This window comes from Bemisia tabaci, chromosome 2, assembly GCF_918797505.1.
Source record: "Bemisia tabaci chromosome 2, PGI_BMITA_v3".
Taxonomy (NCBI): Eukaryota; Metazoa; Arthropoda; class Insecta; order Hemiptera; family Aleyrodidae; genus Bemisia; species Bemisia tabaci.
The window spans coordinates 3,509,439-3,581,527 of record NC_092794.1 but is presented as its reverse complement, the minus strand read 5'-3'; positions in this window follow the sequence as shown (position 1 = coordinate 3,581,527).

Sequence of the window (72,089 nt, the reverse complement as noted above, 5' to 3'; positions counted from 1 at the left end):
ACACCCTTAAAAGTGACGCATACTTCTCTTTCTCTTTGCCTGATCTGAGAGGACTGGAGGTAAGGGCTGCGATGATATCGCCGCCACATCTATTCGATAAAATCATATATTTGAAAAACTGGTATTGGTTCACACATCATGTCATGAAAATGGTCGTCGAGAAAATGGGAGGATTTTTCTTTGAAACCGGGTTCCCTGAAGACGTTCAGAAAGACTTCCGCAAGGCGCTCAAACGTGACATCAACATGATGATTTTTGAAAACAGTTTGGAAGACACTGATTTTCGTCATTTAGATGTCATTACACTCCTCGACCATGGCGAAATAAGTTTCATGGTGCCCGACAGAGGTTTCATGCCTTCGTACCTGACGCCTGCCAAATGTTTCTCGGTAACGGTTTGGTATTTTATTCTCATAGTGTTAATCCTCTTCATGATAGTCTATGAAATTTACAAGCGTCTCTGCGTAAAAATTTACACCGAAGCAACCGAAGGTATATCCACCGCCTTTACAATTTTCTCGTACTGCCTTTGTGTTGCTCAATCCAGATTGTTGCTGAACTCTTTGACGGGTCGGATTTTGTTCATTGTTTTCACTTTTACTTTCATGATCCTGTCAACCGTGTTTCTCAGCCTGATGACTACCTTTTTCAGTGAGAAAGTTCGGTACACACCTTTTAATACGCATACTGCCTTGAAAGATTCTGATGTAATATTCCAACTGATGCTGGATGAAAATGAAAGCTTCAGTTTCATGGACGACCCGAGTTATGAATGGTTGAAAGAACGCTCATCGCACTCCATGTACAAATTAATAAAGGAGCTTCGAGACACAGGAAATACTATGGTATGCTACAGTCCTGAGAGGGATGAAGTGTCCCAAATCGGAGATTATTGGAACGTTTCGGAGTTCACAGTAAAAGGAATTTGGAAAAACTTGGCCACGATTATCATTAACCATGGCTTTATCTTTTTTCTACCGTACAGCGCGAAAAACCATGATTTGATCTCGGTTACATCTTCATATACGGGTGGATTGTCATATGATTTCCATATGGTAAAAGAGCCAATTATGAGCTACCCTTTCGATATGCGTCTGATGAGAGGATCATTATACGGAGACAAAATCAAAGCTTACGTCGCTAGGTTTGTTGAAGCTGGGATTCTGAAAGAGATCTATGAGATGAATCAGGTCCTACAATTCAACAGGATATTTAGACAGTTCGAGGATGATAAAAATGCACCCCCCAAGGCATTCAACATGGCTGATTTGCGATTAGCTTTCATTATTTTAATATTTGGTAACTTATCGAGTTCTTTCGTTTTCATGGTTGAGCTTCTGTACTCAATTTAAACAGAGAATCGTGCTTTTATTCCTGAGGATCGCTCCAAGATAATGCCTGTTAATATAAGGCAGGATTATTGAGAAATTGTTGCATTTATGTTTAATTCATTTACAAACTGTGTCACATGGCGCACAGCTGAGCCATAAGGAATATTTTGATTTCGGAACTACTCACCCACACTCATGACCCAAATTAATTTTGGTGACTCTTCTCCTTCCTTGAGAAAATATCCGTCTCATTGGAAAAGAAAAGTTGCCCCAGCACTGGAGATGGACAATAATCGATGTCTTGCATTCTCGCTTCTGTCCTATTCATTACTTTTAGCAATAAACCACTTATTAACTGTCTAATTGCCTCTTTTTCTCTTTTCTTCCATTCTCTCGTTTTTACCCATTTCTTAACATTCCCAAACTGGATTCTTTTTCTCCCACTCTAAAAGCGTCTGAGTTTTCAGGTGTGGTGTATCAAAATTAAAATTTAATATTAATACAAATTTAAATAAAAAGGTAAAAGGAAAAAAATTATCTTGCGGGGGGTGGGGGGACGTCCGAGATCCTTCAAGTCATGCAACCCGCACCACCTTAAACGTAAAAAATATGACTCCCTCGACTTACTTGATTGCCGTTGAGGTAGAATATCATTCTTGGAGAACCAGAACTTCTTACAATAAGAGTGTTTGGGCACGAGGTTGCGGAGCTCCCCGAAAGGTCCCGCTGACATTCTCTTGGCACCAGTGCTTCCTGCAGGCTGATTATTGAAATTGATGGACTAAGCTATAGACAAATAAGACAAAATGGGTATGGAGGGACGCTTTTGGTGGAAGCAGGTGGTTGCAATGAACAAAGGAGGTAAGTTATAGACTAACTAACGGTAACCCACGAGAGACCCAGTAGTTAGTCGTTCATTTGATCCTTTAATCTACAGAAACCATCCACTTCAACCAATAGGATTACTCCATACTTCCTATGTCTTGATTTTCGATCGCTTTGTCTGTTGATTTCAATAATCAGGTCGCTGGCGTTGGCGAAGATCTTGCGGGGAGGGCAGGGGGGAAATGGGGAGCGCGGAGGGCTTGGAGACGAGCTCAGCCTCGGAGAGGGCGCCCCCCCCCCCCCCACGGGCGGGCGCTTGGGGAGGAGGAAGGGGGCGACGACGATGGGGAAGGCGGTGGCGAGGGCGTCAAGGATTCATTCCTCACGTCCCCGAGCGTGACATCCAATAACAGACCCCCAGGCCGGCGTGACATGATTACCGGATGAAAAAGAATGCAAACTTTTTCAGAAATTTGGGCATATTTCTATCAAAAAGAGCTATGTGGGGAGGGAAAGATGAGGTGTGCTTGTTAGTGGTCGGGCCATAAATATGAATCGGAAATATGAAACGCCAGTGACGTCAGCGGCAACGACGATCGGTAAGGCGGTCTTTAATTCATGAGCCCTGTCCACAAGGCTTTGGATACATGCCCACGGCTCATGGGTGCCGTACTTAGTTAGCTCACAGTTCCGTTTGCTGAATTGGAGAAGCGGGATTTCACGTTTCGTCAAACGGAACTATGTGCACAGTGTATGAGCCGTGAGCATGTATCAAGAGCCTTTTGAACAGGGCTCATGAGCTAAAGATCCCCCCGATGGTCGTTTCTCTCGTCGGTGCCGCTGAAGTCTTTAGCGTTTTGTGTTTCCCATTCAATCTTATGGCCCGAGCACCAACGACTACATCCCATCTTTCCCTCTGCACATAGTATTGTTTGATAGAAATTCGTCCAAATACGAGTAGATATATAAATAAATTGGAAAGCGCGAAGAGTCTTATCGACAGTGGAAATCTTTAAAAATAGACTCAGGATATTTGCAGGGTAGTTTTACGCCTTCATTACAGATAGGTAGGTAATGTCTCGACTCAGGAGCACATTAATTTGTATCCATTTGCTGTGCCTTTGTAAAATGTTATGCTTTTGGGCACGCAACTGGGAGCATCGTGATAAACCGACCGGCATTAACGTGCGGCATATCGGTCGGTGTCGATGGATGGACTCCTTGCTAAAATCTAGCGCAAAGATCTAAGATTCGACAGCATCGTGAACGCCTTCAAAATACGTAGGTAGGCAATTTCTTGACTTAGGAGCACGTTAATTGGTATCTTATTTCGCTATGCACTTTGTGTAAGTTCATGCACTTTTGAAAATTTAGCATTTAGCGTGTGTGTTCAGCAACAGTGTTGAATACTCGGAGGGAAAAGTTGCCACCCGTCGCCGAAAGTTCAAGGGGGGTCTCAAATTAGGCGACTTTCAACGAGTAGATTTGATCAACTTTTTCAATCAGATCAGCAGGGTTGCTAAACTAAGGAGAAAGCCCTCTGCTGTTAAAGTTAAGGACTAAATTATGTTGCTTAGTTTTTGGCCACCGTTTGCATCCATCCAATTTTCGATTCACCACTTAAGGTGCGGGTGGAGAACTTTGGATATGGTCGTCACTCAAGAAATCGCATCAAGCAGATCGAAATCCTAACCCTAGATTAACTCCTAATGGTAATCACCTTTTTTATGAATAAATTCAACTTTTTCGCTCTTTAAAGAAAGAATAATTTTCTCGGGTTAAATTGCACGCCAAACGTCACCATGACAGTCTCAATAATTATGGCAACCTTAATCTTGACGCTCAGCTCAAGCTGTACACACTTTGAACAACACAGTGTGGGAAAGAAACAATGCTCGAAGGAGTAGTCTGCTAAAGCCGTTGTAGTGCGCAATTTGAATCGCGTAGGGTTTTGTTTTCCTTGTGACCCGGCAATTCAAAGTTCCCGTAACCACTGCACAAAAGAAACGTTAATAGATATTAACGTTTCTTTTGTCCAGTGGTCTAGAAGTTGATTTCAGTAGTTTTTGTTGCGCGAATCGTGTTCCACGTGAAATTCTGGTGAAGAATCTTGTATCAGAGTGCTTAAATTCGTACCAAGCTCAATGATCCGTTCAATCGAAAAAACCGAACACAAAGAACAGAACTTTCTTAACTTTTCTCAGAAAAAATATTTTATCGGAAGGAACGAGGCAACGCTGGAATACTCATACGGCGTCGAAACACAACATGGGCCTTTTAAGCCCCATTGATCGACACAGCGATACTCCTAACGCGAATTCGAATAATCGCGCCAAACATGGTGCGGTTGGCGTTTAACTCATGTCAGCGCCTGCAAGACTGCATGAATACTTCTCGCATTGCACCAAACGCAATGCGAGAGTTATTTGGGCGTATTTCTATTAAACGGAACTAAGTGCCATAGGAGGAGAAATGGAGAGGGGGGCTTGGATTGGCGGGTGTTGCGGAACGCGATGCTCGTTCCGTCCTATACTCGCAATGCTTTTCCTTGGCGCTTAGTTCCGTTTGACAGAAGGCGCTATCCGGGATTTTAAAATCCTCAAAGGGAACTCAATTTGGCGCTTAGTTCCGTTTAACAGAAATACGTCCATTTCCGATTGCTATTCGACTACAGTTAGGCACATTACCGCTAGTTGGATTGAAGGCGCATCACACTGTGAAGATGACTCGACACTCAACCGCGCTCCCTTCCCTAGCTCGACGCTAAAATTGCCGCAAAACTAGGACCAACCGTCATTTTTTTTGACGGTCCCCACCCGGTTTTTAACACATTGAAAGGGTTAGTATGTATCTCAATTGCAACGATTCAAAAACTCGGACGATGTTAAAACGATGCAGCGATCCTGAAACTGAATTCCCGTAAAATTAATTTTGGTTTAATAAAAAGATCGAACGAAAGTATCGCGCTGAAATTTTTTGTGATTTTTTTTTCTTTTTTTTTAAATCATTCCGGAAATTTCTAAAAACTTCTAAAAAACCGTGTGTAGCTTTTTTTTTTTTTAAAAAAAAAATGGATTAAAAGTAAAACACGGGTAGAGCATATGCAACGTTGCAATAGGAGATGAGAACACTTTATCCCGCGCGCAGGCTTGGATATTTGATTCCATCCACGGCAGGCGTAATGAGGTAACTATTCGACCACGGGTGTAGGTATATTGCCGCTAGTCGGATGGAAGGCGTGTCCTTCTGCGAGGATGAATCCACCGCGTTCGCTTCCCTGGCTCGCGCGACGCTGAAGCTCCCGTTAAACTCGGGTTCCGTGTCATCATTCTTGACTCTTTGCTCCGGGTTTTACCATTATCAAAGGGAAAATGTGTATCCTTACTTCTTCAGTGTAACGATTTAGAAACTCTAATAATTTTTACTTTTTCTTTGGTTTCATAAAAAGAAAATAGAACGAACAAAATATTGCGTAGAAATTTTCGATGCCTCTATATTTGAGATCATTTAGGGGAAAAAACGGAAACTCTTCAGAAAAACTGAGTGTAGCTTTTTAAGCTAGCTTAGCAGCGCGGTCGGCGTGAAGCCCATATTAGCGCCTTCAAGACTGCGTGAATACTTCTCGCAGTTCTCGCATTGCGCCAAACAGTCGGTCAGTTGGCGTGACGCGCGTCGCGCGTAATAGCGCCCACAAGACTGTAGGAATGCTGTAGGACTGCGTGTCATCATTCTTGACTTTCAGCTCCAGTTTTTATCTTAATTATAAAGGGAAAATATGTATCTTCATTGTAACGATTCAGATACTCGGATAATATTTAATTTTTTTTCTTCTGGTTACATTAAAAGAAAATAGGACGATCAAAAATATTGCGTCGAAATTCACGATACTTTTAATCGATATCATTTAGGTAAATTCGCGGAAACTTTTCAGAAAAACTATATGTAGCTTTTTAAAACCGTTTATTAAAAAAAAAAAAAAAAAAAAAAAAAAAAAAAAAAAAAAAAAACATAAAAGGGGAGCATAACGTTGCAATCAGAGATAACTATACGCTTTCTTTCGAGTGCATCCGTCGGTTCTTGAATCCATTCATATCTGACTTAACTTGAACAAGGTTGTTCTACAATTTTTTACAGGTAGCTTTTTTTTTGGCCGTGATTGTCCCCTAGTTGTGGATAAAGCACGGTCCAGTTAGAAAAAAGAAGGAGAAAGGAGTGGGAGGATGGCAACGGCGGGAAGCGGAGGGGCGTGGACGGTATAGAAAATTAAGACACGCGACTGGAACGCTCGCCCTGGCGCGAGTCGAAGTCCGAGTCGCAGCCCGATGCGATGCCGACTTGTAAAATTGCCTGATTTAAATATAAACGTCATATTTTTTCATTAAAAAATACTCGCTGCTTAGCGCTTTTTTACGACGCCGGCCGCGGCCGCCAAGCGGCGACCCCAAGGAGTTTCTGCTCCGATTCCAGTGCAAGTGTAACTGTACCACTCTCCCGTCTTCGGGAAAAACGCCGTATCCACATTCCAATGTTGCCGAATTCCCCTGATAAACACTTATTTCAGGCGCAAGTTACGAATTCTTTTCCTTGGAATTTTCAAATATTTGCACTGGAAAAAAATTATCTTGGATTCAGAGTCCACACGAGAAAAAAAGTTGAGGGGTTATCCCCTAAAATTGCGGTGCTACCCCAATTTGTTGAATGATATGGAAATTTCTGATTAATTTTGGTAGTATGGCAACTCAAGTTAGGGTAGCACCGCAACATTTGGATTAGTGACCTAATTTATTGGGGTACTACCACAATTAATCGGGATATTACTTGGAAATGTCCACATCATCCAACAGTTGGGACTTAACCTCTACCTCTTTTTTTTCAGTGCAGACTCTTAAAACAATTGACGAGAAAAGTACTCTTGATTTGGGCGGATTTTTGATTGAATCAAAAGGAAATCCGCTTAAATTAAGAGTCTTAGCTTTTGATTTAAGCAAATATCCTATTGAACCCAGATTATTTTTTCTTGTCAATTTTTTTTAAGAGTCTGGACTCCAGAGCTGAGAGATTTTTTTTTCCAGTGTGAGGTTTAATTTTGAACCAAGTTGTCAGAGACATCTGAGGATAAATATTATCAATTTTCTCAATAAATTCGTATTTTCTCGAGGGAAATTTGGCAACGCCTGGAGTTTCATACGACGTTGTGTCCGTAGTGCGGCAGCACTGCCTGGGCCCGGGACTGCATCACTGATGATTGGTGAAGAGGGAGCGTGTGCGCGCGGTTCCCGTCGCCCGGTGAATCCGTGATGACTGTTATTCGCCTCAAAGGGGGCGCCGCACCGCACGCACTAACACCGCACATCCCGCGTCCGCAAAGTAGTATCTCCGTTTGCAAGTCCTCGAATTCGTGCATCGAAAAACGCACTATCCTGCGTCCGCATCCAGCTAACGGAAAGACGGGCAGGAGACAACTTTGACGTTGGATCGGGTGGATCCTTTAAGTTCCATTTCCCGTGAACCCGAGCCTTGTTTTCGAGGTTGCAGGATATTGTCATAAATCAAAAACCTAAATTACAGAGGAAAAAAAACAAAAAAAAAACATGTTTTGTCGCATCGTTGGCTTTTAATCATGTGCCCCGTGAAATACTACACGGAGAAAAAAACTTCGTGCGTGGGACCCGAAGTTGAGGTCATATGGATCTCTGAAGTTTTCGGATCACGTATCTAAAAACTTGAGGTCCAGCTGCCAAAGTTCGGGTCAGACATCTGAAGTACATCGATATATACCGAACGGTTCCGGTCAAACATCTGAAGTACTCCGGAACATACCGAAGTGCCTCGATGTCTGACCCGAACTTCGGCAGCTCGACCTCAAGTTTTCGGATGCTTGATCAGATGACTTCAGAGATCCATATGACCTCAACTTCAGATCCCATGCACGCAGTTTTTTTCTCCGTGTGGGGACTTGGTGGATCTAGCGGGAAGCACTAAGCGAACTTTCGCGTCAGTATGACCCGATCCGATGAGATTACTGACATCGGTGCCATCAGTGAAGCGACGGACCCATTCATCAGTTTGGACCAATCGCAGAGCTTCCCACCAAATTTACCAAACCTCCAGTGTTTCACGGAGTATAGAATGAATACCAACGATAACCCTTGTATGCGCCAAAAAGTCGTTTGGAGAGCCCTGAAACCTAGGATCGGCTTCACGAGAAAGTAGGGATTCACTGGATTGAATTCCCATGCTCTACCCGATCCTGTTTGAAAATACGATTTTTGTTCCTAGTTCGTAGAGTGTGATATCCCACTGATGTCATCAGTGTTATCAATTCCATCGGATCCAAGACAATCGATCAAATTGATGCGAAAATTCGACTCAGAATGCGTGCTTGATCGCCCGATCCGTGGATCGCGGGTGGATGGTGTATTTAACACCTCAAATCAAGGTGTACACTCCGGTGGGCGCAGTAAAAGCAATTGCATATCGGAATGTATGTGTAACGATGTAGTGTTTGAAGTATTTCTACGATGTTGAAGGCGCTATGTCGGGTGCCCGCGATGATTCGCCGTCGACGCTGTAAAAGGAACATCGTACAAGTGGAAAGATGGGGTGTGCTCGTGGAAGCTGCATAAGAAACAATGTAAAAGTGGGTATAGTTCCTTTTGAGAAAATGGAAAAGCGGGATTTTACATTAAATCAAAAGGAACTGAGCGTTAACTCGTAAGCCGTGGGCATGTGACAAGAGTGTTGTGGACAGAGCTCATGAGTTAAAGAGTCCCACTGCCGGTCTTCTGGTCCCGCCTGGTCCCGGTCGTTGCCGCTGACGTCACTGGCGCTTTTAAATTCCCATTCATTCTTATGGCCCTCAACTAACGAGCATACCCCATCTTTCCACTTGCACATAGTTCCATTTAGCATAAATACGTCCAATTGGCGGTGTCAGCGAGTTAAAATTATTAGAGGTGGATTCTTTTTGGTGAAAACTCTGAAACCGCCTTGATTTTGGCAAAAATGTATAAATCATTGCATACACACTGATTTACGTGAATAACTGCAGCTGCGCTCATATTTTGTCCATGTACCTTCGCAAACTGCGCTCATTTTTTCGTCAGAATTAGGTACCTCAACAGTAGACTTTTTCAGCCGTTCGCAGACCCCTTGTTGAAGTTGAGTAGTTTCAGTTCCTCATTCCCGATTACTTGTACACTGAAAGCGGGCCCCTACAATTGGAGGGCTTAGAGGACAAGGCGCATGAGCGCATTTTTTTTTAAAAAAAAAAATTGAGGTATTAATGATTTCGAGTAAAACTAGTCTCAATGCATATTCTGTGAAAAATTCGCTCCCAAATTCCAATTTTTCATGCAGCATCAAAAAGTCAGTTTGATCTTTCTTTCCACCATGCGTAATTTCGGAACTTCAAACACGTATTTCTCGAAACAGCGGGGGAAAAATAATGAAAAAGACAACTAAATAATGTAGAATCTTCAACACATGAAAACGTGAAAACGAAAAATGGAAATTTAAAAGTGAAAATCCCTAATTTCGGGAAAAAATTAAAAAATTCGAAAGAGAAAAATGGGTGTTGAGCGGGATAGAAATTTCATCGAAAAGTACGTGGTTCGCGGCGGCGAAAAGTGACAACGCTCGTGGGAACAGGCGTGCGAGTTTTTACTACGCGTTTACCGAATAGTTAGCATTAAATTGACTTGGGTCCAGTCCTCCAGTCTACCAATCCGGGCCCCTATTCCAATTTCATTCCGTTCCCTCTCCCATTCCCGTTGCCGGCAGACTCGTTCCGACTCCGTTAACTTCTTTCCGCCGCGGCGGATACCCGGTCGCGGGCCGCGGTAGCCGCGACACCCGCAGAAACCGCCTTTTTTCGCGGACGCCCAATGGAGGAGAGCGGTGGTCATCGCGAGGAATCTGGCAGCGCCGCTGAGGATTAGTGATGGGCCCATTCACTTTGCGCAGCCACCAGCCGCAGTCGTACGTTTAAATTCAGCGCGGTTTAACGCCACCACCTATTTCATCCTTTTTACGACCGTCGAGGTGCGAATGAATCGGTCAGCGGCAATCAACTTTATCATACCGTGATCCTCCGCTGGACGCTTACTTGAGGGCGGAAAAAATATGTTCGAATGAACACAACATGCTCTACATGAAAAAACTAGAGGGTACGCCCCTGGCCGCTACGCGGCCCAACCCCCCTGGGGCGCTTCGTGCCCTCTAGGCTCTTTATTGTATACTGTCGCATGGGAGCAACAAATAGTTTTTTGGCTTCATTCCTCTGCTCATTGGCGAATCCAGCAACTTGACAACATTGTTTTTCCTGCATTTAAACCCACGGAAATATATCGATTCTTGAAGGGGCAGGCTTCAGGGCCGGATTAAGGGGGTGGCCACACGGGCCACGGCCCATGGCGGCAAATCTAGAGGGCGGCAAATTTTGCAATTTTCTTAAATGTAGGTATAAAAAATATCTGATTTAGAAAAAAAAAATTACAAACGAGAAAAGGCGACAAAATCTCTCATTTCCTGAGAGTATAGTAATTTTTAATTTTGTCGTCTTTCAGTGATACAAGAGACAGCACCTTCAATTAGTCGAGTTAAGGGAGAAACCAAACACGCAATTTGGCTTGGAACGGTGCGGCGCAGAGAGCAATGATGACGAGGACTTGAGATGAAAAGGAGGAGCCCTCGGCACGGCGATCAGCATGTAACACATATTAGCGCCTACAAGACTGCACGAATACTTCACGCATTGCATCAAACACAGTGCGGTCATTGCGGTCAGCGCGAAACGGATAGCGCCTACAAGAATGCATGAATACTTCACGCATTGCGCCAAACACAGTGCGGTCAGCGTGAAACGCTTAGCGCCTACAAGACTGCGTGAATACTTCCCGCATTGCGCCAAACACGGTGCAGTCTGCGCGGCGTGGCGGAGGAAGTTAAAATCATTGAACCACATTCATGTTTGTTCTTTCATAATTTTTTCGTTCATTTCTTTTGAATGGAAGGCCTTGTTCACACAGAGATAGGTTTACGAAACTTCACTTTTGCTAGTAGTGTTGACAGGGCATTCCCAAAAAATGTGTTCAACACGAGTGAACGCGTCTTATACACCCCTTCCCCGCTGGCACGTTCACTTGCTGGTTTTTATTGATGTTTCAATACGAATGAAAAGGGGACGGCAAAATACAGGCCGGGCCGGCAAGTAGGTAAATCCGGCTCTGGCAGGCTTCCCGACAAGAATCGATTAATTAACATAGGTTTGAATGGAGGAAATCCAGTTTTGCAAAATTGCTGGATCCACCTCTGCCTCTGCTGGAGTATTAAATGGACCTTATTTTGCAATTCGGAACTACAATTTCGGACTCATCTGTGAAAGGAAAACTAATGGTACCTACGTTGTTTCTAAACTGAGCCAGAAATTATAGTTCCAAATTGCAAAATACAGTCCAAATTGAATCAAAGCAACAAAATCGGATTCCGTCAACAATTTATCCTGATCGTTTCAGACCAAGTGAATTAGGATGGATGATGCTGTCGTTGGAAGTATTCTAAAAAAATTGGTCATTTTTTTCTGTTTTCAAGTTGTATTTATTTTATAAGTATTTTGGTGATCCAAATCAGGATTTACAAAGTTTCAGCGAGATTATTTCTGTAGGTTTTTCAAAATTCACCACAAAAATTTCTTTGATGCTGTGCTTGTAGGGCGTATCTATTTGGCACGATTTAAATCACGCGACCGATAAATAAGGAAATGGAATTTTCGATTCCAATGGTCTTTATGTAGCTATCGCAGAATGCATCGCTGCCCATGCCACTGCATCCAAGACTCATCATAATGATGAGTCTCATGACGGCAAGAACATGATGGCATCATGTTCTGCGCGAGGCGAAAGACTGATAGGGGAAAAGTCGGTAAGCTTTGAGTTACTTAGGATGTTGATAAGGAAGGGTTGATTTAATCCGCAGCGTTAGATGCATTTCGAAAATTTAAGTTATCGCACGGATTTGGACCAACACGGTCCAACATAAAAGAGCTCATAAAAGAGCCATAAAAGAGCTCTGTGGGTGTGTGAGCGACAAAAATACATTTCTCTTTTAGAGATTTATACAAAATAACTGCTAACGTCAGCTGTGCCGTTATTCATCAGAAGCCAAATACTCCTCCAAAAATGGCAGTTTTGCAGAATACCCGGGTGAGTAAGAAGAAATTGTCTCGGCCAACACTTGAAATTATATAAAATGAAGCTCCATAAATTGGTTGCAAATAATTTATGCGATCAACAGAGCGATTTAATTCGAGCGAACAGATCATAATGAATGTCCGCCGAAAAATATTGGATATTCATTGATCTGGTGGCCTAATTATTCGCGGCCACCGTAGTCGATAATCCCTCGATGGACCCGCAAAAAATTCGGCGCAGTAAGTTGTCGTGCCCAGCGAAAACCTCGCACAGGCAAGAGGCACTCATTGGTGCATAAGAGTTTTTGCATAGCGCGGCGGGAATACTCTTGAGACCCTGCGCAGGCTTGAATGATCGATTATCGATATTTCCCCATTTGAAGCTATTGCAAAGAATCGATTATTCAGGTGTCCGTTGCGAGCGCCGTGTTGATCGATCATTTCCACAGTTGACAGACGGACGTCGCACAGTGAATCGAGTCGATGAGAGAGGTCGGACATGAAATTTTCGACTAAAACTGCAAATTTTGATGTTTATTTCGGCACACACTGGAAAAAAAAATACATTGGATCTAGAGCCTAGACTCTTCAAAACATTGACAAGAAAAAATACTCTTGATTCAATCAGATTTAAGCTTAAATCAAAAGGAAATCCGCTCAAATTAAGAGGCTTGGTTCTTGATTTAAGCAAAAATCCGATTGAATCAAGAGTATTTTTTCTTGTCGATGTTTTTCAGAGTCTGGACTCTAGATCCAATGTGTTTTTTTTTTCCAGTGCATTATAAATTCCAAGGGGTGCTTTTTGAGGACAATTTTACGAGGAAACCAATGAAAACACTTTTAGTAAATCAAAGTTTTGTATAAACGGAGTTATGAAAGTTTTAAATTCTCCAAATTTTGTCCGACCTCTCCCATTGACTCGATCCATTGTGCGTCGGTTCCAGGTTTTTCGATACTCCAGAAGTTATTACTACGCACGTCGCACGATCTGACCATATTATTTAGAAAGTGAACGATAAGGGACCAAAAGTCATAAATTAAAGCCTTAATTCCAAAGTATTATAACCAAGACCGGTGCGTCTCTTTCACTACAATATCCGTACAGTGTCGGATCCAGAAGCACCTTTTAGGGGGCCACATGGAAATGGTGACTGGGGCTGTGGGGACTTCAAATGCCCCTTCTTAAACCCCGTCCCATCGGCCCTTTTTTTGCAACCAACCTCAGATAACCAGCAACCGTTGTTTGACATCACCCAACTCGGTCCGCCTTGCCGGGATTTGAACCTGGGACGTCCCAATCATGAAGTCAGCGCCACAGCCACAACACCGCAGAGAGTCGACAAAATTATGCAACATTTTTGGAGAATAACCCTAAAAGGATGAAGGAAAATTAATCAAAATTTTACCTGAACGCTAGGTGGGACTAACGTAACGTTGCGCTTATACTGGTACAGGCAATTTTTACTGTTCCATAGTCGCTCAAATTGCATGTCAAATTATTGAAGGCGAACTGGTCAGAGTAAGCGCAAAGCACAGTGAGTAAAGTAACTTTATGTCCTTTTCCTGCTACAATATACGTGGTTCTTCTACAGATCTGCAGATCTGCGGGCTAAATGTTGAAATTTATAGACGAAGCTTTAGACAAAGAAGACATAGGGAGCATGGAGCGATCCTATGGTTTCTATAGGTAAGGGAGAAAATGATGGACCAACTATAGAGTCTCTCGTAGGTTGCCGTTTGTTAATCTATTACCTACCCACTTTGTCCATTGCAATCACCCGCTTCCACAAATAGGACCCTTCCGTGACCCTTTTATCTTCTCCGTCTATAGCTTTGTCTATCAATGTCAACAATCAGCCCCCTGTATGTAACTGAAAGTGACGTTAGTTTGGTAACCCTCAGGGACTCAGAGAAGGACTTCATCAGTAATTGGATCAACTCTACCTCTATCCGGCACTTAAACCAGAGTCTGATGTGCCGTATAATTATTTTGTTCTTCTCTTTTCGGGTGTATTAAAAAGCTTTGCTAAATTACGGCGTGCAAGAAATAAGTGTTAAGCGCTATCATTAATGGATCTTTTTAAGGATCTCGCCCGCTCTCTTGCTTGTTCCTGTTTCACTAGGAGCCATATTTTCTGTGCAGGCGGACGAATGAGACGAACACAAGACTTGTTACGGCGCAAGGTACCTGATTCTCACGGTAATTCGTCGAGAGTAACTTTTCCAACAATATTTTGACTCTGCATTTGGAACAATCCTACCCTCCCACCATTCCTCCTCATTCGCAAATTTATGTCGACGCGACGTCACGCAGAACAAGAATCGCGCACAACCCGTTAGCGCTTGAGGACTTGTGTAAGTATTTACAAATTTGAAATTAGACTGGATTTTTATACTCTACAAGCAAACTTTTCGGCAATACCACAACTTGCTGGCATCAGCAAAGTTAATGGCGTTTATAAATAGCAATAGTGTTACTTTAATTATTTTCGGTGCACTTATGAAAATGCGGGGACACCATTTGTTCATGTCCTCCATGTATTTTATCTGAATTATTCGCCAAAGACAAAACGCGTTCAGATAGTCACTTTTAGAAGAGGGAGGAACACAGCTAGGACATTTTTTACCAGCCGCTGGTTTTGGTGACTATATTTTTTCCTGTGCTCAAAGGAAAAGACAAAATGTCAAGGAACCATCCAATACGATAAGGAATTGCGCAGAATTACACATTTTTTCTTATTTCCAAAATCTTACCCAGAAGATCTATCGAAGATATTGTAAGGTTGAGTATGAGTGAGATTTTAATTCAAACCAACGAAATGTTAAAATTGTCAAATAAGTCATTTATATTTTATTGTTGTTAGAGAGAGTCTTTGATTTACATAAATGAGTGAATTAAATGTGCCAAGCAAGGGATTATCTTGACATCAGTTTTGACAGTGCATCTCGATGACAGATTCAAAATAGCAATCCCAGCCGGTAATCAATCGACTAATAAATTGCATTCTTCCGGGACGCCAAGACTTGATTTAAAAGCTAGTCCTACAAGTTATCAGGAGGAAAAATCTTTGAAACCTAGCAGGTAGAAAAACACGTCGTAGTTTTTTATGGTGCATGGCCACCAGCAGCTCCTCCAATTACTGTCTCATTCGAAACTATGAGGCGTTAAAAATTTAGAATGATTTAGGAACCTTGAAAATTTTCAATTTCATAACAGCTTTAGTCAAGTTTCTTCAGGTTCAGCGCTGTAGTCGGTTGTCGCATGGAGATCAACTTCTAAGCACAAAATTATCAATTTTGAGAGAAAAGTTGGCCACCTACCTCTCACCCTGCATGGAGGATCTGTGAAACGAAAGCTGTTGCCTAATTTGGAAAAAATGCAATTTTTCTACGTAGAGAGTTATGATAATACAGAATAAGTAACTATGATTGGTATTACGAAAGTTTCATTCGTCCTTCTATATTGGTTTGGTTACCGCTCCGAATTTACGGTTCCTCCATTTAAGGTCATGGATGTATTCAAATTAGCAGCGCAGGGGATCTGAGTGTTTTTACTCTAGTCATGCCCACATTCTCGCTTCTTCAACTGTAAAGTATACCAGATCACTTTAACAAATCTCCAATATATGCTATTTGTAACAACGCTAACTCTGGCTTTTGGACAAGAGAATCAAAATTCTCCTACCATTTCATTCTACTTCATAATTGAATGCATATTCGTCAAGAATGAAAGGTACTCAACGGCGTTTTTCGACTGAAAACTTAGAGAAAACATGGCATTGACAAGGAGGTCTAGATGATACTTTGCCTCTATTTTCGAAGTAAACCAAGAAATATCTTCTGTGCAGCAACTTTTTTCTCATAATCTTTTCTCTTGCACGACATATTTTTCATGAGATTGACAAAATCATTATGACCTTCGTGAGCCCACGTTAATCCGTCGAATTTGTCAGTTGCGCTGCTCGCCGAATCGTGTTATGATGCTTGATTCTTATGGATCGGCTAAAAATAATAAGATCTTTCCAAACAGCAACTCTCTACGTCCAATATCAGCCGAGATATCGCGATTTGAAAAATTCGATTTATGACGATATCCACCGTGGTAGTGACACCTTTGATTACCTACCTACACCTTGCTTCCATCCGAGTTTCACGTTGAGTAACCAGTGAAAATTTGTGTCTCCTTTGTGTATGCAAGGTGGAAGAAACCAAGGGTGACACTACCGCGGTGGATACGTCCAAAACTAAATTTTTCAAAGCTCGATACATCGGTTAATATTGGATGTAATTAGTTGCTGTTTGGGCGGATTTTATTATTTGTAGCTGATCCACAAGAATCAAGCATCAAAACACGATTCTATGACCAGCGCAACTGACCCATTGTCCTCGTGTTACTTTACGTTAAATGTTTCTTTGTATTTTTTTATTTTTATTTTTGCAGGTTTAATGGCTTATACCCCTTTTTAGGGGTCTACAACCAACTATAGACAGTATTTTTATTGTCAGCAGAAATCATGGGGCTTTTTGGTACATCCATGCTCCGGCTTTCAAATTTTTAGGGATTAAGATCGAGTAGAATCTGTTTCTGCAGATCCACTTGTCAGTTCTGTGAAAAGTCGCCACTTCCGGGATTCAAATCCGGGACCTATTGATCTAGAGACAGACGCGCTGACCGCTAGGCCAACCTAAAAGTTTCTTTAGACCTTCATTAAACACAATGCAAACCATAATTATAAGGCCTCTCTCAGGAAAGGAGCCGCTGAAAGAGGACTTGGAGTAGGATTTTGAATAGCTCCCTGACAAAGCAAAGAGAAATGAAAACTGTGCGGTGGTGGGCAAGTAGTAGGCAACGCTCATCCAAACAAACAGTGATTCTCGGGAGCCCCCGCTGGCTCCGGTGACTGGTGGCTGGATGAAGAAGGGTGTCAAAGTTGTTGTAAAAACCGCGCCGCGGACAGAAGAGTCTCGGTTCAGCCGGGGTCAATTTTTGAATAAAATCGGGGACTAGCAGACCCCCCTCCGATCACGGTGCTCATCTCCCCCCCCCCCCCCAACTCACCACATCGTTGCCGCTTAAAAATCCCAAGTGCCTGAGATTTTAACGAATTTCTCTCGAAAATGGAGAACTTGTAGGCAGGGACGGACTAGCATCGAGAAGGATAATAGGCGATCATGATTTGGGGCCCCTTCTGCCGTTTAAGGAGCCCTCCACTGGAAAAAAAGCACATTGGATCTAGAGTCCAGACTCTTGAAAACAATGACAAGGAAAAATACTTTTGATTCAATCGGATTTGTGCTTGAATCAGAAGGAAATCCGCTCAAATTAAGAGGCTAGGTTCTTGATTAAAGCAAAAATCCGATTAAATCAAGAGTATTTTTCCTTGCCAATGTTTTCAAGAGTCTGGACTCTAGACCCAAGCGACTTTTTCTTCTAGTGTCTGAGGGGAGGCGGGGGTTTTGAAGTCGATTTCCTGAATATCTGAGCTTTAAAACAACCCGTTTTTAACGAACTTTTCTTAATTTCATGAAATTCACGCGAATAAATTTTGTGAAATTCTCCACCTCTGCTCATACTAAATGAGAGGCTCCGCGTTCGGTCGCTGCTTCCGAATCATTTGATCATTCGTCCGATAATTCCTCGAGATATCATCTGCTTTACATCTAATTCCTCGCGCCTAATTCCAAGTGTGAGGAGGGGGGGGGCTGATTTCTCTTTTCATCCTCTCCTCCCACCGCGCTCGCGTATTCTGATTCACCGCAAGAATTAAAAACGAATTACCGCCAACCGCTCCGGAACCTGTTAAATAATTAATTGCCTCACCTACCAAAAACCGCGATAAGCTTCACGGGTCATAGGTGAGGCAGCTTTTAAAGTGACCGGAGACTGCGCGAGGGGGCGGAGAGGGAGAGAAGGAGGAGCAGAGGAAGGAGAAAAAGAAGAAGAAATTATTAGAGAAAACAATCCGCTTATATAACTAATTAGATCCCATAAATCTGACGCAGGTCATCTTTACGCTCAGTTACAGGCTGAGTAGCTGACGTACGCGTAGCTATGTTGTGCTGATCTTCGTAATGGACACTCAATCTGCAGAGGTGCTGCTAAAAGAACTTATCGTAGTTGCCACATTCCTCTCTGATTCATGGTTTTTCATGAATTTTTAAATTGTCAAAACTGTCTTCCTATCCACTACACAGAAAAAAATAGATGGTGCTGACGACAAAACCTTCTGTTCACAGGGCTCCTGCAGTTTCTTTGTTACACTTACAGAGTACTCTGTTCCCACGACCGAAGTTCTGTACCACAACAGAAAAATGCAGAAACTGCGAACGAAACTGAAACTGAAGAAAGGAACTGAAATGCGGAAATAAAGCGGAAACAAGATTGTATACTGCATTAACAATTTTTGACTAGGAGTTTGCTGTCGAGAATTTCTTGGAGAACTCATGAACGAGGCCTTTTGTCCTGCAGACCACATGACAGATAAACTAATTTATCTGAGTTACTGCTGTACCGTCAAAGTAGGCATGACGTGATTTGCGATGAATCGATTGATCTATCATTTTACTTTCGATGGAGAAGGATCGATGAGCAGGGTGTTCGCAACAAACACCGAAGTAATCGATCTGTTACCATAGCATCAAATAGGGAAATATCGATAATCGATTCGATCATGTCCACGCCTCGCCACTGTTTCGTCCGTATCAGTGATCGGAGCGCTGAAAAAAAGGTTACAGGCTATAATAGACATACCGTCTGTTCCGGGCTCAGAGACCGAAACTTCCGGGTACTGGAGCCGCAGTTTCGATTGCTCCGGGTGCTAGGATTTGCCTCTGAGCCCGGAACACGGGTGGTATGTCTGTACAGCTCGCAAGTACGGCTTCCGCGGCGGGAGTTTTTTTTCAGTGAGTCACTTTACATCATCACGGAGACAACTTTGACCATCACTTTGATTTCGAAAATCCTAAAGTGTTGGAACTTGGTTGAGAGTTGAACCTAGGATTTCGGAAAGAATGTATTACAGGTGATGGCCATCGTCAAAGATCGAGAGAGACAAGTTATGCACAAAGTTTTAAGGAAACGTGTGCGCTTTTCTGTAAGGTGCTCGATCATGTTAACAGGATGACGGAAGAGAGGCTGCCAAAAAGATGACTGATTGGGTTCGTCCTAGGAGGAGACGAAGGGGACGTTTGGTGAAAAGGAGGCGACAGGGGGTTTTAAATGAAGTGAGGGAGTGCGAACTCCCTAAAAGGTTGTGCGGGAGGATCGGGGGCTGTGGCGGGTAGGCGTCGCAGAGCGCCAGAGAGCGCTGTTGAAGCGACTATTATGTCATATCATGTACGCTATTCTGAGAATGGTCCAGGATGAGGTCCACTTTTGAGCGGTCAAATTTCAAGAGTCTGTCATCGGTGGACCACGAAACGGATAATAGGCTGGACGAGAGAGTCTCTTAATTCCCTGTCGAGACTTGAACGAGTCCAAGTTATCGTGGAGGCTCTTCCGCCGAGCGAGTTGCGAGATGCGAGGTCATGAATGCATCCTCCGTTCATTTTCGGTTTTCGGAGCAGGTCCCCCGCCGCACAAAGGGACAAAGTCAGTGAGGGAAGTCGGATATTAATTTTTTTAATTACTCTGAAAATTATTATGTTCATTTCGTCACATTTCAAATTTTTAGGGGTGCATCCTATCGAATATTTAACGAAAAAACCAACGGACCCACTTTCAATACCTCCAAATTTTGTTTTAAAGGAGTCAAAAGCTTTTAAAGTTTCCAAATTTTTTCCGACGTCTCTCATTGACCGGCTCCACTGTGCGCCGCCAGTCGCGCTTGTCTCAAATTGAGAGGCCCAAATCACTACATTAAACTCATCACTGCGGCAGGGCGGTGCACTCAATATTCTGCCGATCATCTTCCGGGACCAATATTGGCTTAATGGCAATTCTCTACACATACTTAGGCTTACGCGGCTCTGTAGTTCCAAAACCTCCAAATTCGGCCATCGAGATGATTATTGAAGTCGATGGACAAGGAGATAGATAAAGAGGAGGCAAAGAAAATTGAGCGATCTTATTGGTTGAGACAGAAGGTTGCTATAGGCTAAGGAGGAAATTAATGGAGCAACTACATGTTCTATCGTGGATTGCCGATAGTTGGTCTTTTGCTTACCTACTTTGTCCATTGCAATCACCTCCGCTCCGATAGAATCGCTCCATTTTATTTTTGTCTCCTCTGTCTATCAATGCCAATAATCTGCCCGCTGGCTTCGAAACCTTTGATCCGCAGCTGGATGATTGTCGACCCTACAGAGAATGAAGGATCCATCCTAGACGGAGGAAAGTGGAGTGGAAAAAAAATTACTCTCTAGTTGAATCATTTTTGGGTTATTTTGGCGTTCTTCTCCAACACTGAGGAAATGTCCTGTTGGATTGACAGGAATGGGCCTCTTGCAAACTTTTGCTAGAGCAAAAATAAGAATTTTTTCTATCAGCAAATGTCTCAAAAATCACGATGAGCGCATTGGCAAAGTTTGAAATGCACTCCTAACTTCACAATCTGCGTAAGAAATTCGCGTTTTTTTTTTAGCTTCCCGCTTCAAAAACGATACAACAGCACAGGTGAACATTTCGTTAGAGGTGTCGCTCTATCAAACCCCTGTGCACTAAGATACACAATCGGGTACAAACTATTGTATTTTCACCGATTGCAAAAACCACAAACAGGAATGAACTGGGAGATAAGGGGTGCGTCAGAGATCAAACTGGATGGAATTAATTCGCGAATGAGTTGATCAAACATGTTCAAACGTGTAATCTTTTTTACCATTCTTTATGAACATCAGTCGTCTTAACTCTCCCTATGAGGGTGCTCCTTCTCATACGTATTTCTTCTTGAGTGCGGCAGAAACCTAGCATGGAAAAGATAAATACACTGCAGTTTACTTATTCTAGTCAGTGACGTATTCCCTTTGGCATGAGAGTCCAGGCAAAAGCCCTCTCTTCTTTGAAGCAGTGACCTCGCGTATTGGGTCACGGAAACCGTTTAACCTTCCGTCCGCTAATTACCAAACATTCGGTATCTCGTTACTCTGTTGCCCTCTGCTCCGGTGGTTAAGTGAAGGAGGCGAAGTGAAAATGAGTGATGTTGGAGGTGCTACTAGGCTGCTGTGCTAAAGAAGAACGCCATATGAACATTCAAAAGTTGCCAAACTTCTTTCTCAAAAATTTTTATTTTTGAGGAAAGATAAGAATATTTTTCTTTTTTAAGGCCATCCTCAAAACAAATATTTTATCGGGGATATTTGGCAACGTTCGAATGCTCATACGGCGTTCTTCCTCGGCAAGGCAGTCGCAGTGTAGTGCTTAATCTACTCGCTGCGAGAACGAGTAAACAAACACGGTTGGCAGGTGGGAGGACTGATCACTCACGATCTTTGCGGATTCCGGAATTCCGGATCCATTCCGCTTGCGGTTGAGAATCGAACGTCACTCCTTGGTGGTTTGGGAGGGAAAAGATGCGCGTTTAAGACGGCGCGGAGATACAACTATTCGTACTCGATGGACGTCCGCGCTGCATCTGAAAAATTGAAGGCGCGATGACGCGAAGCGTGAGCTCTCGATGCTCTGCTGTATGCTGCCAATGAGGTCTCGCAAAATTGGCAACATTTCTTGAGCATAAACAGTTGCTATACGAATCATTCTCAGCACAATGCGATATCAGGCTCAAATCTTCTCGCAATTGGCATATTCTCAGAAGCGTTGTTACACTCGAAAGGAAATTTCATCAGAATCGGCCCCGACAGGATCTCGAGGATCTCACTAGTACAAGAAATCGCTTCTTTTTTAAATTATATAAGTTTTAGAGAGGAATAATGCATATTTTTATTTGAAAATTTCACATTCTTTCAACTTGCCATTGAAGTTCTCAAAAAAATTGAAAATATATATTTACGAGTTTTCAAAGAATTTCTGCTTTATCAGAGGAGATTTTGCAACGACTGGAAGCTCATATAGCGTTTCCCTCAGCGCGGAAGACAAGAGAAAGAGCAAAAGGACTGCTAGACGCCGTACAGCCATCAGTAGTAGGTAAAAATCTGGAGAGAGATAGATAGAGAGAAAAACCGGAGAGGCATGGAAGGAAAAGTAAAACGATATCAACTTTACCACCCACGTGTTGGCCATAAAAATACATGTTTTTAAACGTTTTGTCGTTTTTACAACTCCGACGGACCGCACTCCCGGAGTCCTGGACACACGCTCTAACCTTGCTCCAGAGCTACATGCATCACGGTAGCTCGGTAGCGCGACCGCTTCACAGTTCACGCGGAAAAAACCCGTAAAAATATAATTCCTGACAGCACTGCTCTATCAACCATCCTTGTCAGGCTCATACAGGCCATACGGGCAACCTGCCATTCGCAGATACGCCCCCTTGGCGCGCCGAAAACGCGCCCCTCTGACAGATAGCAAAATAAGAAGATAAAAAATTTCCGACGAGAATATATGTGGGAAATTTCTTAAATGAACGAAAGAAGAGAGAGTTAGGAGTAAATAAAGATACTTTTACGCATGATAGTGGTGAACAGAAGTCCAAGAACTACTTTCTGAAGCGCAAACACTTTTCTGTGAAATTATCACCTTTTTGTTGACATACAGGCGCTTTATCATACCCCTCCTTCATTCGCTATGTGTAACTCCCTTAGAAGCGATGGTCCGTTCGATTTTTAGACTTACGCACCCTTTACAGACCTCTTGAGGGACCTTAAAACATATTTCTTCCTTTTCAAATTGACTATTGATTTGGACATACCATAGCATATCTCGGGTAAATTAACCTTAACCTTAATTTATCTCGAAATTCAAAAATAAGAGACATCGAAAGTGTGAAAGCGAAACAACTATTCGCGCAAGATGGATGTCAACATTACACATGAAAAATGTAGGACGCGATGGCGTAAGTCATGAACTCGCAATGCTCTATTCTATGCTACTAGTTTGAAGCACCATTACAGTTAAGACAAACGGAAACAAACACAATGTGGTAATATTAGGAGGGAAAGGATGCGCGTTTACGACGGCGCAGAGATACAACTATTCGTACTTGATGGACGTCTGTGCTGCATCTGAAAAATTGAAGGCGCGATGACGCGAAGCGTGAGCTCTCAATGCTCTGCTATATGCTGTCAAAGAGGTGTCGCTGAGGTTCGGGGGAAAAGTTTAAAAAAGGCCCAAACACATCTCTCATACCTTCGGCTGTGTTACTCACGTGGTGCTTTAAGCACCGTTACGAATACGACAAGCGCAAACAAACACAATATGGAAATTAAACGAGGGAAAGGATGCGCGTTTAGGACGGCGTAGAGATACAACTATTCATACTCGATGGACGTCCGTGCTGCATCTGAAAAATTGAAGGCGCGATGACGCGAAGCATGAGTTCATAAAGCTCTGCTATATGCTGCCAATGAGGTGTCGCTCAGATTAGGTATAAAAGTTAAAAAAGAGGTCCGAATACATCCGTCCTGTCGTCGACTGTGTTGAATTGTTGATACTCGTCCTTTCTTTCTTTTTTTTCAGGTTCTTGTCTGATTCTAATTTAGGATGGATTTGCAGACCCACGTCTTAAGCTCGTGCAAACCGCACAGCACTGGCTAGGTTTTTTTGGAAATAATGGTGCTTGGATGCGAGTCTGGTGGCTTTAACTTTTTATGTTTTCTACAATTTCAGAAATCCGTCGGTTCCTTCGCAATTCCTTCAATTTTGCAATTTTTACTCTATACGATTAAGAAACTTTGAACCTGAGAATAGCGTAAACTTGTGCTCCTTTGCGAAGATTTTCTGAAGCCCACTCCACATAGGGGGTGACCTACCGGGAAATATCACATTGTGCCCTTTAATCAGCCATGGGTCTACGCGCGCGCCCGCCCTCAGATGCGAGCCAGTCCGACCCTGCATGATCCTTGTGAAGGATATAAAGGGCCAAAGGAGGCAGTGGCGATTTTGCAAGTTGGCAACACTGTTGCTCCTCCATTAAAATCCGTTAAAACTATCGTTATTAGGTGATGCAAGCTGCCTCACCGAGAATCGATTGTTTTGCACGCATTTGAATGGAAGAAAAACAGTGTTGCCAACTTTGAAGACTCGCCTTTGAGAGGCGGAGCATCAAGAAGGGTCGTTTTTAAGACCACCCTAATTTCTTCAACTCTACAATTTTTTATTGCTCATTGAAGACCTGTACTTTACATAATGTATCATGATTTCGTCGCTTGTCTGACAAAAGGGCGAACTACAATTTGAGATGAGCCCGAGAAGGCACTGAGTTATATGGACAACAGGGCTCATCGTCGAGTGTAGGTACGCCCTTATGTCAGGAAGGCGACGATTAGCTCAATTCCAGTCTCAATTTGGGTCTAATACTGGCTTAAACATAAGTCGAAAGGTCGATTTTGGCAAAAAATTCGGATTTTTTTCACTCGACTGCAAATCCGCATTTTCGCCGAAGTCGGCCTTCAGATTCATGTTTAGGCCAGTATTAAACCCGGAAAGAGACCTTAAAATGCTCAAACCATGATGCGTCCTGCAAAATGGCCGTAATTCTGCTAAACGGAACCATAGATGAGGCGTGCTCCATAAAAAGCTGCATATGAAACAGTGTAAAAGTGGGCGTGATCCCCTTTGGAGGAATGGAAAAGCGAAATTTTACATTCTACCAAACGGAACTAAGCGCCAACTTCATACGACACTCTTGAGCCATGGGCATGGCAAAAGAGCGTTGTGAACAGGGCTTAGGAGTTGCAGATCTCGGACCGTGTGTTTGAGCGTCCCGGTAAAGTTTATCCACACAATGTTCTGGATGGATGGTAACAAAATTCGTCTATATGAGATTGCCTCCGTTGAGCCCGTATAAAATTGAACTGTTTCAGCAAGATCAATTTATTGTTTGCTCTCGATAAGATCTTAAAGCCTCGTATGTCTCCACAAAAAAATTATCAATTCCTGTCCTTCAAAATACATACATACATGACAGCCGCTTTTATAGCAGAGCTTCGCGCTCTGCGACACCCAATCGCCATTGCCCCAATCTTCCGAAGGATCATCAGGCAATTAATTGACTCCTCCTGATCTCTTCCTCCACTCCTTATCACCAACCTTTCACAGAAAGTCCGCGTCGCTCCCTCCTGGGAGGAATCCAACCGAAAACCTGCTTGGGCAACCGATCGTCTGCCATTCTCCGCACTGGTCCATTTTAGACCAACTGCTTCGACCTGATATCGTGCACGATGTCATTCCTCACACCCAGCACCTCACGCATGCACCTTTTCATTTCGGACACGCTCTCTTCTCAAGATTCCACCAGACCACCACCAAAACTCCATGTCAGTTACCTTGAGCATATCTTCACTACCTTTCTTCAATTGCCAAACCTCACTCCCGTAAGTTACGATACTTTTCACGATGAAGTTGTAAATTCCTATATTACTCTCCTCAGAAATACTCCGCCTCCCCCACCCCCCATTTAGCATCGCAATAGCTTATCTGCCTTGCACATTCCGATCTTCAATAGCCCGATCCAAATTTCCGTCCTTAGTTTAATCAAACTCCTAAATATTTATGCTCTTCATAGATCTGAATTCTCCGGCCGTCCTCCAACTCAATGCCTTGCTGGTCACCTTGAGGTAGAGCGTGGGACGAGAATCAAGGAGGGAGGACAAAGAGGGAGAGGGGAAAAGGGGAAGGAGCGTCATAGGTAGTGATAGCGTATAATACGGCCGTGCTAAGTAAAAACGCCGTATTAGCCTTCAGACGTTGCCAAATTTCCTCTGATAAAATATGAATTTTCAGAGAAATCCTATGACATTTCTCTTTGAAATTTTTCACATAATTTTATTCACGACCTATCTAAATTATCTGAAAATTTTGGTAAAAAATATGTATAACTGTCTTCACAAATTAGCATTTCATCGGAGGAAATTTGGCAACTCTCGAATGTTCATACGACGTTTTTCCTTATGACGGGAGAATAAGCCTCCGGTGAATTCCTCGCCCTCGCGTAAACTCAGCCAGATAGAAATTTTGCCGCGGGCCCCGGGGCAGCGCAGGAGAGAGAATGCGAGAAAGAGAGAAAGACACTTTTAGCAAACGAAGCAGGAGCGGCGAGGGGGTGGACCAGTCCTTAAAACGCAATGTATTCATAGGATAACAAATTGCGCCTGTACTCTGCCGCGCTAAGGAAGAACGCCGTATGAACATTCGAGAGTTGCCAAATTTCCTCCGATAAAATGCTAATTGTTATGGAAAATTGTCAGTATTTTTCCTTGACATTTTCTGTCGTTTTAGATCAAATTACAAACAAAATAACCTGAGAAATTGGAAGAAAAACATTCACAAATTTTTCTGAAAGTTATTGATTTGTCAAAAGAAATTTGGCAACGCCTGAAAGCTCATACGGCGTTTTTCCTTAGCACGGCAGAACTCATGTCTTGCACGAGCCTAGCCACCGGAGATCTTTCCTGCCCGCCTCCGCCTGTTCCAGAACGGAGATGGATCTCAAAATGTATCCTCCTCCATCTCCAGATCAGATAGAAACACTCCAGGAGTTTTTGTCAAATCTAACGTTACGGGGAGACAACTATTGATTGACTAGGAGTATTAACCAAACTATTCCAATTATTCCAACTATTGATTGACTAGGAGTATTAACTAGGAGTTTTTAATCAGTGCATTTAAGTTTTAAAGAAGAACACCGAGAAAAAAGATTGGTGGAATTTACCATTCCTTCACGCTGTATTTTACACAGCGTAAATTCAAAGTCGATTCTGCCAGAGGTATGGTTACCTGTACCAGTTGCATAGTAACGTTTACCTTTCTTCTGGTAGAATTGACTCGGAATTGACGCCGTGTGAAATACAGCGTGACGAAATGGTAAATTCTACCAATGTTTTTTCTCAGTGTAGAATTTTAGCATTTGACTCTCGCGGTCGCATACAAAGTAACAAAGCTCTTGCTGTCCATTCAAATTAGCGAAATTCTACGGCAAGCAGACCCCTTGTTTTTCAAAAAAGCTTAGCCCTCTCTATGAAACTCGATTCATTTGAAATTACACAAGCTTTACAAAAAGGGGGAAAAATTGTTAATCACAAGAAGATTTGTTCTTCATGTTTTGCGGTTTTCTCTTGAAGTGTGTAGCAGTCGTATACTGTCATGCTACGGAAGAGCGTCCTATGAACATTCGAAAGTTGCCAAACTTCCTCCGAGAAATGTTAATTTTTGAGGGGGCGTTATGAATGTTTTCCCTCGAAATTTTTAGATGCTGTAGAATGAATTCCGAATAGAATTCTGTGGAAAATAGGGAGAAAAATATCCACAAGATTTCTGGCAAACTCGTGTATTATCGAGGGAAAACTGGCAACTCCTGAAGGCTCATACGGCGTTTTTCTTTAACACGGTAGTATTTGAGCTCATACCGCCATCCGTACCGCGGAAAATAGCCGATTGCAAACGAAACCATCAAGTCCATTTTAATTTTCCTTCCCCTCCGTGAATAGGCCCATGGTGAATCCCAACAAGCTCATCTCCTGAGGAGCCCTGAGCAACATAAGACTATGCGTGCTCCAGGGCTCATGAAATGAAGGGCATGTTCGGTTTGAACATAGGCGGATACATGTGCGGTCTCCAGATTCGGTAGCCGTTAATGGACTCGACTTAGAAGTGATTACAGCCTGGGCCGCGGCGGATTTTCAGCCCGGGGGTCGTTCTGGGCTCCAATCTAGCTCCTTTGATCGAGAGCGGCGAGTAGAGGAAAAAATTAAACTTCTTACGCCTTCAACGGGCGGTTTACCGTAAACATAGAGCACGCTGCGAAGCGCGGTGGCTTACTAGCATTTCCCGAGTGTGTAAGCGTAGAAGGACGAGGAGATGTGCGAGTACTCGCCGGAGGCGTGTCAAAGGCCGCGTTGTCGAATGGTTCCTCGCTCGGTAAATACGCTGACCTCAAGGTGCCTCAACAAAACAAACTCGTTGACACCGGTAGCGTTGCATGGTGTCAACGATGTCATGATGTCGAAAGACCAGGGCCGGATCAAGGGGGTGGCCACATGGGCCGCGGCCCATGGCGGCAAATCTAGAGGGCGGCAAATTTTGCAATTTTTTAAATGTAGGTATAAAAAAATATCGGATTTAGAAAAAAAAAATTACAAACGAGGAAAGGCGACAAAATCTCTCATTTCCTGAGAGTATAGTAATTTTTAATATTGTCGTCCTTCAGTGATACAAGAGACAGCACCTTCAATTAGACGAGTTAAGAGAGAAACCAAACACGCGATTTGGCCTGGAACGGCGCGGCGCAGAGAGCAATGATGACGAGGACTTGAGATGAAAAGGAGAAGCCCTCGGCGCGGCGATCGGCAAGTAACACATATTAGCGCCTACAAGACTGCACGAATACTTCACGCATTGCATCAAACGCAGTGCGGTCATTGCGGTCAGCGTGAAACGGATAGCGCCTACAAGAATGCATGAATACTTCACGCATTGCGCCAAACACAATGCGGCCAGCGTGAAACGCAAGGCGCCTACAAGACTGCGTGAATACTTCACGCATTGCGTCAAACACGGTGCGGTCTGCGCAGCGCGGCGGCGGAAGCAAAAATCATTTAACCACATTCATGTTTGTTCTTTCATAATTTTTTCGTTCATTTCTTTTGAATGGAAGGCCTTGTCCACACAGAGATAGGTTTACGAAACTTAACTTTTGCTAGTAGTGTTGACAGGGCATTCCCAAAAAATGTGTTCAACACGAGTAAACGCGTCTTATGCACCCCTTCCCCGCTGGCACGTTCACTTGATGGTTTTTGTTGATGTTTCAATACGAATGAGAAGGGGGCGGCAAGTAGGTAAATCCAGCCTTGCGAAAGACCCAAAATCGCATGGTGGAGTCAAAGATTAATCGTTGACGTCGTGCCCAGGCAGTAAGAACTTAAAATGGGCCTAAGCAAGCTGTCAACGATCATGCTGTCAACAAACTCAAAATAGCCCCTATCGTGGGAGCTCAACCCCATAATAATAGTCCTAGAATTAAGTCTTTAGTTTTAAGTCTAGAATTAAACGTAATTTACATAATCTAAATCCTGTACAAGGAGGTGAATGATTTTAAAATCATTGGATCACACATTGGATCTAGAGTCCGGACTCTTTAAACATCGACAAGAAAAAATACTCTTGATTCAATCGAATTTTTGCTTGAATCAAATCGAAATCCGCTTAAATTAAAAGGCTTGGTTCTTGATTTAAGCTAGATTCTGATTGAATCAAGAGTACTTTTTCTTGTCGATGTTTTCAAGAGTCTGGACTCTAGATCCAATGTGTTTTTTTTTCCAGTGCGTCGTGCCCAGGCAGTAAAAAGTCAAAATGGACGTATTTCTGTTAAACGGGACTAAGTGCCATTGAAAAGCATTGCGAGTATATGACGGAACGAGCATCGCGTTCTGCAACACTTAAGGTGTCCGTTTCGAACACCCTGACTATCAATCTTTCTTCATACACTGGAAAAAACGCATTAGATCTAGAGTACAGACTCTTGAAAACATTGGCAAGAAAAAATACTCTTGATTCAATCAGATTATGGCTTAAATCAAAAGGAAATCCGCTCAAATTAAGAGGCTTGGTTCCTGATTTAAGCAAAAATCCGATTGAATCAAGAGTATTTTTTCTTGTCGATGTTTTTGAAAGTCTGGACTCTAGATCCAATGTGTTGTTTTTTCCAGTTTAGGTTTAAATGGCAGAAAAAATCGATATATTTCAAAGCCAAAGCACGCCACGCCACTGTACGAGGAGTGGAGTTTTCCCCGGCTCAAACCCGTTATAAGAACAAGACGTGCGACATGCGCGAAGAGCGGGTGGGAAGGGGCTGAATCGGGGCGATAAAAACTCGGGCGAGGCGCCGGCCGCGCCGCGACGCCGACACCGACGCCGATGCAGCGGCTACTTGAGTCGATCGGATTGGTCGAGGGCCGACTTAGGCGACTCCTCCGCGCGCTAATTGCCGACAAATCAGCGGCAGCCGCCAAATGAACATAGCACGCCCGCGCTCGCCACGGCTCCGACTACGACTACCTCAGTGGCGTGGCGTGAATGATCGATTATCGATATCTCCCCATTTGAAGCTATGGTAAAGAATCGATTTCTAAGGTGTTCGCTGCGAACACCCTAATAATCGATCTTTTTTCATAGGTTTCAGTGGCGTATCGATCGATATATCGCAAAGCACGCCACGCCACTGGACTACCTCATCGAACATCGAACGAGCACTGCCGTCCTAAGGAAGAACGCCGTATGAGCCTTCATACGTTGCCAAGTTTCCTCCGATTAAACCCGAATTTATTGGGAAAATGGAGATGTTGCATGTGTGAGGAATTTGCGCGATTTGACCATTGATTCTTATGTAGAAGTTCGCGAGAAACACGATGGTGCCACTGGTTTTCCCTGAAATCAACTCTTAAGCTCAAAAAAAGCTCTCAAGTTGAGGCCAAAATGGAGGGGATATCCCACGCTATCCTGAGAGTCCACCTCTACTTCAAGACGAACTTTCCATGCAAAGATAGGGAGCAAAATCATTGACAGGGCTGCCACTTTATTTGGGGACTCTAAAAGTGAAATCACGGCAACCCTGCTAATGTATTTGCTCCCTATCTTTGCATGGAGAGTTTGTCTTGATGTAGAGGTGGACTCTCAGGATAGTGTGGGATATCCCCTCCATTTTGGCTTCAACTTGAGAGCTTTTTTTGAGCTTGGGAGTTGATTTCAAAGAAAACCGATGTTACAAATACATGTAAGGGAGTTGTCTCAATCTCTTCGTCTTGAAGTCTAGGAACAAAGAAGCTATTTTTTCATCCTCAACTTTCCGTGAACTGCAAATCACTCAATTTTCAAATTCATGATTGTGGTAGAATTGACCTTCTTGGTGGTGAAATGTGAAAAATTCTCTCTCTTATTACTGAGAAGCATAAGCCCCTCATTAAGTTCTCTGATGTAATCCGATTTTTTCCCAGCCCTTTTGCCTTTTTTTCTCCCTTCATCCCCTATAATTGGGTTTCTGGAGTTTTTAAGGCCCGTACTTCAGCCATTGATCCGAATTTTTGGGGTTCTGAAACTGAAACACCACATCACTCCTGACCAGACCGCCTCAAAGTCTCGTTTTTTTCATGATAATTGAAGCGCTGGGTGCAGAATGGGCATTTCTTGGTTGCGCTGTCTCAGGATTTCCGTTAACGTTTTCACTATGATTACAGTAAATGTTTGGAATTTGTCAAAATTTTTACAGAGTTTTCTTCGTAATTTTAAGATGCTGAAAATTAAAACATTCAGAAAATTTGCCCCATAGTTTCCTGTCTAAAATATAAATTAGCAATAGAGATTCTGAAACAACGGAACCACAAAATGCCCCTCCTGCGCCCAACGCCTCAATTCCACGAAAAACGCCATTAACAGGTAGGAGATTTCGCAATTCTTCGCGAGCGTATGGTTTGATTTGCCTAAATCAAATACAAAAAACTTAATTTACAAGTCAGAAAAGTCTGATAAAAATTATTTAGTTTTATCTAAAACACTAAATACTTTCAATAAAGAAATAAAATAAAATCTAATAATTGTTAGCTGGAAACTTTCTAAGATGTAGCCTCTAACTATATAAACGGAATATCAGTTTACTAAGGTTTTAGACTAAATAAAATAAAATTTGGTGGCTCGCATGGCATTAATTAAGTTCAGAGAAACACGGGTTGATTTTAGAGGTGTCCGATGTATGTAACGTGTTATGCATAAACTTCTAATGAAAGAACATGTCTCCTGATGCTTGAATTTCTGCTTTAGCTAGTGGTCTCTTATGTGGCCTGTATAAAAATATCATTAAAGGCATTCCCTTAAGATTTGCCTGGGCTCCACGCAAAGGCCAGAGTGAGCAGAACCGCACCTTTAATCTGTGGTGCTCTTAAAAAGCAATTAAATTACAGACAAGTAACTATAGTCCGCGATTAATTATGCACGCGGAGGGAGGTATCCATTTTTCAAGCGCGTTTAGTCAGAGCTCCAGCCATCTTCACGCACTCGACCGCCCTTAAACGACGAATTTAAGTCAAGTGAAGGCAATTCCTGCGCATCATGTCAACGCGATTGAAAATAAGACCGGAGACGGGTCCTCTGGCCTTTCCACTGATGTCGCTCTTACAGTTTTAAAAACGTATATTCCAGCAAATATGATTTCAAAATCTCAATCTGCCCGCCTTTGAATCCGGGTAATGGTGTCAAATTTTCACAGAGACGTGTAGTTCGGCTGAAACAGATTCTAAGCGGCCTTAAACCCTGAAAATTTGAAAATTCTGGAGCATGGATGTGCAAATCCCTTAATGGTTGTAGGTTCCTAACTGAATGTTATTAACCAAAAAAAAAAAAAATAAAAAAAATCTCAATCTGGGAAAAAATAAACTAACACAGACAGACTTTCGGGCGAAATCAATAGTTCTAGTCCTAGGAACATTTACTTTGCTTTTTCATTACATTTACCGCAGTATGGTGAATATTACCAAGACTTTGATTATAGCCTCGCCCAAAAGTCTGCCTGGATCCAGCATCAGGTATACCGTTACAATTGTTATTTATATTTACAATACTGTGGTTGTGCTTACCATATTGTATTGTGCTTTGCTGTATAGGGAGTTCGGGTCTTCTGATCGGGCTTTGCCCGAGCTCTAAAATGAGGGGCCGTTTATTGCCTAATCATGTACGAACCTCATGTTCTTTTCTATGATGACCTATATAAAGATAAAAAAAATGTTACATATTCACATCTCTTAAAATACATTTTAAATTTCATCAAATATTTAAATTGTTTTTTGCCAAATAACACCTGATCGTCCGAAGTAAATGTTGTCATTAACTCATTAAAGTGGATACAAAACACCGGGAGGCATAATTTTAGTGATGGATAAAGTAATTGATTATTCATTTCTTTTATAATACGGCAGCATAATAAAAATATACTATTTTTGAATTCGCTTTAAATTAAAAGCTTTTTATTGCCTTTTATGGGAATCTCTTTAACCCTATCTTTGAAAATGGACAATTTTTTTCTTTCTTTATTCGAGTTTATCAATTGCGGTAAGCTTGGCGTAATACTTTATTTTGTCCACACCGTATAGATTGATTTCAACGGCCTTAACTCTAAGTCCAAACCTCCCAGATTTTTTTAAAAAATTCTATAAGTTCTGCAAAAGTTGATCCCCATGACCTCATGATACGATACGGAAAGAAAGAAGGGGAAAAATTCAACAGCAAAAGCTACTCTTGAGCTGTTTCAGGGTGGAAAAAACTTTCGCGATCCACTGACCAAATCGTTTCAGAACTTTTTAAACAAACATTTTAGCCCAAAGAATGTTCAAGGCGTTTGATCTGAATCGAAATTGTGATGGTTTAAAGGTCTAAATTGAAATTTTAGGGGAAGAAAACTTTTACAACTTTAATTTATCGTGCACGAAACTCGAGACTTTCAGATGAAATTGACTGAATTGAGGAGAAATTTTTGAGATAGGGGACGTCAGTTACGAATGGTTTTAAGCTCATTTTCAACTTTTTTTCCTGAATTGAAAGTTAAAACATGAAATAGTTGAGCTGTGATAAATGGGTAAATTATTTTCATTTTAAATTAATTTTTATGGTGGAAAGAAACTTCAAATCGCTTCCTCTCGGCTCCAACTTAACGCGGTTGCGGCTTGGTTTATATCTATGGACGCCAGTTCAAATTAGGAGCTTAGAGAACAAGGCGCATAAGTGCAGTTTTTTAAAAAAAAATTGAAATATTTATGAACTCAACTAATACTAGTTTAAAAGTATATTCTGTGAAGAATTCACAAATAAAATCTAACTTTAAAGCTTCAAAAAGTGAGTTTAAACTCCTTTTCACCATAAGGCGCCATGTAATTTTGAAACTTTAAACACGCATTTCTAGAAAAGGCAAAAACTGCACTTATGGGCCTTGTCCTTCAAGTCCCTCGATACGACCTTAGGCAAAATGACAAAAATTGAGGGTTTGAGGAACACGCAAAAGAGTGTTGTCCGTGAAAAACTCTAAAAATTGAATTCCGGCATTTAACGCAAAAAGCTGAAAACTGAGAGTGGGTAAATCCACCGAAATCCGTAATTCAAGTAGAATTTAGTGTTTATTTGAACGGAAATGAATAAATATTGGGTCTCAGCTCAATCTGTGTCAATACTAAATGTACTTTTAATTCCGAAATGCATTCTATATTTAAGAAAGCTGTGCACCTTGTCAAACAAAACTTGTCATGGTAAATGTTCTCCTCCTAAATCGAAAAATTCACTCCAAAAGCTATGATTTGAATTCCAGCGCAACTTACAGCGCAGTTACAGCGAGAATTAAAGGATTTTTTCTTTCATTATCGAATGTGACTAAAGTATGCTAAAAATTATCTTAAGTACAACTACAAGTGCAATATGAATAAGAATAATCTACAACAGGTAGATCTTAACTCCTTAGGGGCTCAGGACGTTTCATCCGCCTGCGATGCATCCACCCAGCCGTTCGGTTAGGTTAGGTTAGGTTATTTTAGATTAGGTTAGGTTAGGTCAGGTTAAGTTTGGTTAGGTTAGGTTAGGTTAAGTTAGGATAGGTTAGGTTAGGTTAGGTTAGGTTAGATAAGGGTGGATGCATCGCAGGTGGATGCAAAGTCACGCACCCGCTCCTGAGATCCTAAGAGAGGAATCATGAGGTTGTTTGAAGATGCAGCGGCAACAAGGCGAATTGGAGAGTAGAAACAAGTGTAAACAGGAGAAGAAATAAAGCAAGGAAGTTTACAACGCACTTATTATGCACCAGTCCTCGGCTGCGTCCCCATGAAATAATAAAAGATGCCGATTGAGGTTATAATAAAAAATAATGCTACTAATATATTTACAGTTATTCTTTTGATTTCAATGGGTTATCACCGCGGCGGCGCGGCGGCTGTGGCACCAACTCCGGCTTGCTTTTTCGCCCGTGTCTCGCGTTGCCGCCTCGGGCCCCGCGCGCCCATTGAAACAAAAGCAAGGGAAGTGCCACTGAGCCCACCGCTTTTCCCCTGCATGACGTCACGCAGAACCCAATCAACGACGAATATATTTTAATCGATGGGAGATTTCAGAAGGGAAAGACATCCCTCGTAGAGAGAGCCAACTTGTGTCCCCAAAAAAACTTACCTCAATCCAGATATACGTTGTTTCCGCACATATAAGGGGCGGTCCGTAAATTACGTAACGCTTAGGGTGGAGGTGGGTTGAGGAGAGCGTTTCGCAATTTTGTTTTTTCATGAAAAAGGATAGGGACCCACGTATAATAAAAGCTATACAAGAGAGGGAGTGGGCCCGGGAAGGGGGGTCATAAATCCGTGCAAACTTTTGTAAAATTCAGTGTTTTCGCTCAAATTTGTGAAAACACCAACATCCTCGTCTTAAGTTTTTGTAAAAAGCAGCGCATTTAAGTTCACTCTTTATAATAAAACAGATTATTTAATTCATGTGACCGAACTTCTTTCATCCATAAGTTCTTGTAACCTCATATACGTACGATTATACGAACCGATCATTCGGTTACACGAACTGAAAGTTGGGTTTGACGAACCTAATAGTTGGAATGATGTAGAACACCATGTTCTCGTTCCCTTGTTCATTTTATGGATATGGCAATATCTTCTTGGAAGTCAAAATATTTGTATCACTTTTTCGCCTCATCCGACTTTCCCACTCTGCGTTCAAGTCTCTAAGTCAGCTGAAAAAATTTCACGTTCGCCTTCATTCGAGGATATGCAATATTACCTCCTTGGAGGTTGAAATAGTTGTATTACGCGTTTCGCCTCATCCAACTTTTCTACTCTGCGTTAAAGTCTATTGGATGGCAGAAAAGAGACAAAGCTGCTTTTCATCGTTGTAAATATGCCAGAAAGTTTTGTTGCTTCATAATAAGCTGTGACAGGGTCTGTGACAAGAGCACCTCATCTACTGGAGGAGAATTTCTGCTCGCGGGAAGCGCCTGCAAAAGTGTAGGTATACTTCAAGCATCGCCCCGTCTCGTCTCTCCGATCTCGATTCTCTATCATAATATGGAGATAACAGATCTCTATATGGATTGCATTTTGCAAAAAGGAACCAAGAGCATTTAAGTGTTGCTAGGATTGTGCAACTTACATTCTTCGCAATAAAATTGCCGAAATCATGCAAAAAAACAAATTAACAGAGGTATACTTTTCGTCTTGAATTTATAATTTATTGGGATTAAAGATGCAACTTGTTCACATGATCAGTTTATATTTGCAAAATAAAAAAGTTTGCACAATCTTGGCGACATTAGAATTCTCTTGGTTCCATTTTGCAAAATGTAACCCATATTTGGACGTAGTTCTACCAAAGAGACCTATGTGGAAGTGAGAAATATGGGGTGTGCTCGTTAGTCTCTGGCCGTGGCGAGTGAATGAGAATAATTGTGCGCCAGTGACGTCAACGGAGGAGGACGCCGCGTCACGTTCCTCGTGGTTCCGGTAGTCGTGGTCATTAACTCATGAGCCCTGTGCACAAGGCTCTCTTGCCATGTCCGCGGCTCATGAGTTCCGCATTCAGTTGCACATAGGTCTGTTTGATAGAATGCAATATCCCGCTTTGCCAATTCTTCAAAAGGAACCACGCCCACTTTTACATTGCTTCTTATGCAGCTTCCAAGAGCACACCCCACATTTCTCATCGCCACATAGGTCTGTTTGGTAGAAATACGTCCATTTTAGTCTCGCTCTCGCTCTCGGCTCATGACTGGCAAATCGCGATTTAAATTCCGAGATGCGAACGCTATTTGGAAATGCGTAAGGGAAATGCGCGTGTTTAAGTTCGGACTATCAACATTCTCTAGTCGAGGCCCACCCTCTAACGTGCACGAAAAAATGCGTTTGTCTAGCTTCGATCAATTGAATAAAGCATAGGCCATGAAGTAATGATTTCATTTGAAGAATCTACATATCACTCGAAGTAGCAATAAAAGATAGACTAGTGGCACAGAGAAAATACAACTTTTCACGAGCTGTTACTTCATCATGTGTCCACCTACCCCAAAAATTGAGATTTCGTTCCCTAAAAGCGGGCTCATCAATACTTGGCCTTTTAGCGCACAGGCGGATCCAGGGGGACAGAGGGGGCGTGCCCTTCCCGCGTTCTTTGGGGAAAAAGGAGGAAGAAAAAGGAAAGAAATAAAGAAGGAAGGAACGGAGGAAAGAAGGAGGTATGACGCTTATATTCGGCAATTATACATGACTAAATTGACTCAAACTGCATACTAGATGCTTTAAAATTTCGATATTTTATGAATTGGGGAGCCCTCTGGACCCCCCCCCCCCTTCTCACCCTCCACCCCCGCGTTCGAAGTGTCTGGATCTACCTTTGTTTCAGATGTGCATGGGAAAATGTGCGGCCTTGATGAAATACCATTCCAATAATCAATAACACCTCATCCTTACTCGAGAAATAGTAACGACGAACATAAACTGAGGTGAACGACCGCTCGGTTCCAATATGTCTGCCGTTGGTTCTCTGAATCTGGACTGAATTCTGATGAATGGAAACTGGCCGAACGGTGTTCTGCCGATGATCCAGCGCTGATCGAAGGTGATCCAAGTCTCCGTCACTCACCCTGGGTCTGAATTAATCCGCTTATATCACGCGTCGCGGACCGACTCAAACGATAAACCACAAAACCACTTTATAGTAGTCCCACAACGTCGCCTCGTTCGCGTAGTATTCGCGGGGAACTCATTTTTCAAGAGGGCCAAAGACCTTTCAGCTTAGCACACTTCACGCAGACGTACAACCGCCGAGCCCCCCTTCCCTAGGAAGGTATGTTGAGTGCATTCACGTTTTTTATCCATCTTTCCTCCTTTTTTACACATTGCCACCGGAAATAATAAGACTACAAGGCAGACTGAATTCTTCATTTGCACGTGCAAATGTGCTTACTATCGCCACGTTGAGCTCCGCGCTGTCATACGTGGATCATAAAAGCGTATTTACTACTCAAACCGCAAGGGAGCGCCACCTGAGCCGGCAACCGGAGGTGGCATACCGCACAGGTTGGACATCCCTGCTCGCTTTTTACCTTGAGTCGTTTAGGGATTCACGGCTCATCCGGCAGCGTGGCATCCATGGGCCGTTTACATGAAAAACCTGTGTTTGAAGTGAATAATAGTAATTATGCGAAACTGTTTAATGGGCTTACCAACCACGGTTGCAAAACCGTCGTTGCGGTAACTTAGTGAACTATTATTTTCCTCCGCCACCCTCACAAAAACATACAAGACAACTGCACGCAACGAGACATTCAGACACGGAACTCAAACTCCTCTTGGTTGCTGTTGCTGTTGTTTTCAAATGTTCGGATTAAGAGTAAGTAGAGAGCTAAAATTACAGGATTATGGATTTTTGGCTGTATGGACGACTGTGTAACTCCGCAAAATTTAGCAATGGCGTTAAGATGACTTGCGGTCATTTTTTGCCCCTAGCTATCCTCACTCTCCACCCTACATCATTTTAGCGGCTCTGGTGCTTGCACTAGAGCTGCTATTCCGGACGGTCCCAGCTGGGGAGTATCAATGCAGCATGTTACATTGTAGAGACCGCGCGTTGGTTGATGGGAATCGGCGCCATTTTCGGCTATGTTCCTTGTCATGACTTTATTTTATTGCATACTGTTTTATTGTTAGTCAATGCTATGTTGTGTATTGTATTTTTGGAATCATGGTGATACAGTCAACAATTCAAAACTTGTTTGTGCTTTTATCTCGTGATGGAAAAAATGTACTTTACGTTCAAAATTTGAAAATTTGAATTTTAAAGTTTTCGCGGTTAAGGAAGCTTTAACCACTGGGTTGGAGCTTCCTAGTCATTTACTCGATATCAGCTGATAGCAAACAAAGGTTACCAGGGAAACCGTAAACGTCTAACAACTATCGTGGCCATTGGGGCGATTATTGAAATGATATCGACTGTATGTCGCCGCTTACGACAGGACATAGCCCTATCTTAACTGTGTAATATATCGCAATTCGATATTGTTTTGATTTTTAAAAGGAGCAATTCATTCATACAGTTCCGATTAGTTTTGGCGAACGGGCCCTTAACCTACGGCACTCGGCTCATGGGAATTTTTTAACTCTAAATTTTTTAACCTAACTCTTCCATTCCGGGAACATATTTATTGAAAACGGCGACTTTTTCAACAGTCCTATTTTTATCTACAACATCTAAGTGGCCCTTCATAATCATTTAATTTTGGCCCCTGGCCAGAAAAAGGTTCGGAAATTGCAGTGATTTTGCCGAAAATGCTGAAGTAAGTAAATTTGGGCATTTTTTTTCCTTCTTCAAACTCTGTGGAGAAGCACTTCTCCTCCAGTACATCTATTTTTTTACTTATCTCTCGCAAGGTACATTTACAGAAGGTGTGTTCCAGTATTAACAGTTCAGATTCGTGGTTTTTTTATTATAACGCTTATTTCGGAAAGCAATTATTACATTGTTCAATTCTACTGACTTTCAACACTCGATTATACTCCCGGCAAATTCTGCAGCAGCGTTTCAAATGTTGACTCTAATGCTTCCAACAGCCATCCGATGTCTAAGGGTTTATCCCTAGATTTAGGGATTTTCCGGAATTTCCAGGGATTTAGGGATTTTTCAGGAAATCTAGGGATTTTTTTTTGATGAGGTAAAGTTACCAAAAATCAACTTTTTAACCTCAATTCTAGCTTCGACAATCGAAAACATTTTTTCATCTATATTTTGTAGGCCTTTTTGGCAACACTATTTTCCCCGCAAATAAGCCGGAAATTAAAACGATTGCGTCCTTCGATGTACTTGACATTCAACTGCATTCAACCTGTTAATAATAAGAAATCAACTAATATTCTTTCATTTTATTGGTCTGGATTAGCACTGCTTTCAGAGAGCGCCAAAATTCAAACGAGCCAATCAGATTTAAATATTGCAAATCGCTACATCGAATGACATCATGATTCTTCGTTAAAAATGGCGCTTTTTGCAAAATCTAGGGATTTTTTAAGTATATTTGAGCAAATCTGGGGATTTAGGGATTTTTAGCGAAATCTAGGCATTTTTTTTCTTCCCCGCTAGGGATTTAATATCGGAAGACTGGCTTCCAGTATCGTAGCGTTGATCGTCGCTGATGTCGAAATGGAACCTAATGCCGGACTTACTGTAACACCTCCATTCCTCAATTCCGGTGAGGAATACGTCTCTACCCTTAACTCAATATAAATATACAAATTGATAAGTGAGTGCTTTAGTCTCCTGAAAACAGAATTGCGAAACTTAAAATTGGAGAAAAATGATGAGTAAATGAAAAAATGGAACCAATTGATGGGATATGTCGCATGCCATTCTGACACAAAATATGGCGTCTATCGAATCACCTTAACTAAATAAAATAACCAAATTTTCAACTCTCAAACTATCAACTATCAACTATCAACTATCAAATTTCAAACTATCAAAATTTCCAACAATGACAAAAATGATTGTAATATACCTATAATGTAATGAAATATACACGCTCTAATCATTTAATTTGTATTACCTTTATGTTATGTACCTACATGTTATACTATTTTTCTAATAAATTTTGCCAACATGCTTTTCAATTCAGTCTACAACATTTCATTCCGACGTGGCAATAATGATTTATAATGCCCCTAATCCATTAAAATGAATTACAATAGTAATGCCGCATTATAATGTCGTATTATACATCGCAACGATTCATGTCCTACTGATTATTGATTATTGTAAGATGAATTCTGTTTTCTCTGATTGTATGTTTCATACGTGCGAAGCAAGTACGGGTCACTAGAAACGTGGTTCGTACGGGTGGCTGATGAAATTGATCTTCGAATACCTTTTGATGAGCTAGGGAAATGGAACCATCTGCATCTCATGGACAATAAATAGTTGCCGTAATTAAGGTCATCCCGTGATTAAGGTGCCGTGATTTAAGTCATAAATTCTTCATCTAATTCTTGATTCATCTCCAAAATGTCTGCTAAAGCTTTCATGCGCTTCTCCTTGTATGCATGAATGAGCAAATTGGGTATCGAACAAGCGGACACTTTTTGAAAATTTAGATGATTCTGGACAATATCGTACAGAAGTCCACGAGCTGCAGATAGAACCATTACCTCTAGCTCATCAAAAGTTATTCGAAGATCATTCAACAACCTCTTTGACAAGTTGCAAAAACTTTTCGTTAACAATAGTGTCACACGGTACTAGGAATATTTACTATTTAACGAACCTTATATTTCCCTGACTTAGTCCTAAATTATAGAAGTATGCGTTACTTTTCCAGCAATCCAAAAAAACAATTATACAAAAAACCAATTCCTACACTTTCAGATATAAAAATGCAAATTTTTTGCAGCCTCGCTAAACGACTTATCAACCAGAGATTTTTTAGGAAGCGGACCTCCAAAGAGCTTTCAAAATTAAAAGTATACAACAAGTGATAATGCCATGTATTCGCCATATCAAAGCCCAATACACATTTATACACCGGCTACGTAAATCTGCTAAGTTACAAAACATGAATCGACAGTTGTCGGATTGTACATCAATGACAAAATGTGTCTAGGCCCTCATTCTTGACTACAACTACTGCCCCCAGAGCCGCTCTCCGACGCCAATGCGTTGGAGCTTCCTGCTTGTTTTCTTTCTCTACTGTCCTTTATCTCTCTGATTCTTTCATTTCAAGAACTCTCTCTTTGTCCTCACTCCGTTAACTGTAGTCAAACGTCATATCCGTCGCACCTTTAAAGCTGTAGCTTGTCCATTAAGCCCTCTCTTTCCTTCTCTTCACTTGGAAGGGATGTATCTGATGAACATTAATATTTATTTTTAATTTTATGCATACATTTATATAAAGCTGCTTTACCGGCTCATTACACCGTTTGCAAACAATTTAAACTTGGTAGGCGCCTTACTGTGGTAGAGAGGACAGTAGGGAAAAATGATAAGGTTTTAAAAAAGCTTCCCTGATCAGTGTGGGCCCAGCACTGTTTTACCACCCTCTTAAACGTAACAAAACAATTTACATGTCTTGTGAATAAATCGCACAACTTCAGTTTTTTTATCTCAAAAGTTTATAATAAGAATTTACGATTTTTTTTAAATGTTGAGTATTTTCAGTGTGTGCTTGTTGTGTATTTAACATTGGAGGCATTTCCACTTTACAAAGACTAGACCGAGTTGACTTTAGCGCCATGATACAACTATTCGTGTTTCATGTATATGCGTGTTGCATGCTCAAAATTGAAGGCGCTTTTGCTTTTCTCACATCTTCAGAAATACACGGGACTCGTCAATTGTAGCACTTCAAGAACAGAGTCTCTATGTAGGGAGAGTATTACCTACTAGTTAGTGACACGAGGCCAGAGTATCTGAGGCTAGGCTAATATTTGAATAGGTCATTCTCAAAAAGACTTCAGCACAAGAAATGTAAAAAGCATTATAGAGAGCATATAAAAGCATTATAGAGACTGTTATAATTGACCCATTTCAAATCATAGATTATGTAATAAGGGTATCAATTAATCCATCGCAGTAATCTTCCAAAATGCATGGAAGCTATCGTTAGTTCTAGCACCCGAATGGCAGATTGCCTATGTAAAGAAACTAGGTATTGCATCTTAATTTTTTTTATACAAAAACATGTGCCATTCTCTCATTGGTAAACAGGGCCGGATTAAGGGGGTGGCCACATGGACCACTGCCCATGGCGGCAAAATTTAGGAGGCGGCAAATTTTGCAATTTCTTTGAATGTAGGTATCAAAAAATGAGAGAAAACAATCGGATTCAGAAAATAAATTACAAACGAGAAAAGGCGACAAAATCTCTCATTTCCTGAGAGTAAAAGTATAGTAATTTCTAATTTTGTCGTCTTTCGGTGATACAAGAGGCAACACCTTTAATTAGTCGAGTTAAGAGAGAAACCAAACACGCAATTTGACCTAGAACGGAGCGGCGCGGCGGTCGGCATGAAACGCATAGCGCCTACAAGACTACATGAATACTTCACGCATTGCGCCAAACAGTGTGGTCAGCAGCGGTCGGCGTGAAACGCATAGCGCCTACAAGACTGCATGAATACCTCACGCATTGCGCCAACACAGTGCGGTCGGCGCGGCGGTGGAAGTTAAAATTTTTAACCACATTTATGTTTGTTCTTTCATAATTTTTTCGTTCTTTTTTATAAATGGAAGGCCTTGTCCAAACAGGGATGGGTTTACGGAACTGAACTTTTGTTAGTGTTGACAGGGCTTTTACAAAAAATGTGCCCAACACGAGTAAACGCGTCTTATACACCCCTCCCCCACCGGCACGTTCACTTGATGGTTTTTATAGATCGTATTCGACAGATCACACAGGTGAGATTATATTGATATCGATTGGTTCAATATGTAACCAAAGCCTCAAAAGTCAATTTAGAAATCTGAGGTAACGGGTCTTATGTGATCGAATTTTTATTCTCTCGAGTACCAAATGGCAATGAAAAGTGAAATTGTTAGGAATTTTCTCATTTTCAGCTTTTCCAAATTAAATCCTAAAATTTTTGTTTGAGGTTATGTTCTATTGTTTTGAACCAAACGATACATCGAACCACTGTCGAATACGATCTATTGATGTTTCAAAACAAATGAGAAGGGGACGGAAAAATACAGGCGGCCCATGGGCGGCATGTGGGTAAATCCGGCTCTGTTGGTAAACGCATTTCAGGTTTTCATAGATTTCTGATTTTCAACTTTTGAAATAATTTCTGAACAAAATTTGATGGATATTTTCCTCGAGAATGTTTCTCTTTCTGTTGGTTTCATTCATATCTCCCTCCATTAAAAAAAATTCTATTTATCAGTTTTGTTCACTTAAAGACCGGGTTTGGGGGAAAAAAACTCGTAGATTTTCATTAAAAACTTCTAAGATATATTTTTTAAAAAATAATTGTAAAATAATAATCCCTTAATTTTTTCTTAATCCTTCAGGTTTTTATTTTAATACAAGAGGAGAAGGCATTCCCGCATTTTCTACTACACACTTTTTCCTTCATCGTTCGGGTTTCCTTTGTTTGTTCATCGTGGTTGTTCTATTCAGTACCCTTAATTTTTGATCCATTAACTTTGTTTCATTAATGACTTTATTGCAATTGTATCAGGACATTTAATGTTGTCTAATAGATGCATCAAATCTCTCGAAATCACACGCATCTTCAAGATGCGCGGTTCTATGGACAGCTGAGAGATTAAAATACAAGGGCGGTATGCCGAGTGCCGCAAAAGGGCAGGCCGCGATGTGCCGGGGAAATTAGGTTGCATGAAGCGTGTCTAACTCATCCATAAAATCCGACAAGTCTATACTCCAACCTAAATCCACGTGATACAGTTTCAATAAAACATTTATGGCTCCGGTATCACTTACTATTCGCCGAGCTTCTCATTCAGCGCAATCTTTCACTCACGGTGGAAACAAACCGTTTCTGATGCCCCGGCAATCCGGTCCTGCTCAGCATATCTTCACCCTTCGGTGCCGTATCAATAAAACATTGATATCATACTGTCAGTCTAACTGTGTGAAGGATCTGCTTCCGACAAGTTAAATAGGTGATCCATGCCGAGGCAGCCAGGTCAACAAGTAATATCCCTTTTCTTTTTCTTATTTGGACATATTGCTGTCAAACAGAACTATGTGAATTAAGACATGAGCCCTGAGAACCAGAAAAATATGTGCATAACAGGGCTCACGTTATAATGCGCATGGTTCTGATTGGCAGAAATACGTCCATTTAATCGAACGAGCTACATTCTCAACATGGTGCGCTGATGAGATAGAAATAGCTAACCCTTATTTTCAAGAAAAAAAAAGTGATTATTATTCAATGTTGTGTTTAAGTGCAACTTTCACATGCGACACAAATGTTGATCAAACTGGAAGCGTTAATATCTTTATTTCATTTTTGAGTTTTACGGCCCAGAGGTGCAACGCACTATCACGGAGAAAATAAGTTTAGTTCATATGGAACACTGAAGTTTTCGGTCTAGGTAACCAATGTTTTTGGTAACGGACCGAACTTCAGGTCAAGCACACGGAGAAAAAAACTTCGTGCGTGGGACCCAAAGTTGAGGTCACATGGATCTCTGAAGTTTTTTGATCACGCATCCGCATACTTGAGGTCGAGCTGCTGAAGTTCGAGTCAGACATCGAGGCACTTCGGTATGTACCGGAGTACTTCAGAGTGTGACCCGAAGCCTTCCGTATATATCGAAGTACTTCGGATGTCAGACATCTGAAGTACTTAGGTACATACCGAAGGGTTCGGGTCACACATCTGAAGTATCCGGTACATACCTAAGTACTTCAGATGCCTGACCCGAACTTCGGCAGTCGGACCTTAAGTTTTTGGATGCGTGATCCGAAAACTTCAGAGATCCATATGACCTCAACTTCGGGTCCCATGCACGAAGTTTTTTTCTTCGTGTGTCTATAGCTTTGTCTATAAATTTCAATGATCGGCCTGCAGGCATGCACTTGAAAAATGAGGAGTCGCGGGCGGAGAAGGATGGTAATAGCGCGACAAGTGCGCGAGTACACGAGTGTCGGCGCGCTTCGACGTTCGCGTCCTCATGTCCGCAACCGACAAACGCGTTCGCGAACGCGGTTGCCGCAGCGAAGCTCCGGGGTCGCCGGTCGCTGCGAGCCGCGAGTCGGGATGACGGGGATGAGCGACAACGGCGCTGGTGTAATGATGATGATTTGCAAAGAGGTAGGCGGGCAGCATGAGGTTGGCGCTGCATCGCCTCAGCCTCACCACCCCGCGCCCGCCCGCCACGCGCCCCCCGCCCCCCCGTCTTCGGCGTTGCCCAGACACTCCTCACATTGTCTGTGCAGGCACCCACACCATCCGCTCCACCGCGCATCGCCCCGCCGCCGCCGCCAAGACACGCGTCGACTTCTTTGCCGTTTCGCACTCTGTCCATCCTAGTCGGGACGAGATTCGAAAAAAAGGGGGTAACCTAGACGAAATTGCAAAAAAAAGGTTTTTATATATCAAAAAACGCAGAAAAATCAGTAGAAACCGCATATCTAAAGGTCGTCAAAAGTTCGCAAAAATTTCACCCCAAAATGACCGAAAAACTGAAAAAATCCCCAAAATTTGCAGGTTTTTCATCCTAAATTTCTATGTTGCGCCAAAACTATTGGTTTTAGCGCCAAATGTTACTTTTGCGAACTTTTGGCGAACTTAGATATTCGGATTCTACTGATTTTTCTGCGTGTTTTGATGTATCTTTATATCTTTTGTTTTGCACCTTTTCTTGCAATTTTGTCCGGGTCCAACCAAATCTCGTCCCAACTATCCCATTCCTCCCCTTACTAGTGCACTGCGGGCCAGAGAGGCCGGTTGCACGCGAAAAATGCCGTTTTCTTGAGTGTTCAATTTTGCATTGATGATAAGAAATTCATTAAAAAGCTTCTCTATGGGATGTAGATTCATCAAAAAATAATCGGATATGCGCCCGACAGCAATGTATTTGAAGGGGAACTTGGGCACCTCTCACAGTGGTCCATTGCATGCAAAGCGAAACAAGAACCGCAATGGCTCAATTGCACCGGTAACAGAATGGAGAATTTGCGGGTGTCTGAAATTTTATGCATTCTGTATTTAAGTCGAAACTACCGAGTGAATTGAACACGAGGATACCCTTGGTTCATGAATTGAACGATTATTGGAGAAGATAAGACAAGATGATCTAATCTGTTAAAATACATGTGTGTGAATGGGAAATGCAGCCAGATGACGTCACTAGGCGGTGCATTTTCTCACTTTTAAATCTATTTTTGCACTATTTCCCATTTCAGAACAAAATTATAAAACGTGCTGTGAAATCAGCTCTTTTAGCACTTTCAGATGAAGCAATACAAAAGCAGACAAATTCTCCATTGCGCTGGTAACACAATTGTGTATTCATGCTTGATTCTTGTAGATTATTTACAAATAAGACGATCCGTCCAAACAGCAACTTTCTACATCGAATTTTAACCGAGATATCGTCCTTTGAAAAGGCGGGTTTTTGACGTCATCCACCGCGGTCGTGCATTACATGGTATGTACTACCGCGGTGGAGACGTCATAAATCGAGTTTTTCAAGGCGCGATATTTTGGTTAATGTTCGACGTGGATAGTTGCCGTTTGGACAGATCTTCTTATTTTTGGGTGATCTGCAAGAATAAAGCATCAAAACACGATTCTGTGACCAGTGCAACTGACCCGTTTGAATTACGGGGCAAGTGGCACCCCCTACTTTCACGAGACATCTCTGATTGGCTGATCCGCCTGGTGCCCACTTTCTGGGGCCCTTATGGAAAATAACACGGGGTTCGTTTTTCATCGAAAATATCTCGAAAACAAGGAAAAATTTTATACGTCAAAGATTTCAGAAATTAACTCTCCAGATTTTTCTGAAGAGATTCATGGATGACACTTTTTCCTCAAACACAAAAAACAGTTCGATCGCGAATTTTGTTTTTTCAACTTGAAATATGGAACTTGGAGTCTTGAAAAAACAAAATCCCAGATCGAATTGTTCGGTGTGTTTGAGAAAAAAAGTGTCATGTATGACCATTGAATCTCTTTAGAAAAATCTGGAGAATTGACTTCTGAAGCCTCCGGCGCATAAATTTCTCATTGTTTTCGAGATATTTTCGATGAAAAATGTACCCCGTGTTATTTTTCACAAGGGTCCTCCTGGAAAGTTGGCACCAGGTTGATCAGCCAATCAGAGACGACTCGTAAAAGTAGGGGGTGCCACTTGCCCCGTAATTCAAATTTCGGCTCTTGTTTTCTCTTCGATTAGATTTTCTCGGAAAAGATTATTTCCCTCCACGCAACCATGCAGAAACTACCAGAGAGAAGTTTTTAGTTCTCGTCGTGATGAACTCTATTCTCATTTTTTGACAGGACAAATATTTTGAAGAACCAATTTAAAACCTCCATGACTCCAAGGCTTTTTGAAATTCTTGGATGTTTTCTGTGCCTACAAAAATTCATAATACTCTCCGTTATACAGCATTACCCATTCGTCGATTTTAAGTTTTCGGCACCTGTGGAAGAATGGCAACGTGCCGAATCTCGTGTCGGAGTGACAGTTGTCAGGATGACGTGTCGCGAGTTCTGCGCGGGCGGTGAGCGACGCGGCGCGACGACGACGGTGCATTCAGCGTCCCTGCCGACGCGACGCTGCGCCGTGGCTGTGCCGCCGGACTGCAATGCGACCGCAATGACTCTGCGCATTCGTGAAGGGAATACAGAGGATGGTGGTGAGGCAGCCACCTTCAGATCCAGTGGTGACGTAAAATTGCACATGAACCCATCAGCAAATCAGAATGCGACCATAGCAAGGAGCAAATACTATTCCACGTCAAAATGACCCAACTTTGCCACAGTTCTTATTAGACGTACGTTCGCTTCCTGTGACGGATTCTCAGCCCGGCGCCACTTTCTATGTTTTCTCTGTGCGGCGCATTCGCGGGCTGTCATGTCATTCCCTCCGGCGCGGCGCGCGCGCTTCGCTTTTCGCGGGTGGGTCTCTGTCGTAAAATTGGGCGTATTTCTATCAAACGGAACTATGTGCATTAAGACATGAGCCTTGAGACCCATAAGAATACATGCGTAGTAGGGCTCACGTCATAAAGCACATAGTTCCGTTTGATAGAAATACGTCCAATTGGACTATTATGCTAAAAGGAGCTATATGCATGGGGTTTGTGTGCAACATTGTTCCTTTTAGCATAAACGTCCGATCGGCGAGCTTCAAGTTCCCCTACCGACGATCGATCATATCGTCGCGCGGCTGACAGAAGGGCATTTCGAGATGATCCCGGAAAAGCATTGAATTGCATGGACTACAAGGTTCATTGCAGAGTGTAGTTACGCCCTTATGTGAGGAGGGCGAGGATGTCTGCCACCAAATCTGCTGCGGTCCCCGTTAGATCGTCTCGTTGTCCGTGATTTAGAGGCTGATTTTATGGGGCCCCGGCCCACGGGAAATAATGAAATTTGCGGCCCGCACAATGCTTATGGGACTGCCCGGTAGCCGTTTGTCTATCTTTTGTCTCCTCTATTAGTAACTTCGTGCGCGCCTCAAACCTCAAACCCTCTTAGGCTAAGTTTGCCTCCAATTGCAGTTTCTCTGAGCTTTTTGCTTTGCGGGAAGCATGTTTAAAAGGAGTCACATTTATTACGAACATTGTAGTGCATTGGACGTATTTATGCTGAATGGATCTATGTGCAAGTGGAAAGATGGGGTGTGCTCGTTAGTGGTCGGGCCATAAGAATGAATGGGAATTTAAAAGCGCCAGTGACGTCAGCGGCAAACAAGGCGACAGGGCACGACGGGGAGATCGGTGGCGGAACTCTTTCACTAATGAGCCCTGTCCACAAGGCTCTTGTCACATGTCCACGGCTCACGAGTTAGCGCTCAGTTCCTTTTGATTTAGTTGAAAATCCCGTTTTTTCATTTTCTCAAAAGGAACTGTACCCAATTTTACACAGTTTCGCATGCAGCTTCCACGAACACACCCCATCTTTCCAATGGGTCACTAAACCTTGTTTATTTTATTGAATATTCTGGAAGTACTATGTGAGGAGATAACGTGGTGATTTTTCCGCATTTTCATGGAGCCAAAATCGCGGAGAAAACCGCTTTTGAAAAATCTAAAAACTGCAAGACATTTCAAACGCACCCGAATGGCGGGAAACTGACGCGGTTGATGTACTGCGGTAGTCATATCGCAATCTTCTCTCATTTTCCTCTGATGTTTGTTAAAATAAAACGTATTTCAATGTGGAGTTGTTGCTTGTTTATTACAGCTAACATATGAATGAGATTCTAGTCTTGAATTCAAAAGATATAATTTCGACTTTAGTATTGTTCTCATATACGAAGAGTAGATAGACATTTGACGGACGTCGTGGAAACCCGTGCCCGCCTCTGATTGGTGCCGGATGACATCATTCGGTGCGGCGCGAAACCGGGGCGTTTTAAATTTGCGTATAAGTTGAGCGATTTGAACTGCGCATTTCTCGGTAATTGAGTTACTTGTTCGCGTTTTTAATGTTCGCATCGTGTTGTACGCGTCATTTTCCTTCAGAAAACTATATTCGCAAGTCAAAATTCGTTCATGGTTTAGTGACCCATTGCACATAGCTCCTTTTAGCATAGATACGTCCAATAATTGTAGCTAACGTGAAAGCTTTTTTCCGTTTAAATCACTTCTCAGTATCAGCTCGCTCTGCTGATCGATACACCTATTTCGTCCAAGTAGCCCCTAATTTAAACGAGTGGTATTTTTCTTCTGACAGCGAAAGACTCCTTGCTGCGATGAAAGTTGTTCGATTATGACAGCTGGACGTATTTCTGCTAAACGCCATAAGCGCCATAGGAAAAAGGAGGGGGGTTGGATTAGCGGGGGCAGGTGACTGACGAGCTCCGCCCGTCCTATGCTCACATGGTTTTTCCATGGCGCTTAGTTCCGTTTGACAGAACGCGCTATCCTCTAAAGCAAGCAGGATTTTAGTTCTCGAAAGGAACTCGAATTTGCGCTTAGTTCCGTTCAGCAGAAATACGTCCAACTAGGAAACGGATGTATTCCTGCGTTTTCGTCTCTTTCCGGCTGATAACGTCATCGGAGAACCTGTAACTGATGAATTCATCGGGACACCCGTTGATGACGTCAGCACCTATTTTCGGCTGTTATCATTAAAATTCTACTTGTGCGGCTATTTTCGGCCGTTTTCATCCATTTCAGACTATCTTGGGCTGATGGCGTCATTCTACCACCGTTGATGACACTTGATATCAGCTATTTCTGACCGTTTTTATGGCGGATATTCGGGGAGGAGTACCTCTCTCACACCTACCCCTACCCCCACTACCCCTTTCGTGGTTCTTTTTTTCTTCTTTTTTTTTGGGGGGGGGGGGGGGGTCCAGTCCATCATTTTCTCCCTTAGTCTATAAGAACCACCCATTTCAACCAATAGGATAGCTCCATACCCCTTATGTCTCCTTTGTCTATTGCTTTGTCTATCAATTCCAATAATCAGCCCGCAGCTGCGGAAGCGGTTCTCCATATTAAAATGAATTTATATCCCGTGAGTGCAAAATTAATTTTTCCTGAAATTTGTTTGATGCTCCGAAGCCCGTGACAAGATATACAACATTCACAATTTAAACAGCGGGTAACAAGGCTATAATTTTTACATAAATACCACCAAAACCCAGGCCCGCCTCAAGAGGGGGGGGGGGGGGGGTACTGGGTCCCTGATACCAGGGGGCCCGTGTTACCCGTGAAAAACCATTACGAATTCACATGCAACCCTTGTTTCGTAAGAAAAAGTGAAAAATTTACCCTATAAATCTCGCAAAAGGTGAATAGATTTTCAGAATCACGCGGGGGCACTGTATAATTCTTCTTAAATTTTCAAAGACGTATACTTCTTGGAAAATTTCTATCTATTTTCAATATCTTCAGTACAGAGGGATATTTTTAGTAACTGCGTTTCATTTTTTTTCGTCGTCAAATGCTAAGGGTCTCCAGTCTGGGCATCCTCGACTTGGCTCATGGCTCAACTCCCTTGCCATAGACAAACGAAGGGGGAGTCCAGGGAGGCCTGGCTCTCTTAGACCTGAAAATAGTATCATATGCCCCCCCCCCCAAAAAAAAAATAAAATTTTCCAGATGTTTGGAGTGCAACAATTCGCAAGTATTTTGTGCTGAAAGTAGAAACAAATACATAATTATTCCGCAGAAATTGATGGAAAAATTCTTTATGGAAGCTTCAAAATGCGTCCGACTAGTCGTATAAATTCTAAAATTTCTCAGGAGATGCCCCTTGGACTCCTCCCCTCCGTGCTTGGGGCCCGGACCTTAAAACTGGTACCAGGGCCCGAGATGGGATGTGGCGGGTCTGCCAAAACCTTTCGGCTCAAAACTTAGCCTGCCTCAGTCGGATAAAAAAAGTAAGAAATTTAAAAATCTAAAAACTCAGTACGAGAAAAATGTTGTTTTGACAGAAATGTTTGATAATACATAGTCAACACAAAACACCGCGATGACCACCGTGTTGACAGCGTTATCAAAAATTTCTTTCATAACAACATTTTTCCCGTATTGGAAGGTACAGCCAAGTACTAAGTTTTTAAATTTTTAAATCTCTTACTGTTTTTATCCAAACGAGGAAGGCTGAGTTTTGAGCCGAAAAATGTTGGTGGTATTTAAGTGAAAATTAGCCTGGTTACCCGCTGTTTAAATTGTTATTATTGTATTAAGTTTTCCGCACACGGTTACACAGCTCGGCTAGGCAGCGGAGGGTCTGTTAGATTTTTTTCTGTGACTTTGTCAGGGTCCAGCGTGACCTTTTGAGCCTAGGATATGGGGGTCAACGACGGGAGGGGGTGAGGGGGTGGGAAGTCGGTGGCGGGCGGCGAGAGGAGCGATGTAGGTGCGCGTGTAATGTAGCGTCTTTGCATAAAATATCACTTTATGTCCCTGGTCACCGGTGACACGGACGAGCAAGCAGTGTTTTATGTCGCGTATAAAAAAACACTAAACTTCGACGCGATTGCATATCAGGTGTATCCGTCCGGCTGGATTTCCGCGAGCCGCGAGCCGCCGTCTCCAGCTTCATCAAAGCTCCCTTGGTCCGTCCCGTTCGAGGATCCCCTCCCCCAGCCCCCCCCCCCCCCCGATCTTACTCTCTCCCGCCCCGCCCGGTCAGCAACAATGTTGAGGGAATTCCTCGCCGAGCAACACTAACAGCGGCATGGGATCCATTCCAAAAGCTCATATTAATATTGTAACGCCTCCAGCACTGCCGCCTCGACGACATGCCACCTTTTCGCTTAAAAGGACCCAACTTCAATTGAATTGCTTACTTGAAAAAGAGCGGAGTCGCCAAAACTAAAGATTCCAGGAAACATGAAAAAAACTCGATTTCTTCGACATCTCCCCATATTTATCCACGAAAAAAAAAGATCGGTCAATGTTCTACGTATCGTCGTTATCTTCACAGAGGAACGTAACTAAATTCCAATGTTGCCAAATTTACCCCGCAAATTTCACTTTTACCAGAAAACTCTTGTGCATTCCTAGCTTAAAATTGGATACGCATTTAAATAAAAAGTAAGTATGTCCAGCTTAACATGATCCCTGTCATGCATGCGTTCTGAGGGAACTTCGCAGGTCTCATGACAGAATGAATATAGTTCCTTTCGATTTAAATACGTCCAGTGCCTCTTATTTTCCTCCTGATCTCGTGAAAAACTCTGAAAAATGTGTGAGATAAGTCGCATGGGTATATTCTTCTGAAAAATTGAAATTATGGGTCAAATTTACGAACGTGGAATAAAAACCTGATCTTAGTTATTCTCAATTTTACAACTTTATTGAACCAATACACTTCAGAAAAAAAAAATCAATTGAGATCTGGAAAATGAAGAAATGACAAGAGAACAAGGTTTTCGAACTCAAACGGCTCTTTGATACCACTATTCTTGCTCCATGGATGTGCTTGAAGTATCGTCAGAATTGAAGGCGGAATGAGACACTACTTGGTCTAGACCCCGACTTCGCGCCGCGTTTAAGGACAATGTCTCTCTATGAAACTTATATGAAAGCGAAACAACCGTCCCCGAACCTTACATCTGGGTAAACTTTATCTTAGTTTATCTCTATTATACACTGAGAAAAAACTATGGCTTATAAACCTATTAGAGGTAAATATGGAACACCACTAATAGTAGTACCTCTACATATAATAATAGCACATATACCTTAGTTATGGTACGGGGTACCTTAATTAGGTACAAAGACCTTAGTATGGTTCACAGACCGAGAATCATTAGTTTATTTACGACTATTATAGGTGTTCCATATTTACCTCTAATAGGTTTATAAACCATAGTTTTTTCTCAGTGTACGACACTTAAACAAAGACACTTTCGTAAAAAGACACTGTTCCGATCTGAAAACTCGAAAGGCGACAACAAAACGAGGTGCTTGAACTCACACGGCTCTTTGATACCACTATACGTGCTTCATGGATAAGCTTAAAGTATCATCAAAATTGAAGGCGATATAAGACACGCAGTCTTGACTCGAATTTTGTGCTGCGTAAAAAGGACGACTCTTACTATCAGAAAGAGACTATCATTTGGGAAAACTTTGTACTTTAGTTTTTCTCAATTTCATGACGCTATTGAACCCACACACTTGCGTACAAAAACCGTTGAGACGTGAAAAATCAAGAAATGAAACCAGAACATTTGAATATTTGCTACAGTGGAAATATGGCGTATTTTCCGAGGCATCTCACTCTGCGCAATGTGCTTTCTTGTGATAAAAACCACGAGTACGGGCACATACTATGATTATTCTGCCGTGCTAAGGAAAAACGCCGTATGAACCCTCAGGCGTTGCCAAATTCCCTTTGATAAATCAAGAATCTTTAAAGTTTTTCGATAATTTTGCTCGTAATTTCACATAAAATTGCTGAAAATTTCAAGGAAAAATATTCATAAAGCTCCTCCAAAATAAACATTCTATCGAAGGAAATTTGGCAACTCTCGAATGTTTATATGGCGTTCTTCCTTAGCACGGCAGTATAATCATTGTCATTTTAACACGTATGTCACTTGACTCACATATTACTGTTATATGGCACTTGGCACTTGGCATAGGCACATGGGTTTGTGGAAGAAGGGATTATGCACCAATAGTTTTTTTTTTTAAAAAAAACCAATTTCTTGCTCAGTTTCTCCGACCTTCCTCAAGTGATGATGCTCTTCATCACAGATGGTATGCACTAATGTCATCGTGTACGATATCAGGTCTAAGCAGTGGTCTGGTATGGACATATGCGAAGGATGGCAGACGATCGGTTGCCCAAGCAGGTTTTCGATTGGGTTCCGCCTGGCAGGCGACGGCGTGGAACGTCCTGTGAAAAGTTAGTGACAAGGAGTGGAGGAGGAGATCAGTAGGTGACAATTGCCTGATGATCTCTGGGAAGATAGGAGGCAATGGCGATTGGGCGCCGCAGAGCACGAGGCTGCGCTGTGAAAGCGGCTTTATGTATGTGTATGTACTTAGATCCTGTCACTTTTCTGGCTAAACTTTGTTAGTGAACTTGGAAACTTGACTTAACTTTTGGGCGGTGATGCCTTTCTCTAAATAACCCGTTCAAATCACCACCAAGTCACGACTTCTACTTCAGAGATTAGTCTTATCGTCCATCCATATGTTTTAATCATAGAGTACATAGAGTCGTAATTTAAATGGGAGAGCTGGTGCCACTTTCAGGCAATTTTCAGGTCCCGAAAACTCCATACTCCTGTGCGGCGCCGGGTCACTTTTTCAATACATGATCGATTGTTTGCGATACACGGGGACCCGGCCATGGAATTACTACGTATTCCACACCGCCATTTTGGATCGAATATGTATCGAAAAAGTGACCCGCACACCGGGCTCGGAACTCGTCGAGCAGAACATGGCGCCAGCTCTCCTATTCACATTACGACTCTATGTACTCTGTGGTTTTAATATGCTTTTGATTTTTCAATTATTCAAAATAAAACCTATCTCAATAGGTTAGGTTAACTTAGACGAACCCGCGTTTAAGTACCGGGCACCTGCTCCCACGGCGTCTCCTCAATATTGTAGCTCGGTGCTCGGGGCTCAGTTTAAAGTTATGCCATGAACATCAAAGCCAAAACGAAGGGATCTCGGATGATGAGCGTTGTGGGTGGATGCAAGGCGAGGCGAGCGGCAACTCCGCGCTAAAAATAAACAATTGTCGCTTGCGGTGGAGTAACACTGTGGCGGGCAATTACGGGGCATAAATACTGCGGGAGTCGTGACAAAATATTTGGGGAATAAAGTTAATGGTGTGGGTGGTAATGGTCTAGCCTACCTAGATGCCTCGCTCGGTGCACGGCGCGGCGTTGCTGCCATAACGAACGCATTCTCTCTCCCACTTTCTTCAAAAGAGGCTTCTCCATGAGGGCCGTTTTAGGACCCATCCGGAATTTCCTCAGCCCTGCGATTTTTTTCCTTTATGGGTATTTATCTTGCGGAATGCATAATGATCGCGTCATTTTTGGTCTTTCCCTGGGTCTAAAACTGCCATAAATATGGATCTGAGGACAGATTTTAGCGGAAACTATGAGTTTTGCAAGTTTGGAGTCGAGCACGATAAAATCCACAATTTTTGCCAAAATTGGCCTTAAGGGCTATGTTAAAGGCCAGTAGTAGATCCGGAAAGAGACTGAAAATGACTAAATTGTGATGTGTTCCGTAAAATATTCAGCAAAAAATTGTAGAGTTGAGGAAAGTCAGTAAGGATGGGCCCAAAAACGACCCTTATCGATACCAGTGACGAGACTCAAGGTTCGAGGCTCGAAAGTGTTGAACGGATATAAAAAATATCACACCCTCAATTTATTAGCAGAAACATCTCTAGCGAAATGAACTTCAGGTTACCTGAAATGATTTTCCGTCGAAATGTAATTATCAATGTTGGCAGCAATGACTACGACCACATCAAACATTGTTGTGTAATGTGCATTATGCACCCACCTCTCGAGGTCGGTTCGAAAATCGAGGGATGGATTCAAACGTCGGCCGTGAGTTATCAAACCCCAAAATTACGTATTTGTGTTATTTTTTTTTTATAATGAGTTTTAATCTTGTCTTCGGGACCAAAAAAGTATAACAGAATCCGCTGATGGAAATTCGACTTAAGCAGTCCTCAAAATTGAGGGGTTCTGGAGACAAGGCGCATACAGTTTTTGAAGAAATTGAGATAGTAATGATTTCGACTGAAACTATTCTTAAACTATATTCTGTGAAAAATTCACTACTATAATTTAATTTTTAAGCATCAAAAAGTTACTTTGAACCTTCTTTCCACCAAAAAGCCACAAGTAATTTCGAAACCTCGAATACAGATCTCTTGCAATAGCAAAAACTGCTCTGATGTGCCTCGCCCTCCAAGCCTAGAGTACCTGTATCGCGAGAGTATGGACAGATCGCTTCATGGAGGGCTTAGGGCCCAAAAGTGCAGCCACCCTTCTAACCAACTTCTATCGTACAAAATTTCACTGCCAGTCTGCAGATTCCAATTCTAACCAAGATGGCTAAGAATGTACATAAATGAGCGATCTTCCGCAAAAATGAGTAAATTTGTGCAAAAACTATGTCAAATACGTGCTTTATAAACGATGGTTCGTAACACTTGAATTAGTAAATCGGTTTGGATAGTTGAAATTCATAGGTTGGCTACATTTCTGGGCCCTAACTTTATTCGAGGAGGCATCGGTGAAGGCCTGATGGATTTTCGGAGTTTCAAATCTGTCTATACTCTCGCTATACAGGTACTCTATCCAAGCCCCTCAATAATTAAAGTCCCTGAAACGAATGGAATAGGATTTAGCTGTGGATCTGGCGGCGTGGCTCACACGCTCCGACTCGGATGAGTTGTCCGCGGTCGCGATGCAGACTGCACCGGTGCTTGCAGATGACTGATGGCTGTTGTAATTCGTTGCGCCACCGTGTGTGCGACGCTTTGTGTGGTGCGCTGCGCCGTTGCGTCTCCTTGTTTTGGCACCCCCACCTCGTCCCTCGTCGCTCCGCCCGCCCACGCACTGTGATCATTGCGGTTTCTCAGCTCTTAAACGCGCACTCTTCAGGGTGTGATTAGAGTACCTGTATAGCGAGAGTATAGACAGATGTGAAACTCCAAAAATCCATCAGGCCTTCACCGATGCCTCCGCGAATAAAGTTAGGGCCCAGAAATGCAGCCAACCTATGAATTTCAATTATCCAGAGCGATTTATTAATACAACTGTTACGAACCATCGTTTATAAAGCACGTATTTGACTTACTTGTTGCATAAATTTACTCATTTTTGTGGAAGAACGCTCATTTATGTACTTTCTTAGCCATCTTCGTTAGAATTGGAATCTACAGACTGGCAGTGAAATTTTGTGCGTTAGAAGTTGGTTAGAAGGGTGGCTGCACTTTCGGGCCTTAAGTCCTCCATGAAGCGATCTGTCCATACTCTCGCTATACAGGTACTCTAGGTGTGATCTAAAGACCATGGGCTTAGATATTGAGGGGGGCCCACCTCCACCCGCCGACCCCCCTTCGCGATGCGCCCCGACGTATCCGAAGGATGGTTGTGTTTCAAGATCTGGTCTCGTCGCGAGCTGCCCGGGCGAGCACCAGAGTCAAACCGTTTCTGCTGTTGGTTGATCTCTGCCACAGATTCGTGGGCATAATCAACAGCTCTTACCCCGGTTTTCCACTGAAGCGATAGAGCGGCGTAAGTGCTGTTGATTCCACCCACAAATCTATGGCGGAGATCAACAGCGAAAACGCGTCTTCGGACTTTGAAAAATGCTGTTGTGTGGGGTCACACTGTGTGGGGATAACCTCAGATTTTTCGTCAGAGCTGTAGTGTGGCGCCAATCTCTATGGGGCGAATCAGCGTAGCCAAAAGTTTATTTCTAGGTGGTAAAATATTGCTGGATCTACACTACTTTGCGGGGTAACAAAAGTCAAGAAGTTCAAAGATTGTAACTAGAGTCAAAAATTTTGAGCTCTGATGAGTAGGTACCAACACGAGACTGAGGGGGAGAGTGTGGCTTCAGCTTGCATGCCTGGTACGGTCGTATCAATAGGATGACGGAAGAGAGGCTGCAAAAAAAGATACTTGATTGGGTCCCTCCTAGGAGGAGACGAAGGGGACACCCAGTGAGAGGGTGGCGACAGGGGGTTTTAAATGAGTTGAGGGTATGTCAACTCCCTGATGGATTGTGGGAGGACCGAGTTTTGTGGCGATTAGGCGTCGCAGAGCGCCACAGAGCGCTATTGGAGCGACTCTTACGTATGTATAAGAGGTTAAAGTGGGACCGAAATGAGCATCGGCCCTTTCTTCTAATTCATTGGAAACGTGACTTAAGCGGAAACTGAGATCAGGATGAGGTGCCCAAGAGAGGGTCCTTGGGTTATCTGTTGGGCAGCGTGAGGAGCGCGGCTTAATTTAAAGCTGGGGAGCTTGGATTTTAGATTTAGTCGGCGGACGACTAACTGGCGCATGCGTAGCGTGGAACGTGGACGGGCAATCTGCCGATGTCACCCGTAAAGAAGCCGATGAATGAAAGCTGCCTCTTGCGCCTGCCTTTCCATCCATCGCGAGATGCCCACCGGTTCAACGGATCGTCCGTGTCCGGTGGCATCGCCTGTAATTGCCCCACAATCCTCGCCCGTGTTGCCTCACATCACTCTCGCCCCTTAAAATATGTCTTGGCTACGGAGGGCTCCTAAAAATTGGCTCTCTGCCTTCCAAAATACCATGGGAATTCTTATGGCTGGCTATAGAAGGCGATAGAAAGCTATACAAAGCTATACAAAGCGCTGCAAAGCGATACAAAGCGATACAAAGCTATACAAAGCGCTGCAAAGCGATACAAAGCGATACAAAGCTATACAAAGCGCTCCAAAGCGATACAAAGCTATACAAAGCGCTACATAGCTATACAAAGCACTTCAAAGCTATACAAAGAAATACAAAGCAATATAAAGCTACTAGGGGGCTCTGCCCCCTGACCGCTACGCGGCCCAACCCCCGGGAGGGCGCTTCGCGCCCTCAGGCCCGCTTCGCGGGCCCTATACGCATATGTATGGCAAAAATGTTCTTTCTATTTTAATACACCATTTTGTGTTCGAGCTGCATCGATTTCAAAATTTTTGACGTAACACTTAGATTTGTAAATGATGAGGAATAGCTGGATGTGCATAATTTCACAGTCACTTACTGGAGAAATTTCCATTTATTATGTTATTTTAAATGCTTAATTAAAAAAAAAATCGGATTTCGACCGTTAAGATTAATAATATTTGGTCCGTCCCGACGCGACGCAGCGCCTGCCTTCTCACTTGTATCTGCTGTTTATCTGCTGTAAATATTGATAGAAATTCAGCAATCAAGTAAATTGACCAATGCCACAAATCGAAGCTGGAAAGATGCAGAAAAATTGAGTTTAAACCTTATACCTTGACCTTGAACCTTGGACCCTAGCGATGCACCGTTCCTCAACTCTTCGAATGAGGAGCCCTTCACGAGCTTTTTCATTGTTTATTGTTTATTCGAGTCACTCCAGGTAGAATCCCACACCTTGACGTTTCTAGCGGAAACGACATATCTCTCACGCTATTAACATTGGACTTAAGTGACATGAGCTTTAAAAGCTCTACAACATTAAAAGTTCAGGGTTTCATAATTTTTTGCACATCTACATCTACTACAGATGACATACATGTAAAGATCATCCTTATCGGTCCGGCAGTTCGTCAGAAATAGTGCTTCCAAGATTTTGCTTGTAGCTGAATAATATAGATACAAGGTGATAAAAAGCTACGCTGGTAAAAATTGGCAGTAGAATCTGTGTTCCAAAATACTTTAGACCTACAACCGGCTGTAAGATTTCTCATAGCTTCTATAGCGGGCTATACAATTTCTTATTGCCTTTTATGGTCGATAGCGATTAAGCAACAGCTAGGCGATAAAGTGTATGCTAAACATTACTAATTACGGATGCTAGGACTTAGTGAGTTTTTGGACCACCGCTCTCTTTCTGGGCCGTAGTTTCTTGATTTATTTTGCGAGGAAAGCTCCGTACTTTTGATGGATGCCTGCTATTCCTAATATATTAGAGCACCTTCAATCTCGTATGATACTGTGCAATACCTCTGGTGTGAAATAGTTGCCTCAAGCACTGTGGCAGTGTGGCACGCTGCGGCGCGGCGGGCGGGCAGCCAGCGCGAAACGCGCATTGGCGCCTGCAAACCTAACAGGGATACTTCACGCATTGCACAATGCGTGAAGTATCCCTGTTGGGTTTGTAGGCGCCAGTGCATCGCCGCTCCGCTTTGTGTTAGGCTCTAATATTTAATCTCGCGGAGAGTCAGCGTTTTTCAACTCATGATTTTGAAATGTTTGCACATCCTGTAAGGATTATTCTCATTTTAATTAATGAAAAAAAATATGTATTAAAAGAAAATATAATGTGTATTTCGTAAATATGAAGGTGGTTTCGTATCAAACTTAATGATTTCCGAAGCACACCAATTTCTACACATTTTTTTATAGCCTTTCATAGCCGATGGCGATGAACTGTATAGCCCGGCGATAGAAACTATAGTCCGGCTGTATAATTTTTTATCGCTTCGGTAGGCCCGGCTGTGTGATCTCCGTTTTCTACAGCCAGCTATATCGACGGTGAAACTACGAGACCACGTATCTCGGTTTGCGACGTTGTAGACTTCCTGTCATACTTCCTCTTTTAAATGGAAAACTACTCAACGTCAATACTTGATAACTTCCGTGTTTTTCTTCTTTACGCACAGCAAACTCCGATTTTACGATTTTATTGTATTTTATTTAATTGAATTATATTTTACTGTATTTTATTTTATTTTTTTTGAGTGGGAGTTACGTAAAAGTGGGTTTCACCTCTCCTGCCCCTCGTAAGGTCCCGTTAGACAAGCTCAGAGCCCCTGGTTCGACCCAAGATTCGCTTCTTACGTAATACTTGAGCGGCCTCTTTGCATTACTTGAAAAAATAATTTGTTTTCAGCGTGGCTAAGAGGCAACATGGCTCAAAATCCAGGAATCGTTTGGTCCAGTGCCATTTTAATACTATCGCGTCCATCGAACCGCTCCGCGTGATTATCAGCAGATTTAACCTAACTTATGGGCCCGACTCTCTGGATCCTCTTTACACTATATTATCGTATTTTTTATGAACCCCGCTTCTCTCTCCCGCACGCCTCAGATTAGCCTTTCGCGTTTTTTCTCCTCGTTTTTTTCAGAGTTTCGATTTGAGTCACCGTCACCTGACCGGACCAATTAATCGCCCGGGCCGTGGGCCCCGTCTCAGAGTTTAATCTCCGCTTTACATCTCTCCGAACCGCCCCTCCGGGCAAGAACAGCTCAACTCCGGTGGGAATTCTATATAGATCCCTCGTTTTTGCACAGCTGTGTGGTCCTCCGCACTTGAACTTCTAGATCGCTTTCAGTGGACCAATATCAGTTTTATCAATGCCCTCTCATCTACCGACTTTCGGCAGAGTCGGTGGCGTGGCGTGCTTTGCGATATATCGATTGATCTGTCATTTAAACCTATGTAAAAATATCCATAAACAAATGTTCGCAACGAGCACCTAAATTGTCGATTCTTTACCACCGCTTCAAATGGGAAACTATCGATAATCGATTATCCTGCATCGCCACTGCTGCTGTGTTTCAACATTTTATCTTGTTACTCCTATTCATCTATTCACTTATTGAAGTACTTATTTATTTCTCACTTAAAGTGCTCGCACTGACTTGATGGGCCTGATCAAAGACATAAATACATATAAGTCGTTTTATGGAACTCTCTGGCACTCTGTGACACCTGACGGTCTGGATTGTTTCCCATCGAACCACATCCCTTCGAGCATCAAAGACAGCAACATTTTGGCTTCAATCCCATACTCCTTCCTCTCATTGGTTGCCCACTGTGCTTTCTCCTAGGAGGAACCCGATCTGCGGGCCGATTATTGAAACTGATAGACAAAGCGATAGACAAAAAAGACATAGGAAGTATAGAGCGATCCTATTGGTTGACATGATTGGATCTTATAGACTAAGGAAGAAAATGATGGACTAACTGTCAGGTTTCTCGTGGGTTGCCGTTAGTTAGTCCATTACTCACCTCCCATGTCCATGCCACCACCCACTTCCACCAATAGGATCCCCCCAAATCCCTTTAGTCGTCTTTGTTTGTAGCTTTGTCTATCAGTTTCAATAATCGGCCAGCAGGGACCTCATTTAGCAACCTATCTCCATGCTAAAATGTCGAATAAAGGCATGTTTAGTCAAAAATATGCAGTTTATTGAAACAGTAATGCAAAGAATAAAAATAGAAGAAAGGATTGAGAGAGACGGAGAGAAGAAAAATTTTCACGTCGAAATTTCTGAAAAAATTAAGCCAAAATTTGGAACAAATCGTCTTCTGGAGATTCGGCCTACTTTAAACTACTTATCTTTTACTAGTTTTTCACCGGTGGTAAAGAAGTAAACCGATTCAAAGCTATTATGATGAATCTGGATCGAGTTAACCAAAAATGTCATTAAAATGACCTAAACTTTTCCGTTAAGTAAAGTGAGGTTTTTAGATCCTTTAACCCTTTCTCAGTGTATATTTTTTCCTTTCTTTCTAAATATCATCCAGTTTTGACTTGACTACATTTAGGAAATGCTCATCTGAAATTTTGACTTCAAAGTTGCAAACTCGTCAAGTCTATAACGAAAGGTCAATATCATGCATCTTCCAAATGGTTGTCTCTTTTTAGCAACCACTACAGGATTGAAATGGTTGAATTTGCAGTACAGAAAATATCATTTGTATTCAAAAATAAAATCGCTTAAGAGAGCAGTTCCTGCTATGTCACTTTTGTACAAGCATTCTTCCTTTTTTATTCAAGAAAAATTTTTCCCTGCTACCAATTCATGAATAAAATTCTGTATGAATTAAATTAATTTTTCCTATTGAATAGCGTGAATCTGTAATTATAGTAAAAGTTCCTCCCTTACGAAATCCATCCGAAAAACTTCGGTTCTCACATCTGAAGTACTTCAGATGTAAGAACTGAAGTTTCGGATGTGTGATTTGAACCTCGACAGCTAGACCTAAAGTGTTCAGATGCTCACTCCGAAAATTTCAGAGATCCATATGACCTAAACTTCGGGTCCCACGCACGAATTTTTTTTCTCCGTGTATTTTGAAGTTTTATGTACATCGGCATTCTTGCAGAGGTCCAAAGCTGTCATTTTTTCCCTCGAAGTGTCCCCCTCCTTTCTGACGAGTGGTCAACTGTTCTTCAATAAAACCAGATGACTACGGTCAACTCACATTTACTACAGCTATATCGATGAGCTTTAGCGATTAGTTATCGGGTCAATAACTGTCCACCGGAGAAAGGAATTTTTCCACTCTCTCGGAAGATCTGCAAAATAACCTGAATCTGGTCATCCGTCTAGCGTTCTAATTACCCACGTATTGATGTTGGCGAGCTTGAACGACAAAAAAACCATATCGATAAACTGGGCCCTCGATAGAAGGTGAATAAAACTCGCGAGGATCGTGATAAAAATTGCCAAAAATTATTCATGACAACGTGTTTACACCTGTGGTGAAAGGAGTACCGCGCACCACTCTCCACTTCATTTCATCGTTCGGAAATTTGATTGTCTCCTTTGTCCACCTTCGAGAGAGAGGAATAAGGATAATCGGAGAAATTCACCGCGGCGCGGCCATGATATTGAATAATATCCTCGGAGAATTCTCAAACTACTCGGCAAAAAACCGCGGAAACCTCTCTGTTCAAGACATCGATGATGTTAAGGTCTCTGGATCAATTTGTGTCAGCATACTTTTACAGCCTGTATCAATAATTGATTCAATGGAGTCTCTTACATGCATCTGAGGTGATCGAATTCTTGGAACTGGCTTTTTCCCTTGCTTCCTCGACGCCGTCCTAAAAGACAAATTAATTCGATTTTGAGAGTGCAATTTACATCAACCGCTCAAAACTGAAAGAAGGATGTGCAGTAGTCGTTCGGACCATTAGCACGGGAAAAAAATCTGATCCAAATTTCAATCGTGATTTTTAGCGAGTATAATGAAAAGAAACACAATGAGCCAGATTAGAGAGGAGGAAATCTAATCTGGGGTACTTCGCTGTTTTTTTTGGAGAGGGGGGGCATTATATTTTCTTTTCAAATCGACCCGTCTTACACGGATAAAAATGCATTTCATCTCGCTCGGAGGGGCAAAGACTTCGTACCACGTTGCGCATCAAAGTTTTTGGCACAGATACCTGAAGTAATCGTTTTTAGAGACCAAGCTTCAGTTCACGTCGCTAAAATCTTTGGTAGTCACTCTTGAGACTCACATTTTTTTTACCAAAAACCGCAGTCATTTGAACGAAGATTCTCGGTCCCCTGATGTCTGTGGTTATTTGACAGTGAGGCGAAAATTTTAGTATCATAATGAGTTCGGTTGGTGTGCAACCTATGCTTTTTTTCCTGTGCAAACACCATATTGTTTGTTAAATCCCGGTAACCTACTACAACAAATGATAAACAAGAATATCCATGCAAGGAGGGCTAAAAGTCCTAGGACGGGCGGCTAACTTTTGATCGGATGCACCACTGCACTCTGCACCTATAAATTTTGAAGATATTTCGAGGATTCATTCAGATGCATCCGCTGAGTACAAAAGGACGTATTCATGCTAAAAGAAACTATGTAACACGCAATCCCTATGCATATAGTTCCTTTTAGCATAAATATGTTCCAAACCCAACTCGTTCCCCTCGGAAGTGACTTTCGCTCCTGTTACTACTCCTCAAGCTTTCGCAAAATTCCTGCCAGGGGGCGCTGCAGTCGACCATCGGGCAATTATCCGCCTCCTCGCTGAAGGTATGACAGCTCAATTGCACACCTGCCGACTCTGAGTGCTGGAACTCGGCGTCAAATCTTGGTGAACCAAGCGCGGATTCGCGAACACATTCGGCATCAACGTTGGATTTTTCAGGAGGCTCAATGCTCACCTAAGACAACAATAGCTAAGTCCCACTCCAAGAAAAGAGTGCGCGACACGTCATAACTTACGGAGCCTTGTATTTAATCACAATAACAAATGGGCCCAAAGCCCCCGACCCCACGACGAGGGTGGTGGGAGGAGCGGGACGCGAGTCTGAGCTAAATAAATTAAGCAGCCGAGAGTAAACAGATTAGCTTAAGTTCAGCCGTCGGGGACACCTAGACAACATTTTAGACGGTATTTAAGAATCCGATTTAAGTGTACTTACGGATAATATATTTTCAGCCACAGGTGAAATAGACGCCCGGGCGGGGAGGGGGGCTGTCTGGTGTGGAGGTTGCGGGAGGGGCGGTGGGGAAAGAGGAATAGATACGAACGGGGGAGGTGACATAATGGGATTCGTATAAATTAAAACGCCGCCGCTGCAACTGCAAGCGTTAGTCTTGGTGTCCGTGGTGTACTCCCGTTCTAAGGAAAAACGCCGTATGAACCTTCAGGCCTTGCCAAATTTCCTTTGATAAAACACCAATTTCCTGGTAAACTTATGAATAATTTCCCTCTAATTTTTTAGATACTTTTAATATAGCGATTTCACCTGAAATTCCTGAAAATTTCAGGGATAAATATTTATATCCTACCTCAAAAATAAACATTTTATCGAAGGAAATTTGGCAACTCTCGCACGTTTATACGGCGTTCTTCCTTAGCACGGCAGTGTAGGTGCTTCCATAAAAATTACGATAAAGCCAGAAGATGTGCTTCTCGCGGAATTTTGATTTATACTCTGGGAGCTTATCGACTTGAGAAATGGTGCTTCTTCGCAACGACCTTGGCGTCTCCACTCTTCTTGCTAGTTTTCGCCCGTCTAGTCGTCGCCCTCCGCACACAAGGACGTAACTGCACTTCGCCATGAGCCCCATCTTCCATTTGAGTCAATGCTTTCCCGGGCTCACCTCGATGTGTAGTTACGCCCTTTTGTAAGCCAAGCAGGGTAGTAACAGAGCGCAAATGAACTTGTGTGACACGTCGAGAGCGTCTGGGAATTTTGAGGTTAGGTCTGGGACCCGCCTACGGATTGCGAATGTGGAGGGATGGTCTACCAACCCACAATTCAAGTGGGAGCGGGCTGATTCTTGAAATGTTTAGAAAAAGCAATAGACAAAGGTGACAAAGGGAAAATAGAGCGATCTTTACTGAAAAATGGACGTATTTCTATCAAGCAGATTTATGTGCAGGTGAGAAATATGGGGTGTGCTCGTTAGTTCTCTGGCCGTAAGAGTGAATAAGAATAATAAAGCGCCAGTGACGTCAACGGAAACGGATGCCATCTTGCAGCTCGCCTCGTTGGTCATTAACTCATGAGCCCTGTCCACAACGCTCTCGTGCTATGCCCGCGGCTCATACATCCCGCATTCAGTTGGCACTTGGTTCTGTTTGCTGAATTTAAAATCCCGCTTTTCCAATTCTTCAAAAGGAATCTCGCCCCTTTTTACATTGTTTCTTATGCAGCTTTCTAGAGCACACCCCATATTTCTCACCTGCACATAGTTCTGTTTGATATAAATACGTCCAAATAAACACCGTGTGTGAACGCCGTACTTGCGGGCTATGAAGAAATACCATCTATTCTGGCATCAGAGACCAAGAGTCTCAAGTTACGGCTCCAGCACCCAGAATTTTCGGTTTCTGTGCTCGGAACAGACGGTATGTTTGGAGAGTCTGTTTTCAGTGCATTTACTGAAATGGGTGGTTGTTATGTACTGACAATAAAGTCCCTCGTGGGTTGTCGTTAGTTGGTCTATTACTTACCTCCTCTGTCCGTTGCAACCACCCGATTTCACCAAAAGTATCCCTTCATTTTCTAATTTTCTCCTTTGGCTATTGCTTCGTCCATCAATGTCAATAATCAGTCCGCAGGGAAATTGTTCGTATTAAAGGGGAAAACGCGCCTCAAGCCACGCACCAGAAATCGAATGAATGTGCAAAATACTTTTGATTTAATTCAGTCACACATATAATTATAGTTCCTTACAATATAAAACGTATTCAATAAAATACAATTTCAATACCATTGAATTACAAAGTTTTTACCCCATCCATAAGTAACTGCCAATTTTGAACAATCAGCGAGATGAGTTCCTGAATTAGGAAGATAGGCAATTTGCAATGCAATTAGAAATGCAATCTCTTTCAATTTTATTGAAATGAATTTTAATAATAAGTGCCCCTTCAATCGGTAGGTAAGCACATACACAACACTCGACGCAGGAGCAATGATTTTCCCTTTAAAGCTCAATTTATTACGATCTGTGCCACTCGGGGAGTACTATGGTAGAGCGTTTTGGCCGCGCTGCACATAGTTAAAACGGAGGTGAAGCTAGGCAGATAAAACAGGGTAGGGGGTTGAGAAGACAGACCACTGGGATGTTGTGGTAAGATCTAGGCATAGAATGCGAATGGATGTGTCGAAGGCAATTAGTCACTTCAGGCTTTTATCAAATGCCTAGGCCGATAGTCACATTTTGACAGTTAACGAAATTCTGTAAATTAATGGCGAGGAGTTCACGGGTTTTCAATATTTTGGGAAGAATAACTCTTCAAATCCGCGCGAACTCTCCTTGTTCCTTCCTTTTTACATGCCTTGAGTACATTTAAGTGTTAAAAATTTTAAAAAATTTATGTTTCATGGCGTGCTGGAAATTTTACGAGAAATGTGCATTCAGGATCTTAAAATCGTTTAAACTACTATTGCATGCTGCATATATTTACAAAGAATTCTTTCTTACAAGAGGAACGAATTATTCTGTCTAAAATTGGGTAAAAAATCAAAATTTCAATCTAAGTAAGAATATTTGACTATTTGCCTAGGTATTTGACGAAGTGCCTGATTTGACTATTTGCCTTCGACGGATGCAATTTCGAAAGCGAAAGCGTGGCGATTGCAAGTTGCATCGAGGAATCAGCGACTGCCAATGCAATGTAAGTAGGTGACAGCTTCACGCGCCGTTTTATAAATAAACGCGACAATGCTTATAAATAGTCGCTATTAATCACTATACGGGGAGTCAAGGGAGTCGGAGTCTGGAGCGCCGATTTTCGCAGGCGGACATGCGACACGGACACAGGATACACGAGACAAAAGCCAATCGCGCCGTTGCCATCGGAGTGGGCAAAAATAGAAAACTCCGAGTGAAGCCCCGAAAAAATCTATCGAGCACCACCCATCTCCTTCATTACATCCCGCTACCGCCGCGTTAGGAAGAACGCCGTATGGGCAGACAACTGTTGTCAAATTTTCCCCGACGAAATATCTATTCTTCACGAAGGTTACGTAAATTTTTCCCTCAAATTTCTAGATATTTTAGATTAAATTGCGAGAGAAATTGTCTGCAGAATCGGAGGGAATTTATCAGGATTTTTTTTATTACATTCGTTTATTATCGAAGGCAATTTGGTAACATCTGGACAGAGTCGGACTGACCATGGCCAATCTGCCATTGGCAGATACGGCCCCTGGCGCATCGAAGACGCGCCCCTCTGCCAAATATAGCAAAATAAAATGAGAAGAGAAATGTGGGGAATTCATAAATGAACGAAAGAAGAGAAAGTAAGAGTAAAGAAAGGTCCTCGTGCGCATGATAGTGGTGAATGAAGGTCCTGGAACTATAAACCGGAAATAAGTCCCCACAGACAAAGATGCTGGAAAATTGAGGGTTTTTTTTTTTTTTTTTTTTTTTTTTTTTTTTTTTTTTGCTGAATTCAGATTTTATATCCGTTGCTCAATATTTTGAAGAGAAGAATTTGAAAAATTGGGACGGACTGGTTTAATCAAGCTGTAAAGAATGCCAAGTATTTCACTCAGTAGCAGACATCCGATTAAATAAAGTGCAAAATTACGCTGTTACGCTTTGCGCTTTTAGCTTTCGCTATTACGCGAAAAATTGATCATTCTCTATTGTAAAATTAGCTTTGAGGCATTGAACATTTTTGTCAATTTTAGTTGTCGAAAAGGGGATGATGAGCGTCATTAAGTCAGGAAATCAAAATAGCTCTCGAACTTTTGTCAAGTGTCAAAAAACCTATACATCACATTTCTTAGATCGGTAAAAAAAGTATTTTCTTCGAAATTTTCACCATTTTAGTAACATTGATACGCTTTATCATCCCCCTTCCTCATCCGCCATGCGTCACTCTCTCAGAAGAGGTAGCACAGTCAATTTTTAGACGTGCGCCCTTTTGATCGCTTAAGATACCTTCAACATCTTTTTTCTTATCCAAATGATAATAGATTAGGGCACATCCTATTTTCGGATGTGTTGCTCACTTAGCCCTTGAGGCACCACTACAAATGAGACGAACGAATCTAACGCAATATGGATATAGAGCAAATGGAAAGACGGCGCAGAGATACAACTATTCGTGCTTGATGGATGTCCGTGTTGTATCTGCAAAATTGAAGGCGCGATGGCGCGAGCTGTGGATTTGCGATGTTCCGCAACTCCACGTTTGTGCTGTCAATGAGGTGTCGTGAGAAAAGTTCAGAAACGAGGCTCGATTATTACGGCTCTCATATTTACGGCTGTGTTGCTCATACAGCCTTTGAAGCACAGCTACAAATACAAGTAAGACGAACTGAAACAAACACAGTATGGAGATAAAGCAAAGCAAAAGGAGGCGCGTCGTTGCCGGCGCAGAGATACAACTATTCGTACATGATGGATGACCGTGTTGCATCTGCAAAATTGAAGGCGCGATAGCACTAGGCGTGAAGACGCAATGCTCTGTATTATGCTGCCAGTGAGGTGTCATCAAATTCGAGAGAAAAATTAAAAAAAAACTAGGCCTGATTACGTCTCGACTCTGTTTTTCCTCAATTTTTTCTCTTTTTTTTTCAATTTAAAGTCTGATTCTTTACCTACTCTGAGGTTGAAATTGGTGGTTCCTATAGACTAAGGGAGAAAAAAATGGACTTACGGAAGGGTCACTCGTGGGTTGCCGTTTAGTCTATTACCTCTTGTGTTTAATGCAACCACCCGCTTCCACCAAGGATCCCTCCATGTTCCTTGAATCCTATTTGTCAATAGCTATAGCTATTAAATTTAATAAACGACCCACTGTGGGCTGATTATTGAAATTGATAGACAAAACTATGGACGAAGAAGACAAACGGAAAATGGAGCGATCCTATTCGTTGAAATGCGTGGTTCTTATAGACTAAAGGGAAAATGGTGGATTAACTGAAGGGTCTCTCGTGGGTTGCCGTTAGTGTTATTCTATTACTTACCTCCTTTCTACCATTCAAACCACCCGTTTCTACCACTAGGATTGCTCCATTTTCCTTCCTTCTCTTTACCTATCACTTTGTCTATCAGTTTCAATAATCAGCCCGCTGGTTCGCAAAATTAAGCATATTTTCAAAGGCGCGACTCGGAGTTGGAGCGAAGACACGGGCGTTGGGCCGAAAACGCGGGGCCTTCCGTTGCGAGGCGCGATACAATAGGATCCTCGCCGACCGAGTTATAATTAATCGTGTCTTTGACTCTTCTGAATGAGCCCTGCGCAAACCTGATTAATCCCATCATTTTATTGGCCTTTAATTGCCGCACTAATTCACGAATCTCCGATGAGGCGTGACCCAGTTACGCCGTGCCTCATATTACCCGAGCTGATAACCATCTCCGTCTTTATGGCTCACCGCTACCTCCGCGGAAGCTTTTCGGACTCCAGCTCCCGTTGCCAAACCGGGACCACTTTCCGGGAGAAAATTCCGCCTCAGTGGCCGAGTCCCTCGATGGAAAGTCTTTCTTACAGGAGCGACAAATTGTTTTGTCTAAAATTAGGGTAAAAAATCAAGATTTCAATCTAAGTAAGAATATATTTAACTATTTGCCTAGGCATTT